The sequence below is a fragment of the Sminthopsis crassicaudata genome, chromosome 3, assembly GCF_048593235.1.
Source record: "Sminthopsis crassicaudata isolate SCR6 chromosome 3, ASM4859323v1, whole genome shotgun sequence".
In the NCBI taxonomy this organism is placed as follows: domain Eukaryota; kingdom Metazoa; phylum Chordata; class Mammalia; order Dasyuromorphia; family Dasyuridae; genus Sminthopsis; species Sminthopsis crassicaudata.
In genome coordinates, this window is record NC_133619.1 from 37,683,685 (window position 1) to 37,755,773 (window position 72,089).

Consider the following 72,089-nt stretch of genomic DNA (forward strand, 5'->3'; position numbering starts at 1 on the left):
CTAAAGATATAAGATTGGCTGAATGACCTTGGATCCAGGAGAGCCCATCAATCCCCAGATATTAAGTTGTTGTATGTAAGCCTAACAGTGTGTGAGTGCATCATGCATGCTGTCAACTGGGTAAGTGTGTGACCTTGGATTAGTTACCTTGTGTGAGCCTCAGTTTCCTCATCCCAAAATGTAAATAGCAAGATTTATAATATTTCCCTGACAGGATTATTAGGAGGCTCATATGAGACAACGTATAAAAAGTGTTTCATGTACCTTAAAACACTACAGAAATAATAATTGTTAACTGGCATCTGGGAGGTATAATGGATAGTGCACTAGCTCTGGAGACAGGAAGATCTGAAGTCAAATCTTGCCTCAGTTCCTTACTAGCTGCAAGATCTATGTATGTCATTAAATACATCTGCCATTTCTTCTTAGAATATGCGAACAATAATAACATCTGCCTCCCTAGGTTGTAGTAAGGGTCAAATGAGATAATACTTGGAAAATCCTTTGCAAACCTTAAAGTGCTATATGAATGCTAGGATATTATTATTATTATCATCATCATCATTATTGAACATCACTTTCCCAAACTAAAGTATAGTAAAAATCAAATTCTTTATTATTTTGGAGATAAAGTTTAATACCAGCCCCAAGACATGAGACATGACATCCCATGTCTGTCCTCCTGGCTTGGTTCTCCATTATCAGCTTGGCTGCAGACTTGGTTTAAGTTTTGCAGGACTTTCTGAATGGGGAACCAGATGGAATCTTCCAAGCTGTTTCTAGACTACAGCATATTCTTTTTCCCTAAATAGATCCCTCAGTGTGGGATTCTTCTGAGACCATAATACTCCATCAATTGCCATCCTATAGAGTATTCCAAAAATTTTTGTGTACTTTTAAGCTTTAGTGAAGCTTGAAAAAATGTCCATAATGCCTCATTCCCCTTGATCGCTCTGCAGCCTTTGACACTATTTGATATTCCTTTGAACTCTCTTTTCTAGGTCTGCAGGACACCATTTTCTCCTGATTTTTCTCCTACCTGTCTGACTACTCCTTTGTCTTCTTGGCTGAATCCTCATTTAGAAGTGTACCTCAGGGCTCTGTTCTAGGCTCTCTTCAGTTCTCATGGATTTAATTACCATCTCAATGTTAATGATTCTCAAATCTACCTTTTCTGCCCCATCTCTCTGCCAACCTTCAATTTTGTACTTCCGACTGCCTTTTGGACATCTTGAACTGGATATCTACTAGACATTTTTAGCTTAGTATATTCAGAATAGAACTTAATATCTTTCTTAACCCTTTCTCTTCCCTTCCCTATTAGTGCAGAGGGCAAAATCATGCTCCTAATCCCTCAGGATCACCACCTAGGAGTCATCCAACTCCTCATTATGTCACCCATCATATCCAAGTTGTTGCCAAGGTTTGTGGAATTCATTTTTACAACATCTCTCAAATTCTCCTCTGACCTGCCTCTCCTCTGGGATTCCTCTAAGATTCTATGATCTCTTGGAAACAAGGAACAAAAGCACTTGGAGATGTGTATATAATATTGCCTACTATCATTTGGAACTCCCAGAGTACACTATGGAGCACTGGCTGAAGATCTTACCTGAGCTGGGATACCATGGTCTATAAGAACTATATACCAGTATATTTCAATTGCAACTGGACTAATAAACAAGAAAGAGTTTTCTTCCTAAAAGATGGAGTTAAAGGCCCTGCCTCCTTACTTTATAAATCGAGGACCTACATACTTCAGTGCTTTGGAACTTGCTTGTCCAAATGGAAAATGGGAGAATAGCAAGTTGGGCAGAATGACTTTTTCCCCATGGATTAAGGAAAGTTTGTCATGGGTAGGTAATGGGAGGGTTAGTAGAGATTAGGTTTGCCCCTGGTGTCACACATGTAAGTTCTGGATGGACTGTTCTTCAGAAAAACTAAAATTACATAGGAAGTAACTGCCACATAAAATAGGAAGATAAACTTGTAAAGAGATATCAATGAAGAGGCATAAGTAGGAAGACAGTGTGTTGAAGGGATTCTTTTACTCCATAAATATCCTCACCTCCCAGTAAATTGATAGAAAGAGAAAAAAGAAGAGTCTCAGATATACATCAGCAAGAAATATAAAAGTAGCATCAATACAGTATTCAAAAAAGATGATTCCCCTCCTCTCCTTCATTCTAGTTGGCTTGTTTCTCCTTTCGTAGAACCAAGGAAGTGGCTACACTATTGTACCTAGAAACAAGATGTCCTGAGTTTGGTCTCATATGTACACTATGTGACCCTGAACAAGTCATTTAATCTCTTCTGCCTCAGTTTCCCCAACTGTAAAAACAGATAATAATACCACTTTCCTCAAAGGGTTGTTGTGAGAATCAAATAAAATAATATTTATAAAGCACATAACACATACCAAAACAATAAATTTATTTTTCCCCTTTCTCTAGTTTAATGTTTTTTATTTACTTCATCTCATTGACCTCTCTCTATTATAAATTGACTTTGAACTGGCTAGTGAACAAAGGCATAGAAAACTTAAAAATTTATGATTTCAAGGAGAAGAAATCAGTCCTCTGCTGCCTCCCTATACATCTACTTTAAGATTTCCATAGATCTCTCACTCTTTCTAGACTGATTATTATCTCCAACCCCAGCATTGATTTTCAACAATTATTATTGTCACCAATTTCTCTATTTAACAATGGAAATAAGTGTAGTTAAAGAAACAACAGAGCTATGGGGCTTATGATGGAGGGGAATAATCCATGGGTAGACACAATCAGCATGAATTACTGCCAACTGAAAGAGAGAAATGACTTCTCTAATCCCTTTCTCATCTGGAGAGAGATCTTGGCAGTTGTGCCTTTATCCAAGTTATAGAATAGGGATTTTTTCTGTAAGGGAATTTGGGATCACTCTCAAAAATGGGGACCATTTCTCATGAGTCAAACCTTCTATAAGCCCAGAATCAAAGAATGTTGCTAATAGCAATAGCCTTTGCTGCAAATTTCCCTCAGAGTCGCATAAATCAGGGGCCACCGCTCTTCTTGCCACCTCTCAATTAGTTACAAACCATACGTTATTTTGATATGTTGATGATGTATTCAATATACCTTTTGAATTTAGTCTGGATTTCTCCTCTTTCCTCTTCATTTCCTACTCCATATTATGCTTTTTTATGTTCATGTTGGATCTCTCTAGTAGAATATGGATTCCTAGAAGACTAGGACTACATCCCTGTTGTCTTTGTATTCCCAGAATTTGTCATTATGACTTTGCATTATTATAAATACTCAAAAAGTGCTTATTTAACTGGGCTGAATTAAATTTAGTAAGATATAACAGAAGAAATTTGCCCATTGGAAAGACAGTTGGAATGTACAGTCTCTTACACACTTTTATGCTTATATGATCTATGAAAACTTCTGATTCTTTATTTTCACTCATATAAACATGTTTCCATTCCCAAAAAGAGCCATGATAATAGCCTGGGTGATTAGAAGACCATTAGCTATTGAAACATGATGACAGGATGTAGAATAAACCCTACAGGGGAAGAAGGAAGTTAAAGAAGGGAATAGATTAGGGGCCATGCTAAGCTTGGAGTAGCATTAAGCAAGTTTCTAATAAGCCCTTATTAGAGGACTTTGATGATGCTTACCATTTTTTGGAAGTGAATCCCCAATGACAGTAAACAAGGACGAGGTCTTGCCTGAAGCAGATGGTTGGGCAGATGGTAGATTGTTCCTTTTTTCTGGAGTTTCATTTTTATAAAATATATGTGGTATGCAAGACTTTTGGGTCTGGTTTTAATTCCTGAATCTTAACCAGCAAATATTTCTGATGCTGATAATACCTTTTTATCCTCAGTTCAAAGCATGTGTATATGTGATCAAAAACTACCCAATTCTGTCATTATCTTCACTTCCACACATGAAGGTGTCATGGTGTAATGGAAAAATTATTGATCAGGGAACTGAGACCTGGCTTTAAGACTAATAGCTCTTCCACCTGTTCAAATAATATAACTTCTCTGGACCTCAAATCATCATTGGTCAAAGAAGTATTAAATGAGGCTAACTCTCAATTAACTTCAAACACTAGACACCAATTACTATGTAGGTAGGTTCTTGTTAAATCTGCTAAAATTAACTTTAAGAAATAATGACCAAAAGTCTCTGGGGGAGGAAGCAAATAACTAGAAAGAATGGAAGAAAATATCCATTTCTTTCAATAATAATAGTTCACATTTATTGTAATGCTTTAAAGAGTTTTAACTATTAAGTAAATAATATTATTTTAATTTTATAAAAAAAGAAAAAAGAATTTATTGACTTCCAGCTAATCATTTAATCACTCATATTTTAGTCTCTGTTTCCTCATCTGAAAAAATGGGAATAATAAATAATACCTACCTCACAGGGTTGTTAGAAGGATAAATTGAGTAACATGTAGAAAGTGCTCTGAAAACCGATAAATGCTACCTCTGATAAGGAATATATTTTAAAATGTCCATAAAATGTCCTGAGATCCCTACAGTGTTCCATAGTGTTATTGCTTTGGATCACAGATTTAGAGTTTAAAAGGATCTTGGAAACCATTTACTTAATCCTTAATTTTATAGAGATAAAGTAGTTAAGTCTTATGAAAGAAACAATCATTGTGACTTAGGTAGCAGTGGTAAACAAAGACCTGAATCAAGAACATTCAGGAAACTCAAGTTTTATACAACAGCAACTGCTAACAAATTCAATCTGTGAGATCAATCAGCTGTGAAGTAAATGGAGATCTTATTTAAAGTATGGCACAATGGAAATTGTATTTGGGTGAGAGAATCAGGGCTTGAATTCCAGCTCTGCTACTTACTATTTATGTGCTATGAATGTCTATTTCTTTATTTTTAAAATGAAAGGCTGCATTTGGTTACATTTATTCTTCCTTCCAGTTCTTAAGTTTAAATTCTATGACCCTTATTTTCCTTAAAGCACAGAAATGAGTGGAAAATAAATTGAAACAGCTAACATTTCTTGAGGGTACTCTTACATTTATCAGTGACATGCTCTTTGCTCTTTAATCATATTTCATCCCTTTAATCCAATTTTGTGAAATAAAATAAGCAAATATGGAACTATAAAAAGCAAGCTGGAGATGATGCAGAATAGAATATACTGAAGTCAGTATGTCTACTGCTTAGTATCTGTGTACCTTTGGATAAGTGTATTCACCTCCATGCCCCTCAGGTTTCCTCATCTGTAGAATGAGGGAGTGAACTACATGGTCTATAAGACCCCTTCTAGCTCTATTATCTAGGACCCTATGGTCTTTTTCCTGGGGATCCTTGGAGTTCTGATCCTTAGGGGGTCAAAAGAAAAAGTAATGAAAGGAGCTGGGATATTGAAACTGGATGAGACTGCTAGGTGTATATGTATGTATAAGAGAGAGAGGGTGGGGAAAGAGAGAGGGTAGGAAGACAGAGAGAGAGAGAGAGAGAGAGAGAGAGAGAGAGAGAGAGAGAGAGAGAGAGAGAGAGAGAGAGAGAGAGAGAGAGAGAGAGAGAGAGAGAGAGAGAAACAGAGACAAAGACACAGAGACAGAGAGACACATACAGAGACAGAAACAGACACACACACACACACACACACACACACACACACACACACACACACACACAGAATATCCACTTTGATCCAGAAGATAAGAGGAGAAGCAGCTGAGTTCAATATCAGGAACCCAAAGGATAAGAGAAAATCAATAATAAGGTGATCAAAGGTTACAAAGAGGATGAGAAGCATGAGGACTAAAGAAAGATCACTAAATTCAGCAGATCATTGATAACCCTGGAGAAAGATGTTTTAATAGAGTGGTGGAGACAGAATCTAGCTAATAAAAGATTAAGAAATAATTAGATTAGTGGATGCAGCAATTATACACTATAATTTTTAAATGTTAGGTAATAAAAGAAAAAGAAAAATGATATATTATCTCTAAGCAAGGAGAATGGGAGGGGAATTTTTTGTTAGGACAGGAGAATCCTGAGTACATTTGCAAATTGAGGGAAAGTGCAATGAAGAGGCAAAGATAAAAGACCAGGATGAATGAATGAATGGATGAATGAATTAATGAAGATCCTAGAAGTAGGAGGAGAAGGGATCTAGGCTATAGCTAGAGAGGTTGTCCTTGGCAAGGTAAGGGTCACCTTTACCTGAGATAAAAGGAAAGAGAGATTACTATGTGATGATACAGAAAATTTTTGAGGAATGGGAAGAGAATTGGATGTTCCCAAACCACTTGTTAAAAAAATAAAAATAATTAAAAAAAAAAAAAGATCATTTGTCATGAGACTGGGGGCAATAAACTCTCAATAGAGTTAATCCAATATTGAGATAAAAAAGATTCAGAACTCTTACTATGAAGATTGGGATAGAGAGTGAATGAGATGAACACAAGTATTGGAATGGGGAACCAGCAGAAAGTATTATAGTGCAGTGAAGAGACATCACATCCCAGTTAGAATCCTAGTTCTGCTTTTAGTTGCATGGCTTTTGATGAATTTCTTAACCTTTCCTATCTTCTTTTCACAACTACTAAATTGTAGAAAGTTAATAATACTTGACAGGGTTGTTGTGAGTTAAAGTAAGTAACATATTCTATGTAAATGCAAACATAAAATAGTAAAAAAAAAAAAAAGTCAGCAGCTATAAATGAAAGCATACAATATCCTTAAATAGATGCCTTACTTTGTACATTATAATCCTCTAATTGCCTCAGTCTCCTCATCTGTAAAATGACGATAACAAAAGCACTCTTAACTATAGGGTTTTTGTGAGGATCAAATAAGATGACAATTATATAGCATTTAGCACAGTGTTTGGCTTATATCAAGTACTATTTAAATGTTAGCTAGCAGTAGTAGTATAGACACATATGTTTTTAATGTAAAAAGCTTATTTAGAAGATCACCAGCCAATATCTTTTAAAAATGCTAATTTTATGTGCAAGATGGCTGGTTTTGGAAGTCAGAAAAGCAACCAAAAATAGACTGCTTCTCTACAACAAAGGAATATCAGACTTATTTTTCCCTTTCCAGAACTTAGCAAACAGTGCTGTTTTGTATGAGTGATATCAAATGGTTTGCAATGATCCTCACTAAAGCTTTGTCTCTTCTAGAGTCTAAACAAACTTAGACCAAAGCAGGTAGAGAATAAAGAGGAAATGTGGACTCTGAGCTTCTGAAAAAGCAAAATTTTACTTTGAATTAAAAAATAAAAAGGATATATAAGAAAATTAAGTGTTCTTTCAATCGAAAGAGATGCAGAAGAATCATGATTACACTTGGTGTTCAATTTTTTAGCTTGATTATCAACCCTGTGGTAGATGGATAACCAAGGCTAAAGCAATCAACTAAAATAAAAGAAGACAGAGAATGAAAGCAATTCTCTCAGTAATTAAGGTTAAGGTTAGAAGAATATCTTGAGATTATTGGGCACAAAAAGGGAAATAATAGGAATCTGTAGTACAAAGTAATTAGGTCATTAATCTTTTAACATTGGGAGGAAATAGATGTACACAATAGATATAAGTAATCTATCTCAGCAGCTTAGTATTGCTAATGGTTTCTATTCTATAATGATGTCAAAACTCAATTTCTTTAACATGGGATTCATTTCATTCATGTTATCAAAGTGCTGACCTTTAAGATCATACTTCCTAAAGATCCTCAAAAATAGATTTGCAAATTTCCTCATTGTGTTTCCCCAACCATTTGAGATAATAGCTAACATATATATGTATATATGATGTTATACATATATACTCATGCAAGTCTAGCTAGATAGAAATATACATATATGTAGCCATACATATATAAATGTACACATGGATATGTGTAGATATACACACGCATACATGGAGATATACTGCCTACACATACATATCTAAATATATGCCTAATTATGCACACATGTATGTAGTATGTCAATATTCATGTGTGTATGTGTATATGTAAATATGCACCTATATATACACATACATACATAGTTATATACATATATAACTATACACATTGGTAGATGTGTGTGTATAAATATGTCCACATATGTAGATTTAGACATACATAAATATATTTGTATGTATATGGATCATTTTATTTGAGAGATAGTGACACGATAAATTAGGTTCTAAATTTGAAATCAGCCAGAATGGAGTTCACATCCTGCTTCAGTCTCTCAATACTATTGATGACATTGTACAAATCACCTAATCACTCTATTGCCTCAGTTTTTTATAAAATTAGAGTTTTGGAATTGATGGGCTCTGAATTCTTTATAGCTTTCAATTTGTGATCTTATAACAACCTATTAATCACATGGTTTGAATATCATGATTCCTATTTTACAGAGGAAGAAATTAATGATCAAAGAGGTTATGTGGTTTCTCCAAATCAGTCACACAGCCAACTGCCAGCTAAAAAGGAAGAGGTAGGATTCAAATCCAAATCTTCTGATTCCTGACCCAGATAACTTTTTGCTCCACTACCAGATGTCTCAGTGGAGATGAATCAAGATTTCTTGGTGTATAAGGAATCTAAATTACTGATATAAAGAAAGATTTGTTTTAGTTTAGAAGAGATTCCCCCCCCCAAAAAAAAAGCCACCAAGGAATTTATTATTCCATAATAATAATTATAAAATTATTGTTTTGTGGTATTCCATATATATGCTTTTGAAAACAAATCATATTTAACAGACTTAATATAGGACATTATTATTTGTTTATTCATGGATCTAGAGCTAAAAGGGACCTCATAGGCCATTTAGTTCAATTCTATCATTTTACAGATAAGAAAACTAAGGCCAAATCAGATAAAGAGATTTGTCCAAGATCACCAGGTAGTAAATGTCAAATGAATCAAGATCATCCACCTCCACATCCAATCAAGTCAACTAGACAATTTTAATGAGACGTGAGATTTACATGAAATCATACAGAGTGAAATGAGGAGAACCAGTAGAATAATTTGTACAATAACAATGATATTGTAAAGACAAGCAACTTTAAAAGATTTAATAACTCTGATCAATGTTATGGCCAACCAAATGATTGATGATAAAGAATGCTACTCACTTTCTGAAAGAGTTAATGGATTCACGATACCAAAAAGACACACAGTTTTGGACATAACCAATATGACAGTTTGTTTTTCTTGATGATGCATCTCTGATACAATAATCTTATTTTTATTTTTCCAATGGAGGATAGAGAAAATTGATATCTGTTAAGTGTATTTTTAAATCATTTATTAAATAGCGCCAGAAGCTTAGTGATTGGCATTATGATCTCTCTTTCATAAGATCCAAATTCTTTCAAATTCAGCTCCTCATATTACCCAATACTCATCCATAAGTAGTTAAAACTTCCCTGACAACAAGTCTCAGCTGCAACCTTCAATGCTAACTCAGCCCATTGGTACAATATAGATCCAAGTCACAAATCATCTGATAGGGTCAGAAATAAACGCTGACTTGGCTATTACTGCAATGAAACTTTTGGCTATTGTCTAAAAATTTCTGTCCATTACACTTATTTGTCTTGTCAACACTTGGCAATGGTTTATGTGTCAAGATCATGTGTTTTGTTAGTTGGCTGGGGAAAATCTTATTCTCCCTAGACACATTTATCTTGTTTTTTCCTATCACTTTTCAGCTTTATGCTCAAAGCTTCTTTTTCTACTGTCTAGATAAATGAAAATGAGTCCAGGATGCACTGAGGTGAATAATGTCTGAGATAAATGATAATTCAATGCCCCAGATGACTGTAAAATTCCATTGTTTGTACTCTATTTCCATCATAAAGCATTTTAGGAAAATGTATGGCAAACAGTTTAAAAGAACTCCAATCTCTTATCACTTAAAAAAAATGGAAGGCCATGTAAGCCAAAAATAAATGGTGGAGAGTCAGGGACAGAAAATTGTTTTGCAAAGTTGGCCACACAGTTTCTGCAAAAGATTTTTATATAACAATCTAGCTATGAAAGCATGAATCTTCAGATGATAATTCTTAAACCAATTTAAAATAGGATATCACTAATATTACAAAAGTGAAATCTGCTTCAGTTTCATTAATTACTATTAAGGTATTATTTGCATATGGGGAATTTAATTCAATAAATATTGATCACTTCACTTTGGGGAAAAGGAACATTTTAATTTGAGATCGGGCCTATTAATAACTTTTAGAAGTAGTCACTCTTATTCTTTCAACAAGAATTTTTAATTTATTCCTACCTTTTATTTTTATATTACCTGATTCTCTTAATAATTCCCTCTTTCCTCTCCATTTAGTGAGTCATTTCTTATAACAAAGAATAAAAAACAGGAAAAGAATTCAACACACTAACAGATCAACCAAACCTCGCACTACATTTAATGCTCCACACCCATAGTCCCTCACTTTTCAACAAACATTTATTGTCTACTATGTCTTTAAGCCTTTTTATTAGTTACAGAAACTTTTATACAATTAAAATTTTAAGTCTTACATGAGTGATAGCTAGAAATGGACAATTTTGATTTCTTAAGGTTAAAAAAATCCCATAAGAATCTCTAACCACTTTTTCAATAGACTAGCAATGATTTGTATTCATCAGCTGTTGCCTAATAGATGTTGCTTCCAGTCAGGTCTTCTGTCTTTCCCGTCAGCCCTGTTTTTCCTTCTTTCTTCTCTATTTCAGTTATGGCAGAACTAATCTTCACATACTCAAAACATTAAAGGTATTTTTGATTCCTGTCCCCCCTCACCGCCCTCATTTTTCACATAAATCATTTCTGAGTTGTAAATACAATTTGAGTGCCTGAGACAATGGATTAGATGGGGAGTCAAAATGAGGAAAGTCTTGGAAAGGAGACAGGATGAAGGAATTCCCCTGAGATGTGGAAGGTAATGGTTGAACTCTAGAGATCACCAGACTTCATCTCCCATAACACAGTGGCCATTCTGTGAAGTAATTCATAGATGTATCTCCAACCAATTTTTTTTGTGTTCCACTACAGCACACCAATGGCTGGATATCATTCTCCTTCCCCATTCCCCAACTCTCTAAGGAGATTGGGAGAGAAAGTTATGGCATCTGTCTCCCTTAATCCTGGGATGAGGAAAGGTTATTCATCAGACTGAATAAATAGCATCGCATACTCAAGAAAAGAAATAAGTATCATCCAGAAAAATCAGTACCTAAGTTTGTGTCTTTATATCCTCATTATTCTCAGCTCCCCTTCACTGTACTCCAGATTCCTTTGACTACTACATGATGTTCTATAGTAATCCCTCTTTTTACAAAGGTATTTCAGGAATATTGCTAACACTTTCTTTAGAACTTTTTTCTTAGAATCTTCCATCTCCCTTAGATGTTGGGAGCAGAACAAAACAGTTTGAGTAGCAAAAGCCTGTCTAGCCTGGAGCTTGCCAGGAGCAAAGTCAAAAAGTGTTTTACAATGAAATGGGTTTCATACTTTGGACAGCTCCCCTCCCCAACCTGATGAGGCAAATGGAGCTGTAAAGTGTGCAGTAGAATCTTGAGGAAGTTGACTTCAATAGGGATAGATGAGAATCCTGATTTTCACATAAATTTTCTAAGATTTTGCCCCCACAAAGCTTTGCTGTGAGATTTATGTGTAAATGAGATTTTTAAATAGGCTGTTAGAAGAGAGCTGTGGAGAAAAATAGTGTTACAGTATTTACATAGAAGTTGGCATCAAATAGCAGGTACCAATACCAAAATTTTTTTACAAGTGATTTGAAAATGTGGAGGTCAAGCAGGATGATTTCAGAAAGGCCTGGAGAGACTTACATGAACTGATGCTGAGTGAAATGAGCAGGACCAGGAGATCATTATATACTTCAACAATGATACTGTATGAGAATGTATTCTGATGGACATGGCCATCTTCAACAATGAGATGAAACAAATCAACTCCAAAAGAGCAGTAATGAACTGAACCAGCTATACACAGCAAAAGAACTCTGGAAGATGACTATTCCCTCTATTTTTGTCCGCCTGCATTTTTGATTTCCTTCACAAGTTAATTGTACACTGTTGCAAAGTCCAATTCTTTTTGTACAGCAAAATAACTATATGGACATGTATACACATATTGTATTTAACTTATACTTTAATATATTTAACATATATTGGTCAACCTGCCATTTGGGGGAAGGAGGGGAAAAGTTGGAACAAAAGGTTTTGCAATTGTCAATGCTGAAAAGTTACCCATGCACATATCTTGTGAATAAAAAGCTATGATTAAAAAAAAGAAATAAAAAAGAAAAAGAAAATATGGAGGTCAAATCCCCTGGTAGCCTTGCTATTTATACATGTGACACCAGCAAATAAATTGTGATCATCTCATGTAGGGTTGCTCCTTATAAATTATGGTGCTTATGACAAAGTTTGATTGTCCAACTCTAACAAGTGCTTTTGGTTGTACATCTATAATATTTTTCTAATTTGTTCCCTTCTTTCTACTTCCATTGTTGTCCTAGACCAGAGATCCTCGTTATCTCTTACTTGGTCCATAACTATAGTCTACTAACTAGGAGTATGCTGTTAAACAAAGCACAACACACTTGTAAGTTTAATTAACATCTTCTCAGAAACTTTCTTAAGTCTAAACATTCAACAAAACAATAAATCAAGTCCTGATTCATAGCATTTGCCAATTTCCAATGTAAAAATACTCAGTGAAAACTTAACAATCATCTCTCAAGATCTGATATGAACAAATCCCTCCTACTAATCCGCTTTGTCACCCTTATTGTTGACATCTTCCTTAAGCATGGCCAACACTTTCTCATCTCTTTACCTTTGAACCATATGTATACCATATGTATATACTGGATATATTTGAATATATAAAATAAATAATGGATATAATTGAACCATATGTGTACCATATGTATATAATGGATTCTCTCTTGTTCCATGTTGGGTACTAGCCAAACCTTAAAACCCAGCTAAATTGTTACCTTCTCCATGCAGTCTTACTTTAACCATTAATTCAGGTAAAAGTTTTCCTTCCTCTAAACTTGCATAGCCCTTTCTTGGAACCTCTATATAGAACCTTTAGGGAGATAGGGAACCTTTCCAAGAAAACCTTGGAACCTTTATGCAGAAGGAGTTATCCAATATAAATTAGGAATTAAGGTTTCCAGAAGCCTTGCTTACATTACTAAGATCCCTTGAATCCTATGGTCATCTCTCATATACCGGATGGCCCTGTTCTCATTTGCAATGGGCCTCCCTTTCACCACAACTGACAATCCTTCCATAGCTAAGTAGTAAAGTCAATATGGCTGAAAAACAAAAATCTATTCATTGATAGCCAATACCCTGGTGACAATCTCTCCAAAGTTCTCTGGCTGGATTTTAGCCATAAATGCTTAGTCTATCACTGGCTCTGTACTTGAAGTCTTTCCAGCCTAGAAAGACTTGCCAGGCATAAGACTTCACTGGCAGTGTTCAAGACTCCAGGGTCACATCCAAACCCTCAGTGAAACACCACAGTAATACCTCAAATAAATGCCTAGATTATGTCTAGTAATGATATAGCTTTTTATGGGTTATAGAATCATAATTATAGGTCTAGAAGGAATTTCAGAGGCAATTTCATTCAACCCACCACCACAATCACCACTACTGCCATCCCTGTCATTTATATGTGAAGTACAGAGCCCCAGAAATGGCAAATAATTTATAAAAGGCCATGAAGGTAATATAAGGAAGAATCAGAATTTGAACCCAGATCTTATAGCTCCAAATGCAGCCTTTTTTCCATTCTCACCACTGCCACTTCTTATTTTACACATAAATAATCTTGATTGCCCAGAGGTTAGGAAATTTATCTAAGTTCACACAGGTTACAAATTCACTTCCAGTTCCAATGATCTTATGATGAAGAAAGCCATCTATACCAAGAGAGAAGACTGTGGGGACTGAGTCTGGATGACAACATAGTATTTTATCTTTTTTTGTTGTAGTTTGCTTGTATTTTGTTTTCTTTCTCATTTATTCTTCCTTTTTGATCTAATTTTTCTTGTGCAGCAAGATAATTGTGTAACTATATATACATATATTGGATTCAATATATTTTAACATTTTTAGCATGTATTGGATTACTTGCCATCTAGGGAGGGAATGGAAGGAAGAGGTGGAAATTTGAAACACAAGGTTTTGCAAGGATCAGTGTTGAAAAAATATTCCTTCATATGTTTTGAAAATAAAAAGGTTTAATAAAAAAGAGTTATGAGAGCCTGCATTGTGCTGATCTTGATTTTAGAGTCAGAAAGAGATGGTTCAAGTACTATCTTTGATACATGCTAATTTATGACTATGGAAAAATCAAAAATAACAATAAATATTATCTTAGCATGTATAAAATACTTCAAGATTTACAACACACTTTACATGCTATCATAGTTGATCTTTACAATCTTCTATGAAGCAGATGTTATTATCCCCATTTTATAGATGAGGAAATTGAGGCTAAGAGACATTAAATGATGTATCCAAGGTCACACAGCTACTTTCTGTGGCAGTATTAAAATTCAGGTCTTCCTTAAGTCATATAGCTAAACTAGTAAATGTTTTTAAATGAATAGATATTTTCAGATGTTCCTGATTACAAGTTGAGCCTTTTACCTGTTTTGCTACTGAACTACTATGATCATAGTGAAGAGGGCGAATAAGACTCTGGGCAGAGATGGCTTCCTAGCTGCCTGTTCCGCTCTCTATTCCTCCCTCCAAAGTACCAAGGCCAGATTCCTTAGCAAATGAATTCACTTACTCAATGCTGTGTTAAAACAAAATCTTTATTGGTTACAAAGGAGATAGGCATGCAATTGGCCTCCAGGGAGAAAGGCCAAACTGCCTGGAAGGGGACACCAAAGCAAAGTTGGTAGGCAAAAGGCAGAGACAAGCCTAATACAAGGAGTAGAATTTTGGAGGTTCATTTTATACACAAACAGTGATCATAAAACAGAGTTTGTATTTGCAAAGGACTTTTCTGCTTTCTTAAGATATAGAGAAGTTCGTATATCAAAGAAGTTCCTGAGGAGACTTGTAAATAAGACAGGGATTTCTCTTAAGCACCATTTGTGTCTCAGTTTATCTCCTTTGACCTCTTCTAAGACAGGAATTTCTCTGTTAATTATTTGCATGCTGGGCTATCTCCTTTGACCTCTTCAATAAGACTAGAGACCTAAAGCTGAAAGGTACCACATTGGTCAATGAAGCCTAACATCTTCATCTTACAAATGAGGATACAAGGATATGTAAAAAGTAGGATTTTGATCCAGGTTCTCTGACTGAGAGGCTCTGTCCATAATATCATGTTGCGATTTAATTTCTAGCATCCTGAGTAACTAATATTTTCCAGTCTTAAAGAACTATACAAATGTCAGTTGGTTATTATCACCATTTTATTTTCAGATTTCACTAGAAGTTCCCAAGATACCAAGCATGGAGATAACAAGGTAATGCCAGTGAAGGATTCTAGTTAATGAATCTGCTTCATATAAGTGTTAGATTAAAAGACATCTGGTTGAAACATTAAGGTGGAACAACCTTCTCACAGTCAAAGGTCTCTCCTTTACCACTGCAAATAGAATATGAGGTGGATAATTAGCCTGAAAGAAGGTTGGATGGTTTGATATCTTATATGCTAAGGGGAAGTGAATGGACCCAAACCACATAAAATTACTTTGTCAATATGCTTGTTATGACATCTGAACCAATCCCTAAATAAGAATCAGCTCTACCTTAACTGACAAGCAGTCATTCCAAGCTTTGAATTTTTCCCATTCTATCTACTGCCCTCATCCCTCTTTAGGCCAACTAAAACCATTAGGAAGTTTTTGCTGATATTGAAACTAGATCTACCTCTCTACTTCTACTTCTGTCCTTTGGGGCAAAACCAAACAAGCCTAATTTGTCTTCTAATGGGCAGTTCTTAATCTATTTAGAGGCAACTTCCATGGCCTACTGAGCCTTCACTTCATCAGATTAAACGCTCCTAATTCCTCCCACTGATGCTCACATAGTACGGACTTAAGCACTTTCATCATTCTAGTTTTCTTTCTCTAAATGCTCTCTAGATCATCAATATCCTTCCTAAAATAGGGTGTCCCAAACTAAACACAAAACTCTAGATGGTAAAGAGACACAAGAACTTTAAGGCTAGTGGGGAAAAATTGTTGAGGTTTTTCTGAGTTAATCCCCAATGGTAAGAGGTTTTGTTTTTTTATTTTTTGAAGATTCCAACTAATTAGACATTTTTAGAAAAAGTCTCAATTGGCCCACTTAAGCATTCATGAATGTGTCACAGGGACCAAGGATGGAAAGATTCCAAAATTGGAATGAAATAAACCAAATGAAGTTGAGCTCAATTATGCATTAAAATGAGCTCATGAATGCATAGTTCAAAAACATCACTAAATTATGCAGGAGATTGAGTTATTTTGCACTTCATTGTCAAATCCGAGATGTCTCGGGGATCCCGCCCACAAGAACATGTTAATAAATAGAGAAAAGAAGACAGGCTTCATTATTTTTGACATTGGTTATAGTTTCCTTTTTATCCAGCTAATTAAAGTTTAATGCACACAAACCTTGAAAAGTTTTGTCTGGTGACAAGTATTTGATAGCTTCATTTTTAAGTGCATTTGGATTTACTCAGTCCCAGAGTGGCAAGAGTCCAGATGTTTAAGGGTCTTCCTCATTGATTCAAACCATCATTTTGTAAATGCTTCAATCAATCCATCACAAATATTTATTAATCCTGCACTTTTCTAAAAAAAAGACAAAAACAAAGTAGTTCCTGCCCTCATGGGACTTATATTCTATAAAGTGAGAAAACATGTATGTAAAAAAGCATACATAGAGTAAATTTAAATTAAAAAATACAAAACAATTTAGAGGGAATATATGCATTTATGTATTTTCCTATTATATTCCCTCTAGATTGTGATTTTCTCAAGTAAAGGGACTGGTCTGGAAGTTTTGTCCTTATGTTACTAGTTCATAATAACAAAAGCTAACATTTGTATTAAAACATTAAGGTTTATGAAGTACTTTATTGTGTGTATACTATCTTATTTGATCCTCACCACACTGGGAGATAGGTGCTATTATTACTATTCCCATTTTACAGATAAGGAAATGAAGCCATTAGAGACTAGATGGCTTACCCAAGGTCACACTTAAAGACCTGAAACAGCTTTGGAACATCATTCTCTTCACCCTCTACTCCATCCCCACAGACATCAGAATTTAGGAGGGAAGGAAAGTCAGGAAAACCTTTATGTAGAAGGTGGTTGTAGGGTCACATCTTGACATAAGATGAGGGTAGAAGTGAGAAGAAAGTGATTGCAGGTATGAATCACATAAAGAGACTTGAGATGAAGTACACCATAAGAAGATTAAAAAGGACAACTGAATCAGATTTCTTTATATCTCTGTCCTTCATTCCAACATTCAGCATAATGTCCTGTATACAGTGGTGCCCAATTAGTATAATGATAATAGTTCATATTATTTAAACTATTTAAACTTTGTAACTATTTAAAGTTCATATTATTTATTTAAACTATGTAAAGTTCATAAAAATGCATACTATTCCATTTGATCTCTGCAACAATCCTGTGAATTAGGTAGTGATGTTATTAATACAATGTTACATTATAATTTATTACATAATTACATAATATCATATTATTAATATGATGATTACTAATTCACATTTGTACAATATTTTACTCATTGTTCTGTTTGACCTCTACAACAATCCTGCAAGTGCTATTATTACTAATATAAATATATAACATAATTTGCTACAATCATATAATTATTACACTGTACAATTAGCAATAACTATAATGATAATAGTTCATATTTGTACATCACTTTAAAATTTATAAAGATACATATTATATCATTTGATCCCCACAACAATCCTGTAAGATGCTATATTATTATTATTCTCATTTTACACATGAGGAAATTGAGGCTGAGAGTTAATATAGCCAAGATGGCTTCATGTCATTAAGAATCAGTTGTAGGAAGTGAGATGTTTAAACTATGGAAGAAAAGGCATTTTTAGAAAGAGTCTTTTTAGATGTGCTCAAAGATCTCAAAGTGATGAGGTGAAATCTAGTTTGGAGGGTTACCAGTAATGGAACCAAAAATGTGATGAGGTTTAGGTTTGGGGGTTTCCTTTTGTAGGGAACCAAATGATAAAGTCTAGATTTAGGAAACCAAAATAGGATTAGGGTTTCTGGTAGTCATGGAGTTAAATGATAAGGTCTAGTGACAGGTTCGGGGTTCAGGGAACCAAATGGAGAGGTTTGGCTCCCCTACACCCCTTGGGATTCGGCACAAGGATAGGGAGTTTGGGGGAACCCCCTTCTGGCAGTGCAGAGATTCTCTGTAAAGGAATTTACAAACCCAAAAACCTAGATTGATAAAAGAGGTTTATCATAGGGATTGGAAAGTAATGTTTGACAGAGAGGCATAATCTTATTAGGGAAATAGGTGAGGATAAAGAGAGGGTAACATTGGAAGAGAATATTATTCCAACAGGCAGAGGCTTCCTTGGCCTAGCATGGCATGTTTAGAACCTCTGCAAAGAGAGGATTTTAGATTGGCTCTTTTATAATAGGAGCTTTGGCTACAAGCTGAAGGGGGCTAGTGGGTGGAGTCCCAAGTTGGCTCCTATTACAGTTGGGTTTTAGCTTGAGTTGGAATTTAAATAGAATTGAATGAGTTTCTTAATTCACTAAGGCTGGAATTCTTTTGTTCAGGCCTGAACCAACCCCACCTAGATAACAGAATGAAACTGGTTGTCTTGTTTCCCTGGGGTGGGGTCCCTCACTGAGGCAGAGTTGAAGGAGATTTTCTCCTTTAAGGAGTTTTAGAGTGTGGGGGTCCCTTCTTCAAAAGCATATACAGAAATAGCTGTATTGGGTAGAAGTTGTAGAAGTTGATCATATATAAGTTTGAAGTTAGAGAAAACTTCTTAATAATTAAAACTGCCTCAGAGTGCAAAGGACTGCCTATAAGAGAGGTTTTTTTATAGAAACTCATATCATCAAGTTCATTCAATGGGGATTCTTATTCAGGTACATATAGGACTAGGTAGTTGATGAGGTCATACCTACTTGGGAAGTTTTAGATTTTCTAACTGACTGCCATGAGAATGAAAATCAGATTTTCTTTTTTTTGGGAAAAAAAAGACAAAACAAAACAAAACTCCCTATTTATTGTCTTTTTTTAAACCTATTTTTTCCCAAGAAATTCATTCAACAAAATTGTAATTTCCTGCTCACACCTAATATTTTAGGCCATGTTGTGTTCCAATTTATATTGTCGGTATTTGCTGCAACCTACTGAAGTAAGTATGCATAACTGATGTCCTCTGGGAGCTGTAAGGAAACCAGATGTGATTTTCCAAGAAGCAAAACACTGAATAAATAAAATTACCAAAGTAGTCACTGCCCTTGCTCCAGGTGTCACATATGATTTCTCCATTCAAAGTCCCCTCCTCTTTTTTTCCTCCTCTGAAGGAGCTTGAAATCATTTTGGTCACCTCTGGTAGAAGCTAGATACTATTTTGAAGTTACAAAACCCAAAAGAGTTAGAAAAAATGAGGGATTGCCATTTCTATGAACTGCATAATCCATTTTAAAAGACATGGGATTTAGTTTTTATGCTCAGGGCTACTATAATTTTTGCTTCTATCACTAACTGACTTTAAAACCCTGGGAAACCATTAAATGTCTCTTGTACTCAAATTATAATACCTACCTCAAAGGACTGCATAGACTCAAAGAGTTAAATATCAAATAAGATATTTTGTATAATGAGCTTAGCAGAAGCAGCTAGGTGGCACAGTAGATGGAGCACCAGCCCTGAAGTCAGGAGGACCTGAGTTCAAATCTGCTCTCAGACATTTAATACTTTTTAGCTGTGTGACCCTGGGCAAGTCACTTAATTTGCCTCAGCAAATAAATAAATAAAGAGCTTAGCAAGTGATATATAGAAGGTGATAGATAAATGATGGATTAGATAGATAGATAGATGGATAGATAGATATGTATATATGTATAGTATAGACATATAATCAATGTGAATAACTGCTCACAATTATAGTAGAGAACTCTGTTCAGTTATGGATTTGATGGGGTTTGAGGTCCCTTTAAGATTCCTTTCTAATTGCCCAAACCATGGCTGACCTTGATTCACAAATGCTGGTCAAAGGCACCCTTTGAATATCCGGGCCCAGCCCCCACTATCCAGCTTCCCCCCAGCCCTCACCTGATCTGAGCTAACTGAAAAGCCCGCCAGAACTTGGAACTGCCCACAATCTTTTGGGTATAAAAGAAATGAGCCAGAACTCCCTCTTGGCAGGAGCCCTCCCAGCCAACACATGGTATCCTTCCAGCCATGTAAGGGTTCCTGCCCACCCAGCGACCACCTTTGGCCCTGGTGTCTTTCTAACTGAGCTTTACTTCCAAATTCCTACAATAAACCTTTTATTTATCAATCTAGGTTTTCGGGCCTGTAAATTCATTTTACAGGGGACACTGCGCCTCATGGGATTATCTTACTATCTATGTGCCGAGAAATGGGATTCCCCCTTTCCTTTCCTTCATTAGTTTGAGTTTCTTAGGTATTAAAGACCCTTCCATCTTTGAGAGTTCAGGATTATGCACAAAATACCCATACATACCCATACCCATATAAGCATGGAGAAATCTTAGTTAGGAAAAATCTGACGTAAGTCTATCTATAACTGAATTGAGAAATCCTAGCAAGTTGTCCCAACTTGCCCAGGGTCAGAAAGTTTTTAATTGCTCCAGGGAGAATTTGAAAGTCTTTTAGACTTCAGGCCTATACCTCATCCATAATTTTTTTTTGTCACCTCTCTCATTTTTGAGCCCTTTAAGATCTACTAAATACTTTCCTTGTTATAATTTCTGAGTTAGGAAATATAACTATTATTTTTCCCATTGTACAAAAGGGGCAACCTAAGCTTAGCAAGATAGAATGACTTGCTTAGTTATTATTGGAATCATTGAAGCCAGAATTCAGACCCAATCCTTTGGTTCCAAATTCAATGCTCTTTCCATTATACTGTGCCATTTTGCAAACAAAATAAACAGTTAGGTAGGGTAGAATAGGAAAAGGGGTCAGATCAGAAAATTTGACTTTGGAGTTAAAAGACCTGGGTCCAAATCTGACCTTTTTTTTTTTTTTTTTTTTTTGTATTTACTTGACTTTGGGAAAGTCATACAACTCCCAAGTGTCTCTATTTTTTTGGCTATAAAATGAGGAACTCAAACTAGACAGCCTCAGACATCCCTACTAGCTTTAGATAAATGTATGGATACATCTCTAAAAATTTATTCTATTTTGTTTGTTTTTTACTTTTTGGCTAATATAGAAATAAAAGGTGTTGACTAACCACCTAGCCTATTTGTCCAACTCTCTGTGACTTTATTTGGGGTTTTCTTGGCAAAGATACTGAAGTGATTTGCCATTTCCTTCTCCAGATCATTTTACAGATCAGGTACTGAAGCAAAAAGGATTAAGTGACTTGCCCTGGGTCATACAGATAGTAAATGTCTGAGGCTAGATCTGAACTCACGAAGAGTTGCCTTTCTGATTTCAGGTCTGGCTATCCACTAAATCACCTAACTTCCTAGTTTAAAAACGTCAGTTTCCCACTACATCCAAGGGAGGGAAGGAGAGATGAGGGAAGATCACTTAATCTTTAGAAAGCCATTGACAAACAGTGATTCCATTGAACTCTCTTCTAAACTCTCCTCAATATAGCTTCCAGAATTAATATTAAACTAAAATTCTCTACAAATTTACCAATGACTTCTTATTTGAAAAAAGGTAATATTCTTTTTTTAATCTCTATTTTTCTTGACCTGAAGCACTTACCACTATCCAGTGGTAATCCAGTTAAAATGTCAAATCTGCCCCAAAAGGTGCCTCTTCCTTTTGATTGCTTGCTAGCCGGGAGAGATGCCTGCTTATCTAGAACATACAATAAACTTTTGATTTGCTCCTAGAGATCTCTCCAGCTTTTCATTAAATGGTGACTACTCACCATTTTGAGCCACACGGCTTGTATTCTTAGGCTAACGTTACCCTTGGCTCTCATTTTGCAAACTATGTTGCTGATCTCTGGACATCTTCATGCCATGTCATATACCTCCCACCCTGCCCTTCAGCTCCTGCCTCCTTTCTAATGAGAGTTCTTCATAACTACCCCAAACCAGACCCTTTACAATACTATTCTGTAGCCATCTTCTTGCCTTTAGATCATCCCTGTACATGCCTTTTCTCCTCCCTATGCTTATATGAGCATTAGCTTTGGGAACGTAATCATATTAGCAACACTACTCCTGAAAATAACTTGTTAATCAATTGTCCTATGAGTCTCTCTGTGGCTCTACAATTCAAAATTCTCTTCCTGGCTCCCATTCCCTCATATGTATTATTTTCCCAAATTAGAATTTAAGTTCTTTGAAAATGGAGTCTATCTTTCTTTTGGGATTTAGATCTCCAGTGCTTAGCACATAACAAACACTTAAAGACCTTTTCCATTTCCCTTCATCCATTCATTCAATTGCTGATAAGGAGGCTAAGTTTATAGGCTGGGGCAACATTGGGCTCTTTGGGCTTTTGCATAGCAATGCCTCCTTTGTACTTGTTAAATTTCTTTAAGTAATGATGTTCAATTCATTGTCTATATTTGTCTACTCCCATTTTTCAGAGTTGACAACTAATTTAAATAAGCTACTGCAGAAGGCATATGGTGCTTTCTCATCTTTCTCCTTTCTTCTAACTTGGTATTTGTTTTGATTTTTGCCTTATAATTTAATTGCACACAGATAGTTAATTCTGAAACTACTGGTGTCTATGGATTTATTTAAATTCTGTTAAAACATAGCCACTTTCATTTTTAAGATGTTATTCTAGTGATTCCCACATCAATACTTTCAAATCCTTTCCTTGAAGAAAATATATCTATCAATCAATGACCATGTACTAACTGCTTGTTATGTGATAGTGACTGTACTAAATGCTATGGATGCAAAGAAAAAACCAGAATAGTCCCTGTTTTCAAGTAGTTTACATTCTAACATGTAAATGATGATACTTGTTAAGACACTAAAAGTCTTAAGCCTTTTTTATTTCTTTTTTTTTTTTTCTTGAGGCTGGGGTTAAGTGACTTGCCCAGGGTCACACAGCTAGGAAGTGTTAAGTGTCTGAGACCAGATTTGAACTCCGGTCCTCCTGAATTCAGGGCTGCTTCTCTATCCACTGTACCACCTAGCTGCCCCCAACTCTTTTATTTCTTGATCTCAAGCTATTTTTCAACATGATTTTCCCTATTTTCTCCAACAGCCATTTTCACATTGAAGTCATCAAGTAATAGGTGCTGATAATTTGAAGAATAGTTTCAATTTCTTCATAATATCTAAAATTTTTCCATCATCTTCAATGGATTTTGTCATCTGAAGGGCAATTATGGTATCTTGGTTGCTTAAGTTAAATCCAAGATTAGATGGTCAAATAGCCATAACAGACCTAAAACTATATTATAAAAAAAGCAGCATTAAAACCATTTGGTACTGACTAAGAAATCAGTGGAACAGGTAATGTACACTATAATCAATGACTTAGTAATCTACTATTTGATAAACCCAAAATCTCCAAATTCTGGCATAAGAATTCACTATTTGACAAAAATTGCCGTGAAAACTAGGAAATAGTATGGCATAAACTAGGCATACATCAACATCTCACACAATATACTCAGATAAGGTCAAAATGTATTCATGATTTAAACATAAAAAGTGATATGATAAATAAATCAAGAGAGCAAGAGCTATCCATTCAGATTTACCTGTTTACCTGTCACATCCATGGAGAAGGGGAGAATTTATGACAAAAGAAAAACTAGAAGACATTATGAAATTCAAAATGAACAGCTTTGATTACATTAAATTAAAAAGGGTTTGTACAAACAAAACAATTCAGCCAAAATTAGAAAGGAAGCAATTTTTACAATGTTTCTAATAAAGATCTCAGTTCTAAAATTTGACTGAGTAAGAATAAAAGTCATTCCCCAATTGATAAATGGCCAAAGAATATGAATAGTTTTCAGATGAAGAAATAAAAGCCATTTCTAGTCATATGAAAAATGCTCTAAATCACTTTTGATTAGAAAAATGAAAATTAAAATAACTCTGAGATACCACTGCACACCTCTCAAATTGACTAGGGTGACAGGAAAAGGTAATAATTGTTAGAGAAGATGTGAGAAAACTGGGACACTAATGATTTCTGAAGTTGTGGACTGATCCAGCCATTCTGCAAGCAATTTGGAACTATGCCCAAAGAGCTATAAAACCGCATACCCTTCAGTCTAGCAGTGTCACTACTGGGTCTATATCCCAAAGAGAATATAAAAAAGAGGAAAATAACCACATGGACAAAAATGTTTGTAGCAGCCTTTTTGTAGTGGCAAAGAATTAGAAAATGAGTGAATGCTTATCAGTTGAGGAATGGATGAATAAGTTATTGTATGTGAATGTTATGGAATATTCTTGTTCTATAAGAAATGATGAGTGGATGCCCATCGTTTGTAAAGGAATTTATTGTTCTCTAAGGAATGATGCACAGGCCAATTTCAGAAAAGTTCAGAAAGACTTACATCAACTGATGCTGAGTGAATCAAGAAGAACCAGGAAAACATTGTACACAATAACAGCAAGATTGTGTGATTATCAGCTATGATAGTCTTGGCTCTTCTCAGTAATATGGTGATTCAAGCCAATTCCAATTGACTTGGGATGGAAAATGCCATCTGCGTTTGACAAGGTGAGCCTGGAAACTCTCTCTAAAAGCCCTTGAAGGACAGATTCTCCTTGAATCCTGGCCTCTGTAAAAGATCCTGAGAGACTGGCACCACCCCCATTGATAGCACTCACTACTGATTAAGCTTCCCATTGAATTAAAGAGATTCATTCAATTCTATTCAAATTCAAATTCCAGTTCAAGCTGAAACCCAGCCTCCATTGGGGGCAGGCCTCAGCTTGTAACTAAGGCTTCTATTATAAAAAGACCCAATTTTAAACTCAGCCTTTTGCAGAGGACCTAATATGCCATGCCAAGGAAACTCTCTTTTCCTGGCATAGCAGCAAGCTTCTGCCCGCTGGAATGATATTCTCTTTCAGTGCTATTCTCTCTTTATCCTCACCTATTTCCCTAACAAAACTATATCTCTCTGCCAGGACTCCTCCACTACTTTACTCTTCTGTTGGGACCTTGCCTATTTATGCATAGCAAAAGCTGACTTCCCAATGCCAATAATAAACTTCTCTTTATCAGTCTAGTTTTTTTTCTCTCCACATACTCTCCAATCCAATGTCATTAACAGCCTTGTTATGGTTCATCACACAAAATACTTCATTTTCTTATTCCAAGCATTTTTACTGACTCTCTACTATCCCTAGTATTTTCTTGTTCCTCAAGTCTACCTCCTGTTTTTTTTTCAATTTCCTTCACATTTCAGCTAAAAATTCACACACTTTAAGAAGCCTTTCCAGATTTGCCTAAATCATGCTAGAGCCTTCTCTTTGAGAGTATTTCCAATTTATTGTTTATATATCTTGTTTAGAAATATTTGTTTGTCTCTTGTCTCCCTCATTAGACTATTTGCTCCTTAAGAACAGAAACTGTTATTGTCTCCTTTTGTATCCCTAATATCCATCATAGTGTCTGACACATAGTAGATATTTAATAAATGTTTGTTGACTTAATTAGTCTTTTCTATTCAGTAGGTTCTAACTAAATTTGTGTTTTAATGGGAATTTTCCTAATATTTCTGCTCCACAAAGTAATATCAGAGAAGTATATTTGGGAGACTTTCATCAGCATCAAATCTAAGACCAAACTGAAGCTGAATTGGCAGATTTAGGTCATCAGAGAATAGGTGATGGATAATTCCTTTGTAATAGACTTTGATAGATTACCATCTTTCACTGTCATCTACCAGCCAGAGATCTAATAATAGATCCCAAAAGAAATACACTTGGGAATATCTTGAAAATCAAATATGATATCTTGACAGTAGGTAATATGCATCGGCCCAACCATGACATACAGTTAGAAGGACACCTGCCAAGTTTATCCATCTCCAGAAAGCAAAGGGAGACAAACATTTAAAATGAATGCTCCCCAAAATGCATTGGAAAATGAAATTTCTAATGAACATGGAGTTATCCTCTATGGTAATTCAAATAATCAGGTAACCAGAAGATCTGTACTTCCCTTTGACCCTCAGTTTCTTCATCTGAAAAATGAAAGTGTTAGACCAGATAATCTCAGAAATTATTCCTGGCCCTAAATCTAAGCTCTTATTGTTTTTCCAATGCTGTAGAAATTTGATTCCCTATTCTACATGTCTATGATCCCTAGGACAGAGGTTTTAAATAACTAAATTAGGAGTGGAATTTTGGTAGATACCATTACAACTTCAAGAAATGTCAGATGTTCTTTTAAAAAATAAAAAAATGTCCTAGATGTCATTTCTATCTACAAATAACAGCAGTGGCTTGGCACTAACAATTAAGATAAAATTTTTAGCTATGATGTCTTCTTTTATGTATATGATAATGAGTTACAACTAATTTATTCTCAGAACCATTGAGGATTGTAAACATCAGATAAGATCTCATTCACCCTTTACTTTTATAGATGCAGAGAATAAGGCCAACACAGATTGAATGACCTATCCAAGGTCACTGTAACTGGCTTCCTGGCTCCCTCTATGCCACTAGTCCCTTTTTATATCTTCTATTTTCTTTTCATCAGCTTGGTTTTATTTCAAATAACATGTAACCCTTGTATAACTTGAGAGAAAGAAACATGGAACCAACATTTGTAAATATTTGATGTTTTAAGCATAAAAAAAATGAGTGTTAATTCACAAGTGCTCTTCATTAGGGTAGTAATTACATTAATAACTGCATGTCCCTCCAGGCTCAGGGGCCCTTGGCCTTACCAAGGAGCTTAAAGCTGAGCAATCACTTGAGTTGGAGAGTTCTGTGATATAGTAGGGTTATACACAAAAAATACATAAAATCTAGCATTAATACATTGAAGTTCTGGGAATGGAGGAAGGGTGTGCCAAGAGTCTAATTAAAGAAGGGTAAACTAGACCAGGTTGGAAATGGAGCTGGTCACTGATCTGAGAGAAATGATTATTTTTCTCATATTAATAATCATGTACAATTGGGGAGATCCCGGTTATTCTCCCTGCTATTTCTTCATTCTCTACTATGTCAAATTAGCATTAGATTAATTTTTCTCTTCAATCTTGTTGAGATCCCATCCGAGTGGGAAACCCATTATGTTCTACTCTGGCTTAAATGGGAGTGAATTCCTAATCTGGATTTCCTAAGACTGAATGTGATCTGGAAGTAAAAGTCAAAATCAAAGTCACAGCCTCCAATCCTTCATTAAAGATCAGCTTTAATTATAATATTCAATTATTCTCATTAATTTTTAACCAGTCAGAGTTGATTGTCTCTTGTCAAAAACATCTACTCTTCCAAGGGTATAAAAGGATCAGTAGATTACCATGATCCATTCTTGGTTTATGAGAGAGGGCCAAAATGGTTATCCTTTTATTAATTACTTGTTAGCCATACTTAGTAAAATGATTAATTACCCAGAATTATGTCTCTCAAATTTTTCATTCATCATAGCTCCCATGATGATCAGTCAGGCCACTGCACTTCTAGCCTGAGCAATATTGGGAGATATGAGTTCTAAAAAACAAATACACAAACAAACCTGCACATTTCTGCATATCAAAGACCATAAAAAATGACATACATGTAGAATTTGGTCCTCAGAACAATCTTGGGAGTTAGAAGTGACATTTTACAAGTGAGATAACTGAGTTTGAGAGAGACTAAGTAATTTGCCCAAGATCACACAGTCTACAGAAGAGCCAAGCTTCAAATCCTAACTTTCTCTAACTTCAGTCCTAGCACTCCACATTGTACCAAACTAGCAGAGAGATGTTAACTCTTATTATTGAGTCTCCACTCAACTTTTTGTACTTAAGCTATGTTTGAAATGTCATCCTGTAGATTTTCCCTTCAAAGAATAGTTTAACCCACAAATTATGTATTTAAGTATCTATTAAATGATAGTTATAGAGATAAAAATACAAAGGATGAAAGTGCCTTCTATCATTGAGATTACATTGCATCAGAAGAAACAACATATGTGTATATATGTATGTGCAATAAATGTAAAAAGAATAAATACAAAATTGTTAGATAAAAAGTAATTAGGAGGGAGAGCATTATCAGTCTAGAAAAAATTAGTTTAGGTAGTGCTTGTGATGCATCTTGAAGAAAATGAAGAATTTGATGAAGTAGAAGTAAAAAGGGAATTCATTCCAGACAAGAGAGAAATTGAACATCTTTGGACCATGGAATATGGAAAAGAAAATGAGGCAGAAACATAAATTGGCACCAGATTATAAAATACTTAAAAAGTTAAAGAAAGAATTTCATATTTTATCCAATAGAGAGCTATCAGAGGCAATAGAAAGTGTTTACTAAGTAAAAGATTGACATGGTCAGATGTTTATTTAAAAAACACCTCTTTGAAAAGAAATACAGAAAGGCAGGGTAGCACTGAAAATGATGTGTAGTATTTATTACATAGTTTTCAAAAGAGAAAAAGAGTAAACTGAAATGGAAATTCATGTTTTATATTGAATCTTCTTTTTATCTTGTGCAGTATATATGGAAATGGCCCCCTTTTATCTTTTTGTATTTAAATTTAAAAAATTTAAAGATAATTACTTTGCACAACTGTACAAAGAAACATGAAATAGAGAGCTCTGTTAAGAATCCAATGCAATTGTTTAAGACAGGTGATGAAGGCTAGAATTAATGTAGCAATTCTATAAATAAAGATAAGCTTTTGGATTCAAGAAATACTGTGGAGATAGAAACAACAAAAGTTGGCAAGTTAGATGTGTGGAATGAAGGAGAGAGTGAAGTTAAGGACAATGCTAAAGTTACAAATCTGGGAGAATGGAAAAGTGGTGATGCTTTCTATAGAATTCAGTGTCTGATAAAGAGGTGGAGGAAAGGACTATAATGAGCAGTTTGGGGATGTGTTGAATTTGATATGTCTGGTATATCCAGTCGAAATGTTCAATAAGCAGTTGATATGAAACGAAAGCTCAGGGAAGAGACTGGGGCTGGATTCATTGTCTGTGAATCTTGCTCACAGAGATGATAATTAAATCTCTGAAAACTGATGAAATGACAAAGTACAGAGAAAGAAGAGAAAGCTTATGACAGACCCTACAGGAATGCCTACTATTAAGAACATGATGTGGATTTTAAGCTTTTGAGGAATAGAGAAGGAATCCATGCTTAAAAGGAGAGCATATTCTGAAGAAGAACACACTTGTGAGGAGTATGAGAAGTTGAATTTCCATAGAGATTGTCAAAACAGGATGAAAGGAGAGATGAAATATCTTGTCAAGATATCTCCAACCAATCGCCCTATGAGTAAAGGAACTGCTTAAAGAGCAAAGTTCCTGATAAAAGCTTAAACCATTCCAAATCACCTAAGATCAATAATTAGACACAAGTCTTTTAACATATGGAATGAGAGAATAAGGAAAATTGTAAATCTGACCAATTGTAACTCTGATTGTAAATCCAATCTAATTGTAATTCAGATTGTCAATCCAAACCAATTGTAACTCTGATTGTAAATCTGACCTAATTGTAATCCAAATTGTGAATTTGACCAATTGTAATTCTGACTAAATCCAACCACTTGTAACTAACTGTGACTGTAAATCTGACCAACCCAAACCTTGAATGGAGGGATAAGGAACTGTTCCTGCATCTGCATGTGGTGTGTTCCACTAATGAGCACACTGGCTTCTTATGAGAATCACTGAATAAAGAATTCTTTTCTCACTCTAAAAGAGTGTTGATTGTAACACTACTCTTGAACCAGCTAGTATCTGGAGACACAGTGGGCAGTGGCAGCTCATCCTGAGCTTACTCCCCAACCCTGCTGAGTTCCATGGAATCTTTTGATAACATAGTCAATCAATTAATCAACAATTATTTATTAAATACTTACTATGTACCCAAGTACTATCCTATATGCTGGAAATAATAATAATATTTAAATAGCATCTACTATATTCCATAGACTCAGCTAAGTGCTTAATAAATATGTCATTTGATCTTCAGAACTCTGAAATATAAATTTATCCCTATTTTATAGTAGAAGAAAGTGAGGAAAAAAATCAGATTAAGAAATTTGAACTAAGGTCTTGCTGAATTCAAATACACTGCTCTATCCGCTTTACTATTTAGCAGTCATAGCAAAGAATAAAACAGTCCCTAGTTGTAAGGAATTAAATCTGAATGGGTGAGACAAGCACATATTAAAATATATATGGCACAAATATAAAGATAATAGATACAAATATATGCAATTAAATAAAAAGTAATTTAACGGGAAAGGGTATTAGCTTTTGGGATGGGGTGAAGGGAGTGACCAGGAAAGACTTTATGCAAAAAATAGTGCTTGAACTGCCTTGTAAAGGAAGAGAAGGTCTCTTTGAGATGAATCTAATTGGAGAGTGAACTATAAACATGTGAGGCAGACAATGACAGGCATTAAAATGGGAGATGGAGTTTGAGATGTTAGGAACTTAGAAAGACCAGTTTGATTATATTGCAGAGTATGTAGTGTGGGATGGAAGAGGAGGACTGTCCATTTGAGGGTAGAAAGATAGATGATGATAGTGAAAGATGATAAGTGTTGGTATGATGATGTGTTAGAAGAGGGAAGGGATCAATTATAGATATGATATAAACGTGGAAACAGCATAATTTTCAATAAATTTGTGTTAGAGTGAGGAATAATGAGGGATCCAGGATCATGCAATAATCATGAACCTAAGATATCTAAAGGATGGCCTTTGACAAAAATAAAAATTTAGAAGAGAAGATGACTTAAGTAGAAAAAATTGAGTTCAGTTTGGGGCATGCTGAGTTTAAGATGTCTCTGAAGCTGAATTTGAAATGTCCAGAAAATGATATAATGTGGGATGAAATCTCCAGAAAACAATTCTCTTTAAAAGGAATATAAATTTGTGAATCACATGCACAGAAGTTATAGTTTAACTCATAGAAATTAATTAGATGACCAAGAATGTATACATGAAGAATAAAAGAAAGCATGGTCAGAGCCTTGGAGAGCAATTAGATTTAGGAGACTTAGTCAACATCATTGAAAACAGCAGACATCAAAAAGGATGAAGATGCAAAAACAAAAACAAAAAAAACTATCAAAAGTTAACAAGTAATATACATTTTATGTCCTTAGAAAAAGCATTTCAACACAACAATAAAGTCATATACCATATTGTTGAGAGACAAATAAAAGAAGAGGGAGTGAAAGCATGAATATGGTCCATTTCTTCCAAGTGTTTGAGAACAAAAGAGGGAGTTAGGATGATAGCTTGAGTGGATGGAAGGGTCTAGTGAAGAATGTTTAATAGTAGTAGACTTGAGCAAGTCTGAAAGTTATTGAAAGCTAGAGAGAGTTTGAAAATTAAAGTAAGATAGAAGATGAATCAGTATTTCCTTAAATTGACCTCAAAGTGGGCTTCTCTTCCTTTCTTCCACTGGAGGATACTGGAGAAGAAGAGAGGCAAGATAAGATAAGGCATAAGAGTTTACTTTGGCTAGGAAGGTCAACTCATCATCCCAGATTAGATACAAAGATAAGAGAGTATGATAACCACAGGTTTTTGACATGAAGAAAAGAAAAGAAAGAGAAGTTCATAATAAATGGCCTAATAGTCATCAACTGAGATAGAGAAGGAGGTAGAAAGCTTGAGGAGAGTAGAGAAGGTCTGTCCACAGCCTAAGGATGGTTAATTAAAGAAGGAATAAAATGATTTCCTGTGGTATTGAAAGCCCATTGGTATTAGACAATATAAATTACCATGGAAATAAATATGATTGCCTATAACTCCTTTTAGTCAGAAGCATGTGAATAGGGGTGGAGGAGGCTGATGCTAGAGTAATAAAAGAGTTGGAATTTTGAAAAATCAACAGAATAAAATGAGAAGGAATTCAAGATTAGAGAATAGTAAACTGAATTGGTTAACTATAGGGTTAAAATGTGTGGAATAAGATCAACATCTACCAGTGTTTCCCACAACACAAGATAAGCCCAAGGTCCTTCCTCCTTTCCTACTGTTCCCCAAGGAAACAAAGGTATCAACAGGACTTAACTGGCCTCAGCTTCCCTGACACAGTCTCCTGGTCACTTTGGGGAATAAAATAGCTGTCATATAAAATCTGAGCCCCTCTGACTTAAACTGAAAACTGAAAACAAGTCATAAGTCACACAAGTCACCTTCACCATATCCTACCTTGATGGCCAGATGATTATTACCATTTTAAGATAAAATGGCCTTCCAGAGAAGTAAGTACCACTATATCCTTGTTTGAGACCTTTTTAGCTTAGGATGGAATACACTTCCTTTTGTTGAAAGTTTAATAACTTGTGAAGACTTTATTTCATCTCAACTTCAAACCTAAATTGAATATTCTTGCATTAGAACTACCTCCAAATATTGGAAAGAGAGAAAAGTCAGATCAGATCTCTGAGAATACCTTGAGAAAGGGGTGGAGAGATTGGAAGTATACATAAGGGTAAAGAAGAGGGTTGGGAGAGCTAAGGCACAGGCTGAGATGGAGTGATAGGATATTATGATCATAGAGAATATCAAAGTTTTTAATCAAGGATATGGAATATATATGGTTGAGATCCAAGGTATGATCATTACAGTCTGGGATTAAGGTGGAGTGGTAAAATATGTCATGATGACCTACTTTCTGAGGTTGAGGAACTGGGAGATTTAGAGAAATATCAACATGAATATTTAATTCCCCTGGTATAAGGGCAGGATTTGGAGAAAAGAGAAAGACAGTAAGCTTGATTCCCAACTGCTTGAGACAAAAGGGAGAATGACTTGGGGGCCAATAAACAATAATCAACATAATTTGATTAAGTTTAATAATGATGCCTAATATTTCTAGAAAGCTTTAGGGTTTTTGTTAAAGATGGTACAATGAGTAATTAAAGTGTTAAATGTGAAAACTAAAAACACTGAGATGCAAAAATGACTGAATTATCATCAATTTTTAATGACATTGGCCTCAGTGACATAAAATAGGACCCTCCCCAAAATGTGATTCCTAAGGTAATTTTAAACAGTGTTATTAGTAGCACATGGGCTTATAGTGTGGTGCAAATGATTATTATGTTAAAATGAAAATGGGAAAATAACTGATGTTTGCATTTTAAAATATTCAGACTAATGTTTCCTTCCTTCCTATGCTCAGAGAATGGAAATTCCTTTCATAATAGAAAAATATTCCATTTCTTTTTCTTTACTATCTTGGTTTTCCAAATTGTTATAAAAATCTCATTCTAAGGAAATAACTGGAGGAGAAGTTCTTGTCCATGGGCAAAATGCACAAGCAGGTAAAGCCAATAAACTTACCAGGGAAACTAAGTGGAGCATAACAGGCAGGAAGATGTCAATCGATTAATTAGGGAAAGAGCCAGGAGGAAGGGAGAGAAGGAATCTGAATGTATATGTTGGAAGTGGGTTTAACTATTTGACTACAATGAAGTATTTATTTAGTATAATCTGATTCAAGTTTTCATCCTGTGTACACATCTATGTACTTTCATTTTTCCACTAAAGTCACTATCTCACAGGAGATAGACTACTGGACCTGAAGTCAGGAAGATTCCTCTTGAGTTCAAATCCAACCTCAGGTACAATCCCGTTTGTTTTCAGTTCTTCATCTATAAAGTAAGTTAGAGAAGGAAATGACAAACTCTTCCAGTATCTTTGTCAAGAAAATCCAAAATGGGATCACGAGTCAGACACAACTGGGAAAAAAAACTGAATAAAAACTAAAGTCAAATAACTGAAATTCTCTCAAAGAATAAAAACAAAAAAAAAATTCATTCTCCATAGAGAAAGTCTTGAAACATCAGAATATGGCTGATTTTGTTTCTTAAAAAACAAAATTCTTAGTTCCCCAGCAACTACTCAGGCTAACATGATTTTTAAAATGTATTAATCATTTATGCTGACTTTTTTCCTCCCTTTTTCAAAAAGTGTTTTGTGTTATGGGTGAATGGGATATTACGATAATATAAGAAACAGACAACATCAATAAAATACATTTTAAAGTTACAAAAAAGAAAAATCATTACTCATTCCTCCCCAAATTTTGTGGCAAGAACTGGGATACCAAAACTTTACTTGAGCATAGAATTTTCTTCTGTTCAGAACTGTTAGTGAATCTGAAATTTTATTTACATCTTTAGATGTAAAGGGCTAGAACTGAGCAAATTCACTTGGATAATAGAGCATGTGAGACTAATTGCCAATTGGACAATTCTCTATTAACATGTTTGAAGGAAGACCCTCCCCAACTATTCTGTGCTGGCTAGATTGGCAGGTGTGGACAAAGAAGGGGAAGTGATGTGTGTGGGTGGAGTAGGAGGAGGAAATTTAGGCATTCTTCTGGCAGTGGAGAGAGAGGAAGGAGGTGTGGAGATTGCTAGATCTAATCCCCTGACCTTGACCACAAAAGACCAAGAATAAAGACTTTTGATTATCCTAACTCCTGCTGATTTCTGGGAAGACAGAGTTCCAACAAAAGATGCTCAAATGAAGCTCCCTGTTTTCTTTTACTCTCCTTAATTATTTTTTTCTTCCATAATATTCTGAATTACATCTTTGCAATAATATACTCAAGGTTGGGAGTTGCACCAGTATATATTTTACTAGGTTTCCTGAGTAGGGGAAGATTCACAAAAGTGAAAAAATTTCCAAAGTAAATATGAAGCCCTTACGTCACAACAATCTCTGACCCAAGGATATCAGGTTTTATTTCAGCTTTGGAACTTTCTTCTTTTTCTTTAGCTGGAAAAATCAGTCTATAGATCATGATTTTCATTTTCATTTTTCTCATTTTATCTAAAACCTTTCATTTTAAATGATCTAACTTCATTCTTAAAAACTCTTCTTTTTTCATTATGCCCAGTATTAGGCTATTTTGCAGTTATCATTAATCTTTTTAAAGCTTTTAAGTCACATAGTGATTTGTAATTTTACATTTTGTTTTCAATTGTTTTTTTTTTTAATTTGGATTGTGCAGCAAGCACAGATCAGGTGAACACTTCCAAATTGCCATCCAATCCTTCCATATTTTAATTGCTGACACAAAAATAATAAGCCCATTTTGAAAGCTAAAACATCAAGTAACAATGACTCAGAAATTTAGTAACTGGATGGACATTTTTCATATCAGTAGAAGCTGCCAAAATATTACTTTATTTGAAAAATGAAGTAAGAAATTTTGGCAAACTATTTCCATGACCAGAACCATGTAATAGAGTTTTTCTCTCTTTTTTTTTTTTTTTTTGGCAGGGAAGGCAGGAGTGTAAAGTGGGAGAGTTAGTTTTTTGGAAAAGGTAAGTCAAGACAACAAAATTATTTCCTTTGACCTATCTCTAAAAAGCTAGGGACTATCAAATATACACTACTCTCAATCAGTCAAGCATTTATTAAACACTTAACTATGTTTCAAGCATGGGCCAAGGCACAAGAACTGGAAGAGGATTAATATTGCTCAGTTTGGCCTCAGAGGGCAGGACTAAGAACTAGGAGCAATAAGTGGAAGTTGCAAAGATCCATTTCAATTCATGTAAGGAAATAGTTCTTAAAATTAGAGCTATTACAAAGTGGATTAAACTGCTTTTGAAAGTAGTAGTAGCTCCCTTAGTAACAGTCATTGTATGGAGTCTAGATAGAGACACAGTGGATAGAATGCCAGGTGTGGTGTAAGAAAGATTTGAGTTCAAGTCTGGGCTTAGACACTTTCTAGCCATGTAATCCTAGACAAGTCATTTAAACTCAATTTCTTCATCTATCAAATGGGAATAATAATAGTACACCAAGGGTTGCTATGAGGATAAAATAAGATATAATCTTAAAGTAGTTAAATGTTAGCTATTGTGAACACTTGCTGGGAAATTTCATTCAACAGAGTTTATTGCCATAGTTACTACTATGTAGTAGGTATAGTACCTTCAATCTGTATAATTCTTTTTTTTTTGAAGGTAGATAGTAATTTTTATCATTTTTTGAAATTGTCTTGGATCATTGTACAATTGAAAATAGTTAAATCTTTTAACAATTGTCATCAAACAACATTACAGTTACTGTGCACATTATTGTAATGGTTCTGCTCACTTCACTTTATATGAGTTCATTTAAGTCTTCCTGGGTTGTTGTTGTTTTTTTTTTTTTTAATTATTCTGCTCATCATTTCTTATAGCACAGTAGTATTCTATCACAATCATATACCACACCTCATTCAGCCATTCCCAATTGATGGACTTCTCCTCAATTTACAATTGTTTTGCTAACACACCAAAAAAAAAAAAAATCCTACTATAAATATTTTAATATATAAGTCCTTTTCCCTTTTCTTTGGTCTCTTTGAGATACAGATCTAGTGTTAATATTGCTGGATCAAAGGAGATGATAATTTTACAGCCCTTTGGGTAGAATTCTAAGTTCCTCTGTAGAATAGTTGGGTCAGTTCATAATTCCACCAGCAGTACATTAGTGTCTCAATTATCTTATATTCTTATATAACCTCCAATAGTTGTAATTTTATCATTTCAGCCAATCTGATAGCTATGAGGTGATATCTCAGAGTTGTTTTAATTTGCTTTTCTCTAATCAATATAGTGATTTAGAGAATTTTTTCATATAATAGGTGGTTTTGATTTCTTCTAAAAACTGGTCATATCTTTTGACCATTTGACAACAAGGAAATCATTCATATTCTTATCACTTTGGCTCAATTCTCTATATATTTGAAAAAATAAATTCTTTTACAGGTAAAATTGCTTCAATTTTTTCCTGAATTTCTTGCTTCCCCTCTAATCTTGGCAGTATTGATTTTATTTGTGCAATTAAAAAAAAAGTTGTATAATAAAAAGCATCCATTTTATATGCTATAATGCTCACTATCTCTAGTTTGATTATGTCTTATCCATACCTCCAACAGGTAAAATTTTCCATAGTCTCCTGATTTGCCTGATATTTTTTTTTATGTCTAAATCATGAACCCATTTTGACATCATCTTGAGTGGTGTGAAATGTTGGTGTATATGTAGTTTCTTCTAAACAGCCTTCTAGAAATTTTTGTCAAATAATGAGTTGTCGCAAATGTATGGATATTTGGATTTATCAAATATTACATTACTATTGTTGTTTACTACTGTGTCTCGTATATTTAATCTATTCTGCTGTTTTACCACTATATTTTGTAGCTAATACCAGATAATTTTCATTATTATCATTTTGTAATATAATTTCAGATTTGACACTGCTGTTGATGAACTTGCTGCAATTTTTATTCAAGTTTCTTGCTTCTCTTCTACTCTTTGCAGCATTTGGTTGTGTTGTGTAATTTAAAAGAAAAAAAATATATATATAAAACATATCAATTGTGCATACTGTAATACTCACTATCTTTTTATATTCCTCTATATTTTTTCATTGATTCCCTTAGTATTTTTAACCTTTGGTTATTCCAGATAAATTTTATTATTTCTTTTCAAGTTCTATAAAATAATTTTTGGTAGTTTGGTATGGCACTGAATAAATAAATAAATTTAGGTAGAATTGTCACTTTTATTATATTAATTCAGTCTAAATATGAGCAAAGTATTTCCCCAAAATTTAAAATGATCTTTATTTCTATGAAAAGTGTTTTATAATTATGTTCATATAGTTATTAGGTTTGTCTTGATAGGTAGATTTTTAAGTGCTTTATATTATCTACAAATATTTTAAATGGAATTTCTCTTTCTATCTCTAATAAACTTTGCAAATGTACAGAAATGTTGATGATTTGTGTGTTTTATTTCACATTTCTGCAACATTGCAAAAGTTATTTTAATTAATTTTTTTAATTAATTCTTTTAAGATTCTCTGAGTATAGCAACAAATTATCTGCAAAGAGTTGATAGTTTTCTTTTCTCATTGCCTATTCTAATACCTTTGATTTCTTTCTCTTCTCTTTTTGCTATAGCGTACATTCCTAGTATAATATTAAATAAAAGTTGTGATAAAGAGCCTCCTTGATTCACCTCTAATCTTATTGGGAAGGATTCTAGTATCGGGGAGGCTTCTACCTTGTCCTATTACAGATAATGGTTTTAGGTAGGTACTACTTATCATTTTAAGGAAAGTTCCATTTATTTTTATATTTTCTAGTATTTTTAATTAAAATTAGTTATGTTTTGTCATAAGCTTTTTTCTGCATCTATTGTGATAATATATGATTTTGTTGTTTTTGTTATTGACATAGTTAATTATGCTGATGGTTTTCCCATTGTTGAATGAATCTTGCATTCCTGATATAAATCCCAGTTTGTTACAGTGTGTGATCTTTGCAATATAGTGCTGTAATCTCTTTGCTAGTATTAAATTTCAAATTTTTTCATCAACATTCATTAGGGAAATTTTCTTTCTCTGTTTTTGCTCTTCCTTCTTTAGGTACCAAAACCATACTTGCATCATTGAAAAAAAATTGGTAAGATTCCTTTTTTGCCTACTTTTCCAAATAGTTTATATAGTATAGAATATTATATATAAATACATATTATATATATATATATATATATATATATGTATACACATATATATAGTATAGTATAGTATAGAATTTTTTTAAGGTTTGGTAGAATTTATCTGGTCCTGAGAATTGTTTTAGGGAGCTCATTTATGGCTTGTTCGATTTTTTCCCCTAAGATAGGGTTATTTAAGGATTCTTTTTATTCTGTTAATCAGGTCAGTTTATATTATCATAAATATTCATCCATTTCACTTAGGTTGTCAAATTTATTGACATATAGTTGGACAAGATAACTTTTAATAGCTTCTTTAATTTCATCATTAGCAGTTCAATCACCCTTTTCCTTTTTGTTACTGGTAATTTGGCTTTCTTTTTTAAAAACAAATTAACCAATGATTAATCTATTTTATTGGGTTGGGTTTTTTTTAATAAAACCAGTTCTAGTTATATTTATTAGCTCAATGATTTTTTTCTTTAATTTGTACCAATCTTTCACTTGATGTTCAAGATTTTTAATTTGTTTACTTGGGGATTTTTAATTTATCCTTTTACTATTCTTTTTTAAACTGTATGACCAATTCATTGATTTATTCTTTCTCTATTTTATCAATGCAAGAATTTAGAAATATTTATATATATGCACTGCTATGACTGTATCCCATAAATTTTGGTATGTTGTGTCATTGTTCTTATTCTCTTTAATTAAACTATTGATTCTATAATTTGTTCATTCATTCTTTAGGATCATATTTTTTAATTTCCAATAATTTTTCATCTATGTTTCCATGGAACTCTACTGAATATCATTTTTATTGCAGTATAGTTTTAAAACGGTGTATTTAATATGTCTATTTTTCTGCATTTGTCTGTGAGACTTTATGACTTAATACATGGATAATTTTTGTGAAGGTACCATATATAGTTGAAAAAAGACATATTCCTTTCTATTTCCTTTCATTTTTCTCTACTGGTCTATTATAGCTAACTTCTAAAATTCCATTGATAACCTTTTTTCTTATTTCATGGTTATATCTCTCTAGTTCTGAAAAGGAAAGTTAAGGTTTATTATTTCTTCCTTTAATTCATTTAGTTTTTTCATTAAGAATTCAGATGTTATACTATTTGGTGCACATATGTTTAGTATTGATATTACTTCATTGTCTATTATACTTTTGTCAAAAATGTAATTTCCCTACTTATTTTTTTAATTATATTTATTTTTGCTTTTGTTTTGTCTGAAATCATGATTCCTATCTCTGCTTTCTTTTTTAATCTCTGCTGAAGCTCAATAGGTTTTGTTATATTTCCTTATTTTTACTTTATGTGTATTTTTCTCTGTTTCAAGTATGCTTTTGTAAGCAACATATTTTTAGATTCTGATTTGTAATCCATTCTATCATCTGCTTCTGTTTTACGGATGAGTTCATACCATTCACATTCACCAATGTGATTACTGTGTATTTCTCTCCATGCTATGTTTCCCTCTTTATCCTCTCTCTCTTTTACCCTGCAACTCTTCAAAAGTCTGTTCTAACCTTAAAACTGTGACCAGATCCCTTGCTTTCCTACAACCCAAACCAGTAATTCTATCTTCTGCCTAGAAATTGAGACAAGGAACTCTATTCTCTTGTGAGCTACTATAAGTTTTCTTCTCCACTCTGGAATTTTGATGGGTACACATCCCCTGTGGGTACACATGCTTAGTGCTCTTCTTTCTCCTGAAACTGAGACCCAGCACTGTACATAAGCAACATGGTTCTCCATCCAGTGTCAGCAACGTGTTTCCTATAATCTATTTTTAACCAGTAGTCCAGCCCCTTTATCCTCTCTGGGATGAGAGTTCTTGAAACTACTACTACCACAACAGCACTGCCTCCAATACCTGCTGCTAGTGTTGGCTCAACATGTTCTGTGCTCCAGGCCCACACCCATCCTGATTTCATAAATCTCTCCTGGTAACCTTCTAAATTGTTTTGGGGAAAATGTTTCACTCTGATCATTTCTTGACTCTGCTACTCAAGCATTTGATTTGAGGTGCTATTTTACAATTGTTTGGAAGGAAATGTTAGGAGGGTTCTGCTGAATTACTGTCTGTACTCCACCATCTTATGAGTAGATTATCTCCTATCTTTGGAATGCACATCATTTCTTAAAATGCAGTTATATTCCCTTACTTTCATATACCATGACTTGTTTAACTATTCCATTTGATGGGCATCTACTTTGTTTCCAATTCTCAGCTAAAATAAAAAGTGCTGCTATAAATATTTTGGAGTCTATGGGGATTTTAGTAATGGAGTCTCTAGTTCAAAAGGTATGGTCATTTTAGTTTCTTTATTTGCAAAATTCAAAACTAATTTTCAAAATTGTTGTACCTTTTCACAGCTCTTCAACAACGTGTTAGTCCCACACTCCCTCCAGTACTGACTGTTGTTATATTTTCTCATTTTTGCCAATTTATAAAATATAAGGTGAAATCTCAGAGTTTTTATTTGTATTTCTCTTATTATTAGGTATTTGGAGCATTGTTCCTGTTGTTTTGGATACTTTGCAGCTCTTTTGAAAACTAATTTTTTTCTATTTTTTAACCATTTGTTTATTAGGAAATGACAAGTTGTTTAGTTGGTTCAGTCATATTCAATTATTTTTTATCCCATTTGGAGGCTTTTGGCAAAGATACTGCTTTGCTTTTTCTTTCTCCAGTTCATTTTAAAGAGGAGGAAACTGAACCAAACAGGGTTAAATAACTTATTCAGGATCATACAATTACCACATAAGGCCAAATTAAGCTAAGAAAGCTGATATTCCTAACTCTAAGCACACTACTCTAACCACTGTACCACCTAGCAGTCCTTTAATGCCTAATAGTCATATATATTTATTTATTATTTATATATCTTAGATGCTAAACTTTTATCAGAAAAGTTTGATGCAAAGATTTTCACCATTTCTTCCTCTAACTTTCAGCAATTCTTCAAGACTGTAGCACAGTTGAGAAACTGATAAACAGGTAAGAGCAAATCTTTGGCTCATCAATATTTCAAAGACATCTTCCTACTGCAAAATAAGTACACATTTCTCCAGAATACTCCTTTTCCCCCTTGATTGTCACCATTCTCCCTCTAGTACTTCCTTTTCTTCTCCTTCTCCAGTTTCTTCTTGTTTATTCACCCATCAATGTATATATATCTCTTCGTAGACACACTTCCCCCTCTCCATTTTCTCAAACAGGAGAAAAAAGAACAGTAGGAAAGGGGGAAATAGCTTAAAGCATAGATCTAACAAAGTCACTTCCATGATCAAAAAGCTTCAGTGGCTCTTTGAAGCTGTTCAGAATTTGGTTCCAGCTTCCATTTTCAGATTTTCAGGCTACATAGTAGCAGAAATTGTCAGGTACCATTTTCCCTACATGTTCCTCATTAACATTGTATTTTAAGTTTAAATCTCCTCTTCCCATGGAAGTTACATGCACCACAGTTTTATGAGAGGAATGTTTTATAATAAGAGTTGTTACTAAAACAGTTTAATAAATGCTTTTACTAAAAACTAATTAAGTCTAGAGGCTGATTGTTAATGGGAAGAACATGGGTTGGAGCTAATGAATTAAAGTAGCAAGAATAATTACTAATCGCTAAAACCTACGATAACAATCCAAGATAGCCTCTGTGGAAACAACCTGTAATTATATTTATTGTCAAAACTCAATAAGAATAATTGCTAAATTTTAGCTCTCCTTGGTCCTTATATTTGACAAAATGCCAGATATTATTGTAATAAAGTTTTCACAACTACAGAACAGTTGGAAAATTGTTAATTATATTACCAAACAAAGAGTCTATAAATTTAAGTTTTTGTCATGCTTCTGCTTAGTCATATTGATGTTGGTTGAGACATTTGGCCTGAATCTCAGTTTCCTTATCTGTAAAATGAGTAAGTTGACTTAAATGATCCCTGAGGTTCTTTCCAGGTTATAAAACTCACAATTCTCTGCTTGCACTTTTCTTGTCAGTTTTCACAAATATTATCTATCAGCAAATTATAATGTGTTTTAATTCCCACAAGCATGTTTCAGTTTTCCACATGTTCTATTTTCAATTTGAGTGCAGGATCAGTCAACATCTTTCCATAAAGACAGCTATGCTAAAATAGTGGTTTCTTGCTTAGCTTCATAATAGAAGCTAAAATGGATTTCTGATTCTTTAATTTGTGAGTTATTTGTGAGTTAATTTGTGAGTCTTCTTTTAAAATCCTCTTTGGATTTTAGATATAATCCAATCCTAAATCATAGGTTCACAGGACAGAAATTAATCTTGAGAGATTATCTTCTTGAACCCTTAAACTTCAGGCAAGTAAATGACTGATTAGACAACATGACAGAATTTTTCTTTCTAGTCATTTACTGAAGTTCTCCATGGATCATAGCATAATGGGAGGAATTGTCAAAGAGAACTCAATCCTTAGAGAATGAGCCTAACCCTGATGAGAATGAAAAACCTTGAAAGAGCAAATACCCTGTCTAGTTCCTATCCATATGGAGGCTTGATGACTCTGCTTCTGGGCATTTGTAAAACAGAGGGCCATTTCCCCCATTTCAGAGCATACACAGGTATCACTTGACTGTACTTTTAACAAAACCTTTTAGATGTGTGCATATAAAATATTCAAGTAGATGATCTTTCCTTTGCCCTTGCAAAAACAAGGTAGATATGCAATGAACTGGAGGAAATTTACTTTTGTATCTGGTGGCCATGTGCTCATGAATGCATGGCACCTCTGCTGCTTTTGGCTATTGTGTTTATTCTTTCTACTTTCATTCATGTACTTAGGTCGATATGAAAGTGGGGCCAATCAGTTTATGACCTTGTAAACTTTAGAAAGTTGAGAAAAACTATCAGACATCCAGCAACTAGAGTTAGTAACAAAAGTCTCCCAGTAATTACAACAATCAAGTCCAATTAGATATCAGCCCTCAAGAATCACCTGTTTGACCAGTTGAGCAAAGAGAGGAGGGGAGCCATCTATCTGCTATGCCATACACAAGTAAACTTTGGACTTTTGCCAAGGAAGAAAATGACTCCTAGGGACAAGTGAGGATTGTTTTGTAGAATCCATTATAAATGTGAGTCATCTCTCCACCGGGACCAAGTAGATATTATCTAGAGGGGATAATGTACCCTCCCTATTTGGGAGGATATTGTTGTACTTCATTCATTCTTATATTTTTTCATTAAATGTTCTTTTTTTAAAAAAATGAATTGATCACATGAAATTAAAAAGGGTTTGTACATGAGGATTCGAATCAGTTCCAATTGATCAATGATGAATAGAACCAGCAACACCCAGCGAAAGAACAATGGGAAATGACTGTGGACCACAACATAGCATTTGTACTCTTTCTGTTGTTCTCTGCTTGCATTTTCGTTTCTCTTCCCAGGTTATTTTTACCTTCTTTTTATATCTGATTTTTCTTGTGCAATGAGAGAACTGTATTTATATGTCTACATATATTGAATTTAACATATACTTTAACATGTTTAACATGTATGGGACTGCCTGCCATCTAGGGGAAGGGGAGGAGGGAAGGAGGGGAAAAGTTGAAACTGAAGTTTTTGCAAGGGAAAATGTTGAAAAATTACTAATGCATATGTTTTGTCAATAAAAAGCTATGATAATAATAAAAATAGTAACAATAAATACCTGGTATAAGAAAGTTAAGTATCTCAAAAAAAATTAAAAAATAAAAAATAAAATAAAAAGGTTTTTCACAAATAAAGTTAATGTAGCCAAAATTGGAAGGAAAATAGGAAACTGGGAGTACATTTTTACATTAAATTTCTCATTTCTCAAAGATATAAAGAACTAAGCCAAATTTATAAAAATAAGACCCATTCTGACCTGTATGTGCCAAAATGTTTGTGGCAGCCCTTTTCATAGTGGCTAGAAACTGGAAAATAAATGGATGTCCATAAATTGGAGAATGGTTGGGTAAATTATGGCATATGAATGTTATGGAATATTATTGTTCTATAAGAAATGACCAACAGGAGGAATACAGAGAGGCTTGGAGAAACTTACATCAACTGATGCTGAGTGAAATGAGCAGAACTAAGGGATCATTATACACTTCAACAATGATACTGTATGAGGATGTATTCTGATGGAAGTGGATATCTTCAACATAGAGAAGAGCTAATCCAATCCCAATTGATCAATGATGGACAGAATCAGCTACATCCAGAAAAGGAACACTGGGAAATGAGTGTAAACTGTGAGCATTGTTTTTTTGGTTTGTTTTGTTTTGTTTCTCTTCCCAGATTATCTTTACCTTCTGAATACAATCCTTCCTTTGCAACAGCAACAACAACAAAATTCGATTCTGCACATATATATTGTACCTAGGATATACTATAAGATATTTAATATGTATGGGAATGCCTGCCATCTAGGGGAGGGGGTGGAGGGAAGGAGGGGAAAAACTTGGAACAGAAAGGAGTACAAGGGATAATGTTGTAAAAAAAATTTACCTATGCATATGTACTGTCAAAGAAAATGTTATAATTATAAAAATTAATAAAAAAGAAAAAAAAATAAGACCCATTCCTTAGGAGACAAATTGTCAAAGGATATAAATAGGAAATTCTCAGAAAAGATTGAAGCTATCGATGCCCATATGAAAAGGTCCTGTAAGTCAATGTTAATTAGAGAAATGCAAATTAAAGCAAGATACTTTCTCATACCTGTCATATTTACTAACATGACAGAAAAGGAAAATGTCAAATGTTATATGGGAAAATTGGACAGTAATGCACTGTTGATGGAGACATGAAGTAATCTGATCATTCTAGAAAAGAATTTGTATATATGCCCAAAGGGCTATAAAACTGTTCATACCCTATAGTGTCTATGTCCCAAAGAGATAAAAAAAAAAAAAAAGCGTAAAGGACCTAAAAGTACAAAAATATTTATAGTAGCTCTTTTTGTATTGACAAAGAATTGGAAACTGAGGGGATGCCCATCAACTGGGAGAATAGCTAAATAAGGTGTGGTATATTTTTGTGATTGAATGATTTCAGAAAAGATTGGGAAGGCATATATGAAATCATGCAAAGTAAAATGAACAAAACCAGAACTTTGTACACAGTAACAGCAATATTGTATAATGATCCACTGTGAATGATTTAACTACATTATGAAGATAATGACCAACACAATTCCAAAAGACCCATGATAAAAAATGCTATCTATCTCCAGAGATAGAACTGATAAAGTCAAAGCATATTTGAAGCATATTTTACTCTATTTTTATTTTTCTGTATTTTCTTTTTCAATACAGCTAATATGGAAGTATGTTTTCCATGACTTCACATATATAATTGGTGCAAAGTTGCCTTCTCAAAGAGAAGAAAGGGAAAAAAGAATTTGGAACTCAAAAAAAAATTTTAAAGGTGTACTTTTTGTACATGCAATTGAGAAATATTTAATTAAATAAAAATATTTTTTAAAAAACTAATTTATTTTAATTTGTTAAGTGATATTAGTAAAGATTACTTGGCTAAATTACTAAGAAAATACCAGATAAAAGTTCATAATTTGAGATATACGGAAAGAAAGAGGGAGGGGAAGGAGTGAGAGAGTAAGGGAGAGAGAAAGAAGAAGGAGGAAAGGAAGAGAGAAGGAGGGAGAGAAACAACACAAGCAAGCAAAATAGTCCCTGCCCTTAAGAAGCTTACATTCTAACAAGTATAAAAATGTTTAAAGGAGTGCTAGAAATCAGAAAGGGAAGTAACCCACAAGGAGCATAGAGGGAATGCTGGGAAATGGTGTAGAAGCCTGAGCTCAGTCACCATATGACAAAAGCTCACCTATCAGATGTAAGGAACCCAGGGATGGAGTCCAAGTTTCTATTGGAGTGGAGATGTAAGGGACATGGTAAGGAAATGGCTGGGAAATATAAGATCTGCAGCTATCTAATAATGTGGTATCTATATCAAAACAAGCAGGCACTTTATTAATTTTCTTTGCATGATTCTATTGTTTTCCAAAATGACTGGATCACTTTTATAGACTCCTAAGAACTTGAAGGGTTTTTGGAAGTAACTTAAGATAACGGACTTAGAATAGGAAAGAATGTCTACAACTTCCTCGTTTTTCAGATGAGGAAACTGAGGTCCAAAAAAGGGAAGTTATTTTTCCTAACTCACATTAGTAGTGACATCTCTAGGATTCAAAACTGGGGTTTCTGACTCCAAAGCCAATCCTCTCTCCATCATAGTTCTCATAACAAGTTACATAATTTTGTAAAATCCATAGCCCAATTCAAGCATAATTTCAGTGCTACCTTCTATAGGAGACCCTCCGTGATCACTCCATGCCTTCAATGTTGTCAGTTCATTGCCTTTTGATAAAACTTTTTATGACTTGGTGATCTCTCTCCAACAAAATATACCATCTGAGTACTCCCTTTTTTGTGAAATGACTTTGCATTTTGTGGCATTTATTTATCTGAATTCATCCTGTATTTCTCTTAGTAAAAAGTATGCTCCTAAAAGGCTTGGACTGTTTGTTATTGTTGTTCTTGTCTCCCTTTTGTCTAAATCCTTTCTGCAGAGTGCATATTTAACAAATATTTGTAGGACAAGAAAGGATAAGATAGGATTTCTTCAGTGGATTATGTATATATGTATAGTGAGGGGGGGAAACATCAATGAACTGCCTGAAAATGGTGGAGGAGATAGTGAAATCTGATGATAGTAGAAGTAACAGAATAAAAATGAGGAAGCAAGATCCCTTTTCCCAAAAAGAAACTGCAGGTGATTCTAGAAACAGTGACTCATCTTTCCCCTTCCCCCTTTACCTCTCACTCAGCTTAGTGCAGACAGTTTGAAATTGGCTGCCTCTAAAATGACAAGCTGAACAGCTCCTTCTCCTTCAAGATATAACTGGCCTATCACCTTCCCTCAGCTCTGCCACCTCCCCATCTCTACCTCTTTCTTCTTCCCCCCAAGATGTGCCAAAAAATTTCCCCCAATTCCTTTTTCTGTGGGAGTTGGGTAAGACATATGCTCTCATGGTCCAATTTTTTTCACAAATTCATTTTTTTTCCTTTTCAGCAGGTTCTTTATGAAATGACAATAAGATATTTTTCAAGTTCAAAAACTTTGCTTGTGGTATTCTAGATTTTTTTTCTCCTCAGAAATATAACTGCTCTGAGTAGGACTGATAATTTACCTCATTAGCATGAAACACTGATGAAATTGCTACATTAAAATTCTGTGACATATATGTGTGTATATACATATATATATATGAAAATATATATATTACATGTTAAAGCTACCCTCCTGCTTCTCAAACTCATTAAGCTTTTTAGAGGGCAATGAGAACTATTTCCTTTAAAGCAATAAAAGACAGAGAGACAGGCCAAAAGAAACAGTCAGAGACAGAGAGACAGAGAAAGAGAGAGAGAGAGAGAGAGAGAGAGAGAGAGAGAGAGAGAGAGAGAGAGAGAGAGAGAGAGAGAGAGATATGAAAAAAGGTAATCTTCAAGGATGAGTAATATCAGTAAAGGTTAAGGGAGCACATAACAAGAACAAGAAACAATAAATGGATAGCCTTAGTGTTATAATGGTACTCCCAAAGATATTAAAAAAAACCTAATTATAGATAAAAGGATGTTTTTTTAATCCTCAAGATAGTAAGAAAAAACTCAAGAATATTAAGTGAATTCTCTCAAAATATTTACTGAAAAAATATGGATGCATTGTCCAGGATGGAAAGACTGGATTTCTGCATCATGGGTAAAGACCCATGTCACCAAGAATACAGAAAATTAATTGTCTCCAAATCAAAGGAGATAACTCTTGTCAGGTTTTATTTGGCATATTATGTTCAGCTCCAGACATCACATTTTTAGGGGGAACATTGATATTTGGCAGTGAATCTACAGTAAGCTGACTCATTCAGCCCTCTTCCTGGAACTCTTCAAAAACTGGGGGTGTTTAGAAGAGAAGACTTTAAATGGTAGTTATCATCAAATGCCTTAAAAGTTATTATATGAAAGAGGGTTGGACTTATCCTAAGTGACTTCAGATGGCAGAACTGGAAACCAAAGGTGGAAGTCACAGGGAGACAGATTTCAACTTCACAGAAGGAAGATTTTTCTAACAACTAGAGCTAAGAATGGAAAAAATGAAATGAACTACACCATGGAGTCCCCATCACTTCCTTTGCTTTGTAACAATGTTATACCAGAAAATCCTGCATTGGACAATAGATTACACTCTCAGTAAGAGATATTATGAAAGATCTAATAGTTGTAGAGATGGGAATAAGATAATTGAATACAGATTGTACAAATATAAGACATGAGAATAAACAGATTAGGAAAAATATTAACATGTGTTAATAAAATATAATAAATGTATTAATGAAATTTAACCAACCATAATAAATCATTCTATTCCTCAAAATGGCTTAAACATACCATCCCAATAACTTAACAGAACCTTATATGATATGATTTCTAGTTTTTAGGCCATTTTAGTGACCATATTTTTTAAATACAGATATACAGAATATTAGTATTAGAAATAAGCTTCAAGACCTTATGGTTCAAAAAAAAAAAGATCTTGTGACCCAACCTATTTGTTTTACAGATAAATAAAATAACATTCAAGGAATTTAAAGATCTTATTTAAGGTCACTCAAAGATTTCCTCCAACAGTAAGGTTTTTGAATCTAAAAAATAAGATGAATATGTACATGAGAGTAGGTTGAAAAGAGAAAGAAAAATGTATTATTATGTGAAAATCATAATTAGTTCTAAAATTAAGAACCCCCAAATGACCCCCCAAGTGAAATTTTTGCTACCATCCCATCTCATTGTCTCCATCTATCTTCCAAGTTTTACCCCTATTATTCCACCTGGCCATCTTCTTTTCAAAAATAAAAAAGGCTGCCTAGTCCTTTAACACAGAGAGGCTTAAAGACTATTTGAAGGCTAGAAGAACATCACTGAACAACAGCATGTACTCAGCACCCATTTGTACATCCCTGGAAGAGATGATTATCAGCAATTCACTATCAAGCAATTTAAAGAAAATGAAATGAATGTTCTGCACCCCTTCAATCTATCTTTCCCCTCAATATCTCACTGTGACAACCATGCTGACTTTCCAATGCATACAATAAAATTGAAATGATATTCCTTAAGTTGGCTAATTTTTAAGTTCAGCTATTAAGGTTGAAATGCATTAGCAGTTCATTTTCAGAACAGAATGAAGGGCAATGAGTTCTTTTTTCTTGTTAACAAGGTCTTATGCATTGAATTCCCAAAGAATCAATTGAGAGATGTACCCTTTTCTGACCTTCTACAGAAATTGCCTGTATAAATATATATATATATATATATATATATATATATATATATATATATATATATATATATATATATATATATATATATATATATATAAGTTTTAAAACACTTAGTAGCAGATGGATGACATTTCCTGTGTCTCTGACAAGAAAACGGATACTCAAGCAGATGTGCTCACCATTGATCCTTTACCTTGAGAAGTAAAGTGACAGGACATTATTTTGGAGCCCAAGAATTGAAGTCATATGAACAGAATTGGCCATGTGGATAGAAATCCCATGCCTGACACTAGTGACCCTGTAAATTTAGGCAAGTCATTTTCACCTCTGTGCCTAAATTTTTTCATCTGTGAAATATGACTGATACAAAGAAAGTATACTACTTTCTCACAATATTACTGTAAGGATTGAATGAAATATTGTATAAAATACTTTTTATGTGGTAAAGTACCAAAAGGTACTTGGAAAGGGCAGCGGGGTGGTAAAGTAGACAGAATGCTGAATCTGCAATCAGGAAGATATGAATTCAAATCCAGATTCAGACTTTTGCTAACTGTATGATCCTTGGCAAGTCATAACCTCTTTACCTCAGTTTCCTCAACTATAAAATGAGCTGGAGAAGGAAATGTCAAACCACTGTAGTATCTTCATCAAGAAAACTCCAAATGGAGTCACAAAGAGTCAGACTTGACTGGAATGACTGAGCAATAACAACATAGCATGAGAAGCAATGTTAAATAATGGAGATAGGCTTTGGAGTTAGGAAGTCCTAGATTCAACTCCTACCTCTGACTCAAATTGACATGTAACTCTGGGCAGGCCTCTAAATCTTTCAGTGCAATTCTATAAGAATATAATTTGTATTATTATCTGTTTTTTCCATCATCTTTATAATCCCCTAAAACAATTATCTATTCTTGTTTATTTTAATAAAACAAAAAATGGTTCAAATATTGCAGAAATGTGAACTTTTCCCCCTTAACTATTCCTTCTCCCTAACTTACATGTGCATTTTGAGGGCACCACATCCTTACAGTCAACAAGATCCCCAATTCAAGTCTTGTCAAATATGATACTGTTGAGAGAGACAGACTTTGGATTTAAAAGACCTAGATTCCAACAGCAAGAGATACAAAGAGAAATTTCATTTAAATAACTGTTGGTAGTATAAAATATTTGGGAATCTATCTGCCAAAGGAAAGTCAGGAACTATATGAGCAAAACTACAAAACACTTTCCACACAAATAAAGTCAGATCTAAACAATTGGAAAAATATTAAGTGCTCATGTATAGGTTGAGCAAATATAATAAAGAGACAATACTCCCTAAACTAATCTATTTATTTAGTGCTATACCAATCAAACTCCCAAGGAACTATTTTACTGACCTAGAAAAAATAACAACAAAATTCATCTGGAAGAACAAAAGATCAAGAATTTTGAGGAAACTAATGAAAAAAAAAATCAAATGAAAGTGGCCTAGTTGTACCTGATCTAAAACTATATTATAAAGCAGCAGTCACCAAAACCATTTGGTATTGGCTAAAAAATAGACTAGTTGATCAGTGGAATAGATTAAGTTCACAAGACAAAATAGTCAATAACTATAGAAATCTAGTATTTGACAAACCCAAAGACCCCAGATTTGGGGATGAGAATTCACTATTTGACAAAAACTTCTGGGAAAATTAGAAACTAGTATGGCAGAAAGTAGGCACTGACCCACATTTAACACTGTGTATACCAAGATAAGGTCAAAATGGGTTCATGACCTAGACATAAAGAATGAGATTATAAATAAATTAAAAGAACATAGAATAGTTTACCTCTCACACCTGTGGAGGAGGAAGGAATTTGTGACCAAAGAAGAACTAGAGATCATTATTGATTGCAAAATAGATAATTTTGATTATATTAAGTTAAAATATTTTTATACAAACAAAACAAATGCAGACAAGATTAGAAGGGAGGCAATAAATTGGGAAACTATTTTTATTTTCAGAGATTCTGATAAAGGCCTCATTTTCAAAATATAGAGAGAATTGACTCAAATTTATAAGAAATCAAGCCATTGTCCAATTGATAAATGGTCAAAGGATATGAACAATTTTCAGATTAAGAAATTGAAACTATTTCTAGTCATATGAAAAGGTGTTCCAAATCATTATTGATCAAAGAAATGCAAATTAAAACAACTCTGAGATACCACTACACGCTTCTTAGATTGGCTAAGATGACAAGAAATGATAATGACAAATGTTAGAGGGGATGTGGGAAAGCTGGGACACTGATACATTGTTGGTGGAACTGTGAATGGATCCAACCATTCTGGAGAGCAATTTGGAACTATGCTCAAAAAGTTATCAAACTATGCATACCCTTTGAGCCAGCAGTGTTACTACTGGGCTTATATCCCCAAAGAGATCTTAAAAATGGGAAAGGCCTCCATGTATGCAAAAATGTTTGTGGCAGCTCTTTTTATAGTGATTAGAAACTGGAAACTGAGTGGATGCCCATCAATTGGAGAATGGCTGAATAAATTGTGGTAAATGAATGTTATGGAATATTATTGTTCTGTAAGAAATGACCAATAGGATGATTTCAGACAGGCCTGGAGAGACTTACATGAACTGATACTAAGTGAAGTGAGCAGAACCAGGAGATCATTGTACACGGCAACAATAAGACTATATGATGATCAGTTCTGATGGATGAGGCTCTCTTCAACAATGAGATGATTCAAATCAGCTCCAATTATTCAGTAATGAAGAGAATCAGCTATACCCAGAGAGAGAACTATGAGAAATGAGTATGGACCATAACATAGTATTTCCACTCTTTCTGCTATTGTTTACTTGTATTTCTGTTTTCCTTCTCAGTTTTTTTCTTTATTTCTAGATCAGATTTATCTTATCAAGATAATTTTATAAATATGTTCTCATATATTGGATTTAACATATACTTTAACATATTCAATATGTATTGGACTACCTGCCAACCAGGGGAAAGGGTGGGAGGTTGAAGGGGAAAAGTTAGAACAGAAGGTTTTTACAAGGGTCAGTGTTGAAAAAATTACCCATGCATATATATGTTTTGTAAATAAAAAACTATAAAAACAATAAAAATTAAATTAAATTTTAAAAGACCTGGATTCAAATTCTTCTTCTGATTTATACTCTAACTGTAGGACTCCACCTATTTTCACTCCTCTCAAATCTTTCCCCTCCTTTCAATTTGTATAGACATTCTATGTCAGGCCCTCATCCCTTCTCATTCAGAATATAGTCATAGCCTACCAATTAGGCTCCCAATCCAATCCATTTTCCATAGTATCACTATATTAAGACTACAAGAATAGGAATATAATTTAATAAATTTGGGAAGATAGGATGAAGTCAGATTGTGAAGGGCTTCAAATGACATAAGACATTGCATTTAACTCTGGGAGCAATAGGAAGTCAAAGAACCTTTTTAAGCAAGGGGAGTGACATGAGTGAACTAATACTTTAAGAAAATCGCTTGGTTACTTTGTGGAGTGATAGGAGATTGAAGATATGGAAAACAATTAGGAGACTAGCAAAATATTAGGCAACAAAGGGAAGAAGGTCTTGATTTCTATGGTGGCCAAAAGAGTGGAGAGAAATAGGTGGACAAATTCTCTTGTTTGTCATTTAAAATTAATCACATGAGCTAAATGTTTTTAACAAATGTTTTCTCTTGTTACCATTTTTCCTTTTTAGAAGATTTCTTTTTGTAATATGGAATGGTCCTTAGGAAAGGGAAGTAGGAGAGAGGCAGAAGAAATTTCTGACATTAAAAAATAAATTTTAAAAATGATAAAGCCTATCATAATGTGACTCTGGTCTACCTTTCAAGCTAATTATACTTATCACCTCTATCACAAACTCTATGTTATAACTAAATGGTCAATCTGCTGTTTCCCAAAAAACAGACATATATCTCATAGAATCATAGGTTTAGAGCTGGAAGGAAACTTGGGGGTGACCTAGACCAAAACCCATTGCATTACATATTAGGCACCTGAAGCTTTTAGGGGAGAGGAGATGACTTTCCAATATCATACATAGGTAGAGTCAGAATTTGAACCTCAAACCTTGGATTCCAAATACAACACTCTCTCCACTTTTGCCCCCACAACAGTTGTTTAAGGACCCCATTTCCCCAACATGCATCAGAAAGGCAATTGTTCAGTCATTACTCAGTCATCTCCAACTATTAATGAGCCTATTTGATATTTCTTGGCAAAGATAGTGGAGCAGTTTGCCAGTTCCTTCTCTCATCTCATAAAGAAACTGAGGCAGAGTTAAGTGACTTGTCTAGGGTCACACAGCTACTAAGTGTCTGAGGACAGATTTGAACTAGAAAGATGAAAATTCCTGACTCTAGATCCTTGTGCCACCAAATTGTTTCCACCAGGAATCCATTTTATATTTATTTATAATATATCCTGTGTTACTAACTGTGAACACATTTTAGTCCCAGCCCCATCATCATCATCACCTTCTAGAGAATGTAAACTTCTTGCAGGGCAAGAACTATCTCACTTTTGTCTTCTCTCCTTAAGAACTAGTATTGTGCTTAGCACTTAATAATTATATAAATATATATATATATATGCATTTATATGTCACGTAATTACGTGTAATTTTATTGATTAGTTGGCTAGTTCATAATAAACTTAACTATAAAGAGAGTCAAAATAGTTAGGACATAAAAAAGTTTATGAATTTAATTTTAATTACTATGAAAGCTATGATTTCTGCCATTAAACTTTACTCATTTGGAAGAATTGGTCAAAGCAAGCCTGATTTAATAACAGATATGGGTTCAAAGCAAGTACTAGAAAAAATAATGGAAAAAAACAAGGTTCTGGCTTCCTGTCATCCAGATCCCTCTTAAGTTTTGTTTTGTTTTGTTTTTTAATTCCTCCTTTATAGGCACTTTATATTTATTTAGATACTGGATCTTCCCAGTGGAATATAAATTTCTGGAGGATGACATTGGTTCATTTTTTTTCTTCATATCCCCAATATTTGCCAAGTTATCAATGTCTATTAACCTGAATTGGATTGAATCCCAGACCATTCTCCTTTACTCCACTCCCTGTTGTCTCCCCCGTGCTGTTGTCCCAGCTACAATATTCTTTTCTGGACAATTCCCCAAATCCAGATGTGATTCTCCTTTTTCTCTTTTTTTTAAATTTGATGTTTTTCCACAATTAGATGGAAAAAAATTAACTAACTTTTTTTTCATATTTTGAGATGGAAAACTTTTAAGTAAGGGATTATTATCACTTTCAAATTAAGTAATGGTTGGCAAACAGGCTCATACTGGAACTCCTTCATTAACTAAAGACCATTTGTAATTGGCACATTCTGTCATTCGGTTTGGAGAATATACTAAAAGGTTCTCAAAAAGATTTTCTCTCAAAGGAGGTTAAACATTTCCCTTGCAATCTGATTTACATTGTCCATAGGACATATATAAAGAAGGGATCTTAGAGATTATGTGATATAATTCCTTCACTTTACAAATGAGCAAACTGAGCCCTAAGGAAGAGATGGCTTGCCCAAAATCACACAGGTCATAAGTAGAGAAGTTTAAATTTGAACTTCATCCCAGCCCTTGTCCAAATTATCACAAACTCTGAATTAATTAATGATGTTCTCTGGCATGAAATGAGTTGCTAGGCTCAGACTCATCCTCAGGAAGGTATTTCAAATCACTAAATTGTCCCAAATTAATGCAGTTTGAAACAGTCACAGCTGAAAGAGCTGGGTCTGAGTGGGTCACCTTTCTCAGAGATCTGGGACAGGCAATACTTTCATCACAGATGACAAAGCCTGACTGGAGATGACTCTGACAGAAGCACAGGATACAAAGCCAGCACTGGGAAAAATAGTGAAAGAAGCAAGGTTTTGGCTTCCTGTCACCCAGATCCCTCTTCAATTCTTTTATTCCTCCTTTATAAGCACTTCATATTTATTTAGATGCTGGATCTCCCCAGTGGAATATGAATTTCTGGAAGGATGACACTGGTTCATTTTTTTCTTCATATCCCCAGTATGTGCTACATTATTAATGTTTATCAAACTGAATTGGACTGAATTCCAAACCACTCTCCTCCCCTGTGGACCCTGTTATCTCTCCGATACTCTTTTCTAGCCAACAATTCCCCAAATCTCGCCTCCACTAAAACATACCTTCCCTATATCCCATGTATAAGATAATTTATTTAAATACTCAGATATCCCAATGCATTTGTGATTTTATGAGTCCAATGCAGATGTGCCCTATAATAAAGCCCAGAAGAAAGCTTGTCCATCCTTTGAAACTATCATCTATGTTTTATCATGGGTTTACCTCAGGAAAAAATAAAATTCATATTTGTTTGTTTTTTAGGTCCCAAAGTTCACTTACTGGATTGAGGTTGTTGAGTCCATTTGATGCCAGTGGAACATTTGATGCCTACAGATCTTCTAGAATGGCCATCATCTGGTGTTGGGAAAGTTGAAGTTGGTACACATGCACACACGCAGACATAGCCATTTCTGAACTCTGTATCCCCAAACTGAGGAGGATTCTGGAGAGACTGTGGGACTACTCCTCTCCTTCCAGAACTGCACTATTGAGATACTACACCTGTTCCAGAGCCTTGGGAAGCAGTGACTATTAGCACTAACGATTTCCCACTGGTCTAACTTAAGTACTTGTTTTTCATAGCTTTGTTGAAGGATTGTTTTGAAGAATGGCTAAATTGATTTATGGAAGGAGAATGAAACCTGGGGAGAATTTAATGTGACAAAGAGACAAGATTGCTTTCTTCTTCAGTTTTGCTGGGCTCAGATGCATTGATTGAAGGCTTTTATGTTTTCTTTATTCTTCAGGAGCCTCGTTGACCCAAGAATACTCTATTTTTCATTTGTTCTGATTTTTTTAGGTCTCACAATTCATTTACTGATATAACATTGGTTAGTCAACAATAAATTTAAGATATGGCTGATAGTCTAAGGTTCTTATCTTCTCTCCCAGGAACCATCAGAACTTAGAGGCTTGCCCAAAATGATGAAATCCTTTCTTCCTTCCTCTTTACATCCTGAAAATATCAATGATGCACAAGAGCTATCCTTTGCCCTTGGTTAGCGCCACCCCCATCTTGTTTACTATCATTTCTTTGATGAGATCCTTTACTGTGATACTTCTTTGAAGTTCCATAACTGGTAAGTATTAAGACTATTATTGACTTTGTTGCTTTCTGGGCGATACTTAGTTATTGTTATTTAGAAACTGAAAATCATGGATGATAGGTTTTAGCTTCAAAATCCTGTGATCCTATAACAGCAAAAAGTTACTGTTGGTAATTCCCTCCTTATATCTTCAAAAGCATTTCCTGACTTTAGTCACCTAGGACCAGTCCAGCCTCGGTGAACATGATCTCTGTCTCTCCAGTCAAATTGAGCATGAGATTGTGCAGTGTGATAGAATACTAAACCAAGAAGCTGAGGAAATATTCTAGATGTTACTTTAGTTAATTGTATGACCAATTATGTAATGATAGCTGACATTTCTTTTGCACTTGAAGATTTATAAAATATTTTACATACTTGACCTCATTTGAGACTCATGACATTCTTAGGAGGTAAATACTATTATTGTCCCCATTTCACAGAGAGCCAGAGAAATGAAGTGATTTTCCCAGTAGGACATAGTAAGTGAATATCTCAGGTGGAAATTGAACATAGGTCCTCTTGACTTCAAGTCCAGCTCTCTATTTACTATATCATGCTACATACATACATACATAGGTATATGTTTGTATATAACCCTCTTGATTCTCAGTTTTTAACATAGGCAATAATAATTAATGATGTTACTTTGAGTCATGTGTCTAACTCTTTGTCATCCCATTTGGAATTTTCTTGGCAGAGATGGTAGAGTGGTACACCATTTGCTTGTCCAGTTCATCTTGCAGAGGAGGAAACTGAGGCAAAAAAGATTAAATGGCTTGTCCAGGGTCACCCAGCTAGTGTCTGAAGCTGAATTTGGACTCCAGTTCTCCTGACTCCAGGGTGATGCTCCATCCACTGCACCAATAGCACTCAATGAAGATGATAATGACAATAATAACAATAAGGTGATTATTTGGCAAGAATGGAATACTGATCTTTCTTTTATTTTATTTTTTCCATCACTAAGGGCAATGTCTGACATACAGCAGGAGTGTGATAAATATATGGTGACTTGACCTTGTTTAATGAAAGAAGTTGCCCAGGAGAAACAATGGTGATTCTGGTGTCAGAGGACCTTGGTTCAAATGCTACCTTTTATACTTCCTACCTGGATGATCTTAGACACTTAACATTTCTAGTCCTATTTTCTGATCTCTAAAATAAGGCAGTTGGTCCAGGTGGCCTCCAAGGTCCCTTTAGATCTATGGTCCTTGAAAGATTGGTAGATAAGCCTAAAAAATGATCATAGACAAATTATATTATGAAGCAGTAATCAGGTAATCTATTTGGTACTGATTGGGAAGTAGAAAAGTAAGTCAGTGGAACAGATTAACCAAGCAAGCATCAAAATCATTAAACAAAATACTCCAGTATTTAATAAACCCCAAACATAAAGTTCTTTGAGAAGAAGTAATTATTTAACAAGAATTTCCTGAGGATTCTGCAAAGCAAATTAACAAGTTAAATAGGGGCATCTAGGTGATACAATGGAGTCAGGAAAACCTGAGTTCAAATCCAGCCTGAAACACTAGCTATGTGACCCTGGGCAAGCCACATCACTTCTGTTTGCCTTGCTTTCCTCACCTTGCTTTTCCCTATGATTTCCCATAAAAATGGGAATAATAATAGTACCTATCTCCCTGGATTGTTGTGAGGATTAAATGAGATAACTGTAAAGTGTTTAGCATGGTGTCTGGAACATAGTAAGCACTATATCAATGTTAGATATTATTACTATTATTCCGATTCCACATGCCAAAAATGAATGGCAAATGTCCCTGAATATGAAAGGAATGCCATAAAATGATTAGATGAGAACCTAGTCAGTTACCTTTTACTACTATGACTTGAGGGAAGATTCTTAAATTCAATGAAGGATAAAGATAAAGAGATAACTCAAGTTACCAAACAACTGAAAAAGTTTCAACAATTAGAATAAGAAGATAACCTGGAGAACTGGAGAAAAGCTTTGTATCAAATATCTCTGATGAGGGTTAGATAGCCAAGATTATATAGGGAATTAACACAAAAATATAAAAGTGAATCTTACTATCCAGTGGATAAGTGATTAAAAGATATGAACAAATAGTTCTTCAAAAATAATTATTTTGTATTCTATAAATATATATAGTATATATATAATATAATATATATTAAACAAGCTTATTAAAGATTTTTCAAGGTCACCAATAATACAAGAAATGCAAATTAAAACATTTCTGAGTATTTCCTTGGCATCCAGGGACTGAGTACAAATAACAAACATAGGAATAGTCAATGTTAATGAGGCTATAAAGAGACAGTTGGAAAAACTGTTGGTAGAACTGTGAATTGTCTCATTCAGTCTGAAAGGCATTTGAAAATTACACTGTCCAAGAAAAAATTTGACAAAGTTGATTAAAAGGTAAAAGGAAACTGTCAAATGTTGGGGATAGGAGGTGATGCTATGGAGACTAGGGCACATTGATGAACCATTCCTTGGTGAACATATGAAACTTGGAAATACATATCTAAATAATTGGAAAAAATATAGACATAAGCCAATATAATGAAAATGACAACACTACCTACATTAATTTACTTACTCAGCGCCATATCAATCAAACTTCCAAAGGATGCTTTAAAGAAGTAGAAAAAAAGAATAAAATTCATCTAAAGGAACAAAAGGCCATGAATCTCACAGAAAATAATGAAAAAAGTAGGAGGGAAGGGGCCTAGGAAAATCAGGTCTCATTATACTACAAAACAATAATTATCAAAACAGTCTGGCATTGGTTTGTTTTTCTAAAAAGAGATCTATCAATGGGACAGATTAGGCATACAACTTAGAGAAGACAATTATCTTGATAGCCTAATTTTCAAAAACTCAAATACCTTAGTTATAGAGATAAAAACTCATTAACAAAAATTGATGGGAAAACAAGAGGAATTTGGTTCAAATTAGGTATAGAGCAATACCTCTCACCAAAAGATTCCAAATGAATATGTAACATGAGATATAAAATATCATATTACAAACAAATTAGAGGAATAAGGACCATGCATTTGGTTACCAAGTCTTTGTTTTCCTTTTTCCCATTGGGGATGAGTAGTATAGAAGGAAGAGAAAAACAGGACTTGGTTAATTAGAAAAAATACAATTAAATTAGGAATTAGATGTGATTATAATATAAGAAATCAATAAAAAAAGAAAATTGAGAGAGACAGAGACGGGGAGAGAGAGAGAAGATAGAGAAGGAGAGAGAGAGAGAAAAGCATCATTGGTAACTTTGGAAAGAAAAGTTTCAATAAGTAATGAGGTCAGAAGACAGACAAAAAAAAAAAGATTTGAAGAATGAGAGAAAAGTGAGAGGAGGTAAGAGGCTATAAATGGCTTTTTCCAGGAATTTGCCTGAGTAGGAGAGGAGATATAGGGCAGATAGGTTGAAGTGAGAGACCATCTCAACAAAAAGGACTATAGATTGCACAGAAAGTAGCTAGAGAAAAGTTGACTCTCCTATCTGCCCTAGACAGCTTATCAGTTTCTTCTTCTTCTCCCTTCCCTGCTCAGATCACTAAGTTCTACTTATAGAGTTAAGAACTATCAGAGTTCCATGGGATGTCAGAGGACAGGTGATATAACTTGTAACTAAAGGGACTATTACTCTACACAACATCAGCAATACTTGAAGGCCTCCATTGATGGACATGGCGAACTCTTCCACCTTGGGACAATCCTAGCAATTCCCATTTCTAGCACAGTTCACATTGAGGCTACATGTGGCCCAGTTACTCTGTTGAGTACTTGATAGATGATATGCACCAAGTACTGTGAGATATCTTAGGGAGAAAGATGCAGAAATTCCCCCACAACTTCCATCACTTCATGATAATATGGTAATTTTATTTTCATTTCAGTACACAGAATGGGTATAGTAAGGCCTGCTATATTTTTTTGTTTTTAGTTCACAAGAGTCTTTTCGCCCTTCTCTATATGTATTATATTCATTTTCTTAAATTTCCTTAACATTCATGTTTGTGTAGATTCGTTCCCCAATTGGTGAGCATCTACTTGATTTTCAGTTCTTTTCCTCTACAAAGGTACTGTATGAATATTTTAGAGAATACCAACCTTTATTTTAATCATTAACTTTCTTTTGATAAATACCTGGCACCAGAATCTCAGGATCAAAAAGTATTCATATTTTATTCACATTCTTTGCCTCATTCCAAATTTATTTTCATAATGGTAGGATCAATTTTTAACTCCCCCACCCTACATTTTAATATTTAAGTACATTATGAGAAAGGTTTCTAAAAAACAAATCAGAAAATTCTTGGATCACTGTTCAGTAGTCAAAAGCAGCTGAAAAAAATCTTTGTCTAATTAACCTCAGCACTTCTAACATTTTCTCTAGGGGGGAAAGCATTTGAAGGAGTCTTGTTTTAAACTGTTTTATTAAGGAGAGCATTAAAATAATTTTGGCAAAAAAATTTGAGTAAAACAAGGTGATAGAATGGCAATTACCTTAGGGAAATGTATCTGCTCTCCCTCAACCAAATGTTTAGTAGTTGTTCAGTTCTAATTGCTCTTTAGTGACTATTTATTGAGTACATTACATGAGCTGCATTTCAGAATTGCTGACTCAAGGAAAAGTGGAAAACAACAAACCACCAAGAAAATTGTTCACCAGGCCAAGAAAACCCTTAAATCCTTAATTATTTTGGATTGGCAGTGCAAATCTAAGTCCATGTTTTTTCCATTCCTTCTGGTTTTCAGAAATGTGCTCAGGTGTTGAAAATATAACATTCAATTTTAATTCAACAAGCACTTATTAAGTGCCTATTATTTAGATCCAGCACCCAGCATATTTCTGGGTACATAGTAGGCACTCAATTAATATTTACTTGCTTGATTACAAAGTGCTATATTATGGGCTAGGCATATAAAATCATCTTCATTATTATCATAATAATCCCTAATATCAAAAGGTTTACATTGAAATATAAAATAGAGAAGTAAATTTCAACTAATTTTTAAAAGGGAAGTATAATAATATGGGGAATGGGACTGAGCAGTCAAGAAAGATGCTGTGTAGAAGATGGCACCTAAATTATGCTTTGACTGATATTAATCATATAATTTAGAGCTGCAAGGGACCTTAGTAACCATTGGATTCAACCTCTAATTTTACAGAAAAAAGAAACTGAGACTCAGAGAAAAGCAATAGCTTGTCCATGATCAAAAAGATAGTAAATTAGCAAAGCTAGGATTGCAGTTCAGTCTTTCCCACCCCAAGATGATTATTCTTTCCACAATAACATTCTGCCTACTTAAATTTGCAAAACTAGAATGGAAGGTAATCTTTGAATCCTTTTTGAAACACTTAAACAAATGCCTGAGAAAGTGATCTTTTATTCTCAATACCTAGCCCAGGCCTTTGCAAGTTAAATTAATAATAAGTTAATAATCATTTATGAGTACTATCCTAAGTACTGGGAATACAAAGAAAGGGGAAAACATTCTCTATTGAAGACAACTCAAAATCTGGAGAGACGGGAGACAATATGCAAGCAAAATATTGACATAATAAATTGGAAATTATCTTGAGAGGAAGGAACTGACAAGATTTAGGAACATCAGGAAGGACTTCTGAAAGAAGACGGTATTTTAGCTGAGACTGGAAGGAAGCTAGGAAATGCAGGCCGCAGAGGTAAGGAAGGAAAGAATACCAGGAATGGGAGACATCCAGCAAAAATGTATGGAGTTGGGAGTTAGAGTCCAAGTATCATACAATATGTGTAAGATGTAAAAGTCTGGAAATAAAGAAAGGGGTCAGATTATAAGGGCTTAAATGTCTAACAGAGGATTTTATATCTAATCCTGGACATTATCAAGAGTCACTGGAGTTGGGTAGAGGGAGGAGAGGAAAGGGGGCAGGGAAAGGAGCTAAAGAGTGACCTGGTCAGATTGATGCTGTAGGAAGAATAATCTGACAGTTGGGTGAAGGATGTTCTAGAATGGGGAAAGACTTGAGACAGGGAGATCAGTCAGAAGGCTATTTAAAATTCCAGGTATGAGGCAATGAGGTTCTATACTGAATAGATAGCATTCTAAAAGTAGAGATAGGGGCACATTCAATATATGGAACATGGTTAACATAGTTTTATTGAACTGAATTTGTACTATTCTTCTCTAAACTATAATCTTCTCTTGTTGGGGTTTCCTTGGGGTTTCTGGAGGCAGCCTTAGTTTCAGTTCAGTAATCACCCCAAATGCAGCCAGGAATTAAAATCCAAATCCTTTATTGTCTCCTTCACTTGGGGCTCAGATAGTTTTTCTTAGAGGCCTTCTGGATTTGGTTTCAGTGTTCTCCACAGGACAGCCTGCCACCACTTCTCTACCTTCCTTAGTTCTGCCCGACTGCCTTCTCTAGCTTCTGAATCTCCTTGACTGAATCCTGGTTGAGGCCCCTAGCTTATATATTCTCTATTAAAGGTGTGAATCTTGTAGAACTCTAGTAAGTACCTCTTTTGGGGTACTTTTAGCACCCTGCTAAATTAGATCACTTCCACTGACTTAGCACCTTGTTTCAAGTTCTGGCCCATAACATGAATTAATTGAAAAATCTGATATTTATCCTAAAGAAATTGTATATCTCAAAGGATATGAACAGACAATTTTCAGATGATGAAATTAAAACTATTTCCACTCATATGAAAGAGTGTTCCAAATCACTATTGATCAGAGAAATGCAAATTAAGACAACTCTGAGGTATCATTACACACCTGTCAGATTGGCTAAGATGACAGGAACAAATAACTATGAATGTTGGAGGGGGTGTGGGAAAACTGGGACACTGATGCATTGTTGGTGGAGTTGTGAAAGAATCCAACCATTCTGGAGAGCAATCTGGAATTATGCCCAAAAAGTTATAAAAATGTGCATACCCTTTGACCCAGCCATACTACTACTGGGCTTATACCCCAAAGAACTACTAAAGAAGGGAAAGGGATCTGTATGTGCCAAAATGTTTGTGGCAGCCCTTTTCATAGTGGCTAGAAGCTGGAAGATGAATGGATGCCCATCAATTGGAGAATGGTTGGGTAAATTATGGTATATGAATGTTATGGAATATTATTGTTCTATAAGAAATGACCAGCAGGAGGAATACAGAGAGGCTTGGAGAGACTTACATCAACTGATCCTGAGTGAAACGAGCAGAACCAGAAGATCACTATACACTTCAACAATGATACTGTACGAGGATGTATGCTGATGGAAGTGGATTTCTTCAACACAGAGAAGAGCTAATCCAATTCCAATTGATTAATGATGGACAGAACCAGCTACATCCAGAAAAGGAACACTGGGAAATGAATGTAAACTGTTATTTTTACCTTCTGAATCCAATTCTTCCTGTGCAACAAAAAATTCGGTTCTACACACATATATTGTATCTAGAATATACTGTAATATATTTAACATATATAAAACTGCTTGCCATCTGGGGGAGGGGGTTGGGGGAGGAAGGGAAAAAATCTGAATAGAAGTAAGTGCAAGGGATAATGTTGTGGAGAATTACCCATGCATATGTACTGTCAAAAAATGTTATAATTATAAAATAAAATAAAAATTAAAAAAAAAAGAAAGAATTATTAAAGTGCAAAAAAAAAAAAGAAATTGTATATCTATGTTTGTGTGTTAATATACATTTTAGGATAAGGGAAGAGGAGAAAAGATATAAACTATAAGAGGAAGACAAGTTAGAAACGATAGATATGTATAGATATATACATGTGTATGTATATACACACACATATAAGATGTCCAAAAAGTACAGTTTGAAGAAGGAAGAGGAGGAGAAAAAAGAGGAAGAAGAGGAGGAGGAGGAGAACAGGGAGGGAGAGAGGCAGAAAGAGAGGGGGAGTGGGGAAGGAGAAGAAAGAAAGGAGAGAGAGAACATGTGTGTGTGTGTGTGTGTGTGTGTGTGTGTGTGTGTGTGTGTGTGTGTGTGTGTTGCTCTATGAGAAAGCGTAGGAGAGAAGAGATCCTTGTTGTCCTGGCTTCTAACTTCAAGAAAAAGACACATCTGGTTTCAAATTCTTTCAGGAAGATGTCACTATAGGAAGAGATGATGACTTTGAGAAATCAACAAATAAAGCAGTTGTCTTGATCTCTGTCCCTAGTTTACCATACTAGAAAATTCTCCCTGGATGAGAATGAAGATGTTCTCTCTTACATGAGCTGAGACATTTCATTCCCAGAGGAAAAACTCATTCACTTTTTGTATAGTGTAACATATTTTAATCTGTATAACTTTGATTTCTATTTACTATCAGCTTGAATAGATGAGTTTATTTGTTAATCACTATATGTGATAGTCATTGTATAACTGGCATTTAGTGGGAAAGAAGTCACACTTTCAGATATAACTTGGAGTACCTTCTCCCATGAAAAGAATAAGGATCAGGATAATAGCTTAAAGAAAAAAAGTTGGGGCAGCTAGGTAGTACAGTGGTTAGAGCACCAGCCTTGAAGTCAGGAGGACCTGAGTTCAAACCTGAACTCAGACACTTAACACTTCCTAGCTGTGTGACCCTGGGCAAGTCACTTAACCCCAATTGCCTCAGCAAAAAGAAAAAAAATTATTTCTCATAGTCTAACAATGTTGGGTAATTGGGAATAGATATTTTTCCAGCCTAATAACCCCTCTCTGAAAAGAATAGAATGGCTATCCTCATGGTACCTTTATTCTCCTAGCAGGAATCAAGTATCTCTTGGAAAAAAGTTGCAGAGCAGACTCTAGAGATACTATTTATGCTTCCCAGTGAACCATATCTAAACAGACTCATGTGGATATACTAAACTGCAAGGGCTATATTCATACTTCTCTCTCTCTCTCTCTCTCTCTCTCTCTCTCTCTCTCTCTCTCTCTCTCTCTCTCTCTCTCTCTCTCTCTCTCTCTCTCTTCTCTTCCTTTCTCTCTGTTTGTCTGCATGTCTATCTCTCTCCCCATATTCAATTCAAATCAATTAAATAACTATTTGAGAGTCACTGAATTAGGAGTAGGGATTATAAGAACAAAAATTAATTTTATTAGGGAATGCATATGTACAGAAAAATAACTCCATGCATATATACAGAAAAGTAAATTCAAGTTATTGCAAAGTAATTCTCAGGGAATAGAGACAGAAAAAAACCTTTAAAGGCACTTGACTAGGTCCTTGAAGAAAGCTGGAGATTGATTCCAAGACATAAAGTTGAAAAGCCAAAGCATCTCAAGAATGATGAATAAAGGCACAAAGATAGACTGTTGTGTATAGAGAAAATAAGAAAGCCCTTATAGCTATTTTGTAAAGTGCATGAGAATAGATAAGGTGAAAGGTCCAGGAAGATATTTTGATATTAGATTGTGAAGGCCTGAGTAAAAGTAATAGGGAAAAACTTAAGCTTTTTAAATAGGGGGATATATCTTGACAAGACAATTCAAATGAACAATGAGAGGGGATAAGAACTGAACAGAAGCTAAGTGTTCTTGTTAGTACTTAAAGAGTTATCCACATGGCAAGTGTCCTCAAACACTTGTGGAGTGAATGAATAAATAAATGAAAGGATGATTGGATATTTGGAAAAGTTCTGGAGAGTTTAGTAGACTGAAAACTCAACATGAGTCAGCAATGTGAACAGCAGCCAAAAAAAGCTAATGCAATATTAAGTTTCATTAAGGCAGAGAGAGTTCTCCAACACAAGGATAGTGACAGCCTCATTTTATATTGCCTTTTTTAGACCGTCCCCAAATTGTTGTGTTCTGTTCTGGGACCAGTGTTTAAGGAAGGATAATGACCAGTTGAAGATGATCCAAAGGATAAGGAGAGGACTAAAGACCACTACATAAGACTAAATTAGAGATTCAGATCCTTCAGCCTTTCCTTATTGTCTGACCTAATAATATTTTCTCCTCCCTTTTCAAATAATTTTAAATTCACTAAACTATAGAATGTAAGCTCCTCAAAGAAAGTTTAACAGAAAACCTTATATAATTTAAGTGTTTAATAAATATTTATGGAATGAAATGGAATCAATGAAGTAACAGAGAGTATTAAGCCAAGAGAAAAAAAAAAAAAACTGGTGGGGAAGGAAGAAAGGAAGCATGGTAGATGTCTTCAAGGGTGTCAAGAACTATACAATGAAAGGTGGAGTATACTTTTTCTGTTCTGTCTCCCCCTAAAGTGCCAAAGTGGGAACTTCTAGTACCCAGCTTTTTAAACTATATATTACAACCTCATATGGGGTCTCCTAACAATGTAGGGGTCATAAAATTATAATTTGTTTGATTTTATACCTATTTTATATACCTATATACTCAGGGTCATAAAAATTTCTCGAGTGAAAAGGAGTCACAAGTAGAAAAAAGTTTAAAGAGCTCTGTATCTAGTAGATAAAAGTTTCAGAGGCAAATTTGACTTAATGTGAATAACAAAAAGAGCTATTCCCAGGTATGTGTTGTCATCTCATTATCATGAGATTTGCCTACATTAGAGATCTTCAAGTCAAAGCTGGATGACCACTTATCAGATACATCATAAAGGAATTTCTGTTCAATTCAAAATCAGATTAAATGTGCTCTCAGATTCCTTCCAAGTCTGATTCAATAAATGCACTAATGAGTGGATGAAGGAATGAATCAAAGAATGAATGGAAATAAAAAAGAATGACATACTAAAGATCATATGAAAAAACAGACTATAGTCCTTCAATTCCTTGACCTTTGCACAGTCTAAAGATTTCTAATATACTCAGGGCTTCTGTTTTTTCTTATTTTCCTTTTGTTCAATGTGATTCTTATGGTAATAGTTCTCTTAAGCCTTTATGAACTAACACTCCTGATCTTTGAGTTACTATTTAGTCCTTTCCTACCTTTTCCTTTTTTGAAATGGAGAAAGCTGAGCTGCAAATCCCTCATCTTCAGTCTAAATAGGATGCTTGCTATCTTTTTCTTTCTCTCTTATACTTCTCTATTATGCATGCTGGTGTTCTGTTGCACATGGATTGGTTCCAGGTCACTGGTCGGCAAACCTGTACTGTTGGGTTGCGGAGTGATATTTCACTCACAGACTTCACTGTCTGTTGAGCAAGTGTGTTATTTGTGTGGGCACAGAAAAAGAATAAATATCAATTCCACAGAACTTTTGCCTGAGAATTTTTTTGTGCTTCAAGGAAACCATATCATTAGGCCTGTTTTACAAGTAGATGAGTGAAGACAATAAACTGTATGTGTCCAAGATGTTGCAATGAAGAGGCAGCTACTCTGGGAATAACCCACAAGTACTTATTCTCCAAATTAAAATGCAAGCTTCCTCAGAGCAAAAGCACACAGCCAGAGTTATTACGACAGTAGTTTCCCCCTATTCACTTCACCAGCCATGGCTGACTCCAACAAGAGGAGAAAGAAACAGAGAAACTTAGTTCAACCTCTTCCAATAGAGTGTAACTCAGTGCGGCAATGGATGGGGGTGAGGAGCAAAGAGTAAGGGGAAATGTTGGGTCTAACAGAATGTGCTTCTTTCAAGAAAATAAAGACTCTTCAGCAAAATTTCACAGATTTCATGAAGCCTCACTGCTCTGTGAATAAAAATACAATTTTAAAAATAAATTTGTATTGATCACTTTTGTTTTAATATCATCTAGGCAATGGTATCTTTAAAAAAAAATAAAGGGAAGGGGAAAAAAGCAATTCAGCAAAATTAACCAATATATCAAAAAAAATGACATTAAATGTGTAATCTGAGTATCCTGGAGACCCAGAGAAATTCATGACAGGAATTAAAGTTCCATAGGTCAGAACAGAAGATCTGCATTTCAGTCATGATATTCTATTACAATATCCAGAAATGTATCTTTCATCATTCATTTTTCCTTGTCCCACGCGTTACATATGCAATGATTTATGCCCAATTGTACCCAGAATACTGCAAAGATGTGGGGGAAGGTGATTTCTCATATCTTTTCTTGGAGCCAAGATTGATAATCACAATTTCTCAATGTTCAGTTTCAACTGTTCTGTTATTTTCTCTATTTGCATTTCAGTCATTGTGTGACTCAATTTCTTGATTCTGTTTCCTTCCCTTTTGAATTAGTTCCTATATTGTCTTATGCTCCTCTTTATTCATCTTATTCTTCAATGATTCCAACACAGAAATATTCCATTATTTGACTTGCCACAATCTGTTTAACCATTTGCCCATTAATGGATGCCTGTTTTGCTTACAATTTTTTGGAACTACAAGAAAAACCCATTATAAATAAGTTTGCTTATATGGAGCCTTTCTTTTGTCACAGACCTTCCTGGACAGATGCCATTCAATGGAATCTTAAGCTTTTCACATATTTCCAATTTGTTTTCCAGAATGATTCGATCAATTCATACTACTGATAGCCCATTAGTGAGCCTGACTTTCCCCAAACCCTCCAATATTAACCCTATATTTTAACAACCTTGCCAATTTTCTGAGTTTGAGATCCAAGTTTTTAATTTGAAATTTGCAAGGGATTTAAAGAGCATTGTGAGGAGAAGGCAGAGTAGACATTTTATTATTATAAATCATTGTTATTACAAGTGCTTTATTTTTATTTTCTTTAGACTTTCTGGAAAATAGTATATTCCTCCCAAAGGACCAACTTTACCTATGGGTAGTTGGCTACATGGATGAGGTCATTTCTGAAGCACAAAGAAGGCCAAATGTCAGCTCTCTTCCCTTTTGTACATTAGGGAATCAGCTTCTATTTCACCAGCAAAGATAAAGCTTAAGATCAAGAGGCTGTACATAGTATAATGGCTAAAGCGTTGGATTTGGAGTAAAAAGACTAGGGTTCGAATGTTATCTCTGACACTAATTGGGTGATTTGGGGAAAGTCACTTTACCCTTTGAATTTCCATTCCTTCTCTATAAAAAAGGATGAAATGACTTCTACACCCTTTGTAACTCTAATCCTATAATTCCATAATCGCTGAAAAAAAATGACAGTCACTTAAATTCACACTAAGGAGCAAATGGTTCATGTATGAGTTTATCAGCAATTAAGTAGAGATCCCAATGGGATGGAGGACAAAGGAGACTCTGGACTATTCAAAAACTACAGCTAAGCTGACTATAGTATGGGGAAGTTAGCAGGGAGAAAGTTTTGCTTTGGCAGAGACTAAGAATCATAGGGATTTGAGAGCAGAATTTGGAGTCTGGTGGCAGTTGACTGGGGTTATTAATGGAGACTTTGGTCCAAAGTTGTACTACCAGCTTCTTCAGGCTATCATTCTAAACCCTACAGAGCAGAGACTACCACTTAGATGCTTGTCAGTAAATAAATTCCCCAGAGCTGTTGGAAAAGAACTTTCAGTAGTTTCTTGAACTAAACCCCCCACATGTCAGGAGATGAAGCACACCCCAAGTAAGTGTTTAATAAATATTTATGGAATAGAATGGAATCAATGAGTTAACAGGGAATATTAAGCCAGGAGAAAAAAAAAATTGATGGGTCTTGGAAGGAAAGTTATCCTGCATTCTGCTCTAAATGTTACTTTACAGCAATCCAAATTGGACAAACATGTCATTCCCCAATATCATGTGTAACCTCCTGGCTCTCTCCATTTTGAAATTATATCCCCCATCCCTGGAATACATACACTCCCCATCTCTTTCTGCTTAAAACTGTCTTTTCCTTCAAGCCCTAGCTCATATATTACTACTGCCTTTGTGAAGATTTCCCCAGAATCCCAGCTAAAAGTGTTCTGCCTCAAATTCTCCTGGACTTTTTATTTTGTCAACAAGAATTTGTTAATGCCAAGCCACAGTCACCTTCTCACCCTGGAACATCTTTCTACCCTAGGTCTCACCCACTTATTGAAGAGTTCCTCCCATCATACTGCTCTCTACTCTTCCTGAAAGGTTGGCAGAGCAATATAACTTTTTCTCCTTAAGAAGATAGAATGCATCCGTTTGGGTGGGTTTGGTTTTTTAATATTCCAAAGCTATCTTTAGCTTTATTGTGATTAATTCCTTAGACAACTACACTCAGTCGATCAGGTAGAGATCTAGTGTGTCCTTTTAATTTCTTTTCTTCCTGGGGCAGGAAGATAGAGTTCAAAATACACCTCAGATACTTACTAGCTAGAGGACCTTTAACAAGATCCATAACTTGTATCTACCTCATTTTCTTCACCTAACATGGGCCTGGTAATAGCATTATATAGCCTGCATTTCAGGCCTATTGTAGAGATCAAATGAAATAAGATTAGTACAGCACTCAGCACAAGATTCAGCACATAGTAGGCACTTAGTAAATGCTTATCTCCTTGTTTCCTTTCTTTTCTACTATTGACATTTAGAGAATTTTAATCTAAACATCAATAATACATGTAGTAATATCTAGCGTTTAAACATCAATAATACATGTAGTAAGACCTAGCATTTACCTAGTGCTTTCAGGTTTCCACAAGGCTTTACAAATATTTTTTTTTCATTTCATTCTCACAAAAATCCTAGGGATTTATTATTATTCCCATTATTTATTTATTATTATCCCCATT